The 71134-nt window shown below is 46.6% G+C and overlaps 2 protein-coding genes across 4 annotated transcripts in view; one reads left to right on the top strand and one right to left on the bottom strand.

The window, feature by feature from the left end:
* The first annotated feature begins 8470 nt into the window (after positions 1-8470).
* Positions 8471-38515, top strand: SAMD14 (sterile alpha motif domain containing 14). 2 transcript variants are annotated; one of them, XM_060255305.1, is made up of 9 exons: positions 8471-8517; positions 24935-25092; positions 26643-26952; positions 28058-28145; positions 29292-29366; positions 33363-33522; positions 35589-35708; positions 36684-36839; positions 37634-38515. In XM_060255305.1, exons 1-9 carry the CDS (start codon positions 8478-8480, stop codon positions 37787-37789), a joined length of 1263 nt encoding a protein of 420 aa, XP_060111288.1. In that variant the 5' UTR covers positions 8471-8477; the 3' UTR covers positions 37790-38515. The 2 variants fall into 2 exon arrangements, with proteins under 2 accessions (XP_060111288.1, XP_060111289.1); XM_060255306.1 differs by having other exon boundaries at positions 24956-25092.
* A 9707-nt stretch (positions 38516-48222) lies between these two features.
* PDK2 (pyruvate dehydrogenase kinase 2) overlaps positions 48223-71134 on the bottom strand; it is a 35884-nt gene continuing 12972 nt past the window's right edge. Inside the window, exons 3-12 of one of the 2 annotated variants that reach the window (XM_060255418.1) lie at positions 64849-64920; positions 63075-63259; positions 61717-61806; positions 61502-61579; positions 59434-59463; positions 56482-56558; positions 54786-54884; positions 53845-53952; positions 52978-53091; positions 48223-50952 (exon numbers count right to left, since the gene is read on the bottom strand). In XM_060255418.1, the coding sequence (XP_060111401.1) occupies positions 50812-50952; positions 52978-53091; positions 53845-53952; positions 54786-54884; positions 56482-56558; positions 59434-59463; positions 61502-61579; positions 61717-61806; positions 63075-63259; positions 64849-64920 (994 nt within the window). In that variant the 3' untranslated portion in view covers positions 48223-50811. The remainder of the gene's footprint in view (positions 50953-52977; positions 53092-53844; positions 53953-54785; positions 54885-56481; positions 56559-59433; positions 59464-61501; positions 61580-61716; positions 61807-63074; positions 63260-64848; positions 64921-71134) is intronic. The other variant, XM_060255419.1, reaches the window with a different exon arrangement.

Genomic DNA, 71134 nt, shown 5'->3' on the forward strand with positions numbered 1-71134 from the left:
GGGTTATTCAAAGGCATTTTGCTAATAAGTCTGAATGCAGCTTTCTCTTTCTTCCTGTCTCCCTGCTGTTGGAAATGGGAGAAACACTTAGACTGTACGTGATGGGTGGACGGGGGAGGGAGATAATGGGTTGAACAATTTGGAGTGCCATTCAAGGCAAAAGTATTGCAGTCTAAATTTACAGATTAGATTGGCGAGCCTCTGGGTAGGATTTCACAGCTGAACAACTCAAAATAATACTATCCCCTGAATGATTAAAGCTGGCCTGATCTTGAAGCTGGTTAAAAACTCTGCACCCGGAAGCAATTTCAGAGGAACAATGCATTATTATTAATTTGTACACCACTTTTCTCTCCAAGGGGAGTTCAGAGAGGCTTTGTCATGAGTCAGCCAGGGCTCAGCGATAGCAAGGATTCCTCAGGAGAAGAGGTGTAGTCAGCCCTGTGTTGACAGAAGCTAACCTGCAGGAAAATGAGCTGCAGGCTTGTCAGGATTTACATCCAACAGCTGTTGCAGAGCCACCAACACCCTCCAGCCCTGCTTCAGCTGGTGAAAGTCAGTTGGCCATTACCAACCCTCTAGTATCACCCACACTCTTAGAGTGCCACAGAAGGAGGCTAAGAACAGAGCTACAGGCCAGACGACAAAGTGCACACCTCCTGGCCTGTTGCCAGCTGTTTGCTGATAACAAAGATGAGTTATTGCAGGACCATTCCTGAGTAGCTGGCTGAAGGCTTGACAATTGAGCATATGACTATAAAGCTGCCCAGTGGAGGCTGCTGGGTGTGGACACAACACATCTGTTAGATGCTGACCTGCTGCCATTCTCTCACCTGATTGCTAGAACTTTGACTTTGAACTGAATGACATTGCCTTGATCCTCTGACCCTGGATCGAAGGATGTTGCTTTGCTTAATCTCTAACCCACTGACTTCAGACTAGATGACAATGATTGATCTCTGAAGCCCTAACTCTGGACTGAACAACACTGACCTTTGGGATCCACCTCTAGCCCCACTTTCTCTGACAGATACACCAGGGTGCAGCAGCCAGATATGCAAAGCCTTCCAGACAGTACAGTTTGTGTACAGATGAGACAGCTTCCTCCCTGGCAGACTTGGCCACTCAGAACCACACAGTGCAGGTTCGGGTATAGCAACTGACCAATGGTTTAGCTGTGCTTCAGCAACAGCAGGCTGCTGCTGCGGTTCTGGCCATGCACCCCTCCCAGGAAATGTCCCATGAGCCCTACAGAGAAGTTGGGGGGCATGATAAATGCCTTGCATTTCTGGCACAGTGCAAGCTATATATTGAGCTATGGGAAGGAGATTTCCCCAGTGATAAAACCAAGGTTTTATCCTGAACCTCTTAAACGGGAAAGCTGCCAAGTGGGCCACACTGCTGCTCCTGTCCAGCTCACTGTTACTGACAATTTTCTCAGACTTCGTAAGGCATATGAATACCATTTTTGCTGATCCACAGAAAGCTGAATGGGCCAATCGTCACTTCGGAATCTATGTCAGGAGAGAGGGACAATGTCAGATTATACCATGGAGTTCCAGCTACTGGACCAAGACCTAGACTGAAATGAGGCTGCTTTGATGGACCAGTATCTGGAAGGATTATCTGAAGAAGTACTAGATGAGGTTGCCTGGATGGAGCGGCCATCCTCCCAGACTGCCCTGATCCAGCTCTGCCAGCATGTTGATGGGTACCTGGAGGACCGAAGACAGACTGCCAGTGGGGCTTGTCTTAGACGGATGGGACGATGGCCTTTCGCAGCCTCCTTGGCAAGCCCTGCACCCGGCACCTCCCCAGCCCACTGTGAAGAAGAAGACATGCAAAACTTCTCAACCCTGGCAGGATACATGACTCACCTGCCTCTCTCAACTTTATCAACAGCCTATGCCAAGTTCCAGGATAACTTTGAGGAGAAGGGAGGAGATGAGCTACCCCCACACCTGACTTTGCCATCAACTTCCAGGACTTGGCTTGGATGTTTGCAGAACCCCCTTGCCTGCTGAGTGACTGTATTCTCTGTCTGAGTCAGAACAAGAAGCACTGCAGGAGCTTCTAACCAAAAACTTGCAATGGGAGGTTATCTGTCCATCTACCTCTCCAACATCAGCTTTTCTCTTGTTTGTGAAGCAGAATAATGGAGAGTTGTGGCTGTGCAATGATCATCAGGCTCTTAATAAAAACATGGTTAGAGATCATTATTGCTGGAACAGCTCAAGAGGGCTAAGATATATATCAAAGCTGATTTCCATGGGGCCTACAACCTGATACGCATTCGTGCCAGAGGCAAATGAAAGGCTGAGTTCTGCACCTGTTATGGACAGTATGAATACATGTGTAACACCCTTGCAGTCTTCCAGAGGTTTATGAAGGAAGTCTTCTGGGACCAGCTGGATTGGTTTGCCATCATATATCTGAACAGTATCCTAATCGATTCCTGGGACAGTCTGGACAGTCTTGCAATGCCTTCGACAACATGGCCTCTATGCAAATTTGGAGAAGTGTGCCTTTAACTTCTCAGTAGAGGTTTTGGGATATCAGATCTTGCTGTAAGGGATTAGAATGAACTCCTCTAAAGTAGAGGTGGTACTATCCTGGCAGGTCCTTCAATGGTTCTTGGGCTTTGCCAGTTATTATAGGCAGTTCATTGAAGATGTTGCCTCCTTCACCATGCCCTCGACCAGATTGCCCCAGCCTCTAGAGTTGTCCCAGTGGACCCCCAGGGCCCAGCAGGCCTTCCAGGAGTTGAAGAAAATATTTGCCATCAAACCACTGCTGCACTACCCAGACCTCTGCTTGCCGTTTGTGGTAAAAGCAGAAGCCTCCAGTACTGTGACTGGAGCTATCTTGTCTCATCACATCAGAAAACAACCACCAAGCCATTACGACTCTGCTCTTGCTATGTGACAGCTCACTTCTGCCAAGCAGAATTATACAATCTGCGAATGGGAGCTCCTGGTGATTAAGGTGGGCTTCGAAACCTGGCACCATTACCTGGAGAGGGCTCAATACCCAGTACAGGTGCAGACAGATCATCACGATTTTGAGCATCTGCAACCAGCATGTTGATTGAATCAGAGACAGATCCAGTGGTTGTTCTTCGTTTCTAGATTCCATTTTATAGTAACCTACATCCTTAGTACTCAGAACAAGCAGGCAGATGCCCTGTCCATGAAACCAGAATACTCCACTTCATTGGCCTGGAGCAATCTTTGGACATAGTCTCACCACTAGAGGTCTTCACCACCTCCTCTTCAACCTCTCTGCTCATTGAGCAGATAAAGGAACAGCAGCAGAGTGACCCACAGACACAGAAAAAGCTTCAGAGTCTCCAGAATCCTAAGCAAGAATCGCCAGCAGGTTATGCAGAACAATGGGGGATGGTCACCCATCAAGGTCAACTCTATGTACCACCTGGACCCCTGAGAAATGAAATCCTGCATCTCACCCACCCCATGCATAGAAACATCCAAGCCAAGTCATGAGTCAGCCAGGTCTCAGTGATAGTGAGAACTACTCAGGAGAAGAGGAGACCTTTGTAGCCAGCCCCAAGATGGAAAATGAGCTATAGGCTTGTCATAATCTACAGCCAACAGCTGTTGCAGAATCACCAACATCCTCCAGCTCTGGCTCAACTGGTGAAAGCCAATGGGCCATTCCCAGCCCTCCAGCACATGATCAGGCATTCATGACAAGTTTTGGTTGGTTAGTCATTAGAACTGAAGAGCTGCCATGAACATCCATACATTTTAAGTCAGTTCATGACAGTTTGGGAAGAGCAGAAAGCAGGGCGGTTAAATGGCTCTTCACAAAAAATAGCCCAGTGGCAGGGAGCAGAAAGCAGGGGTTTAAATGGATCTGAGCCATTTAAACCCCTGCTTTCTGCTTCCAGTTGCTTTCCCCAGAGAGAGCCATGGGAGAGTCATGGATAGGGATGGCCATGAGCTTCAGTTCGTGAACCACAAGATGGCGATTTTTGTGAGGAATTTAGTGTCATGGAGAGGTTTGGGCCCATCCCTAGCAGGATTCCTTCTGAAAGGGTACATGTATTTGTTGACTGGACCAATGTACAAGTAACGGGGGGTGGGCGGTAAGGACGGGAGACCAGATATTTTGCATCTGTTTCCTATCCCTTGTGATAGGGAAAAGAAAGGATCCTTCTGAATGCATGCTGTGAGATCTGTGCATGTGTTCACACAAAAGACAAGGGGAATACAGAGCCAGACAAACGTGGGACATAAAGCAGGAAAACCTCCCAAGGTTCTCTGCTTTTCTGTAGTGATGAGTTATAACCAACAACCATCAAAGGTCTGCCTATCATTTCTCATACTGATGGGTGATGAAACAATATTTTGCCAAGATTCTCTCCCCACCCCCACCCCCACTCCCATTTTTTTCTTATTTTTACAATTCCAGCCATGCCACTGAAATCTGAGTATGGGTCATCTTAGGACACACCAGATCTACACCCCGAATGAACCAAGCTACACGGAGATCACATATTGCCTCATCAGGGAGCTGCACATTTAGATTAAAAAAAAAAAAACCCAAAACAACAACAACAGCCTTGTGATGCAACGGCAGAAAGGGCTAATGCATTTTTTTAAAGGCACCATAAATAGAAACATCCCAGCCAGGTCAGGAGAAGCAATTGTTCTACTCTGTTCCATGCTACTTAGACCTCATCTGGAATGCTATATCTAGAGCTGGACAGAGCACTTGAAGGACAGTGCAGACAAACTGATTTCGGAGGAAGGCAAAGAAGATGGTTAAGGGTGTAGAAAGAGGTACTGTTGAAGAAACTGGGTATGTAATGCCTGGAGATGACTGAGGGGAGGTTTGCTCATGTGCCTCACCTGGGCTGTCCCATGGAAAAAAGGCAAATACTCATTCTCTGCTTCTCCAAAGGATATTGATGAGATCCCATGGGATTAAATTACAGAAGGGTAGATTTGCGTTACCTTGACTTGGCTAGCTCAGTTTCACCAGATCTCAGAAGCTCAGCAGGGCCAGTATTTGGAGGGGAGAACACCAAGGAAGTCCAGTTTGGTGTAGAGGCTCAGAATGGCAGACTCTAATCTAAAGAACCGGGTTTGATTCCCCACTCCTCTACACATAGCTGCTGGGTGATGAGTCAGTCACAGTTCTCTCACAACTCTCTCAGCCCCAAATACCTCACAAGGTCACTGTCATGGGGAGAGGAAGGGAGGGAGATTGTAAGCTGCTCTGAGACTCCAAGTAAAGGGCTAGATATTAATCCAGTTTCTTCCTCCTCCTCCTCCTCCTCCCAGGGTTGCCACATAGAGGCAGACAATGGCAAACCACCTCTGAATGTTTCTTCCCTTGAAAACCCCAGAGGATCTCCATTAATCAGCTGTGACTCGGTGGCATACACACACGTACACGCACAGACAGATTTGAGAGGAATGCTAGGAGATACTTATGGCAAATGTGGTTCAACAATGGAACCACAGTGGGTGAAGCTTCCCTTGCTAGAGGTTTTCAAGCGGAGGCTGGGTAGCGACTCATGGTGAGGGGGGACTCCAGCTGTGAATGTCTTGCACTGACGGCCCCTAAGACTCCTTCCCTCTCCAGGCCTCTGTGAGAATGTGATTGAGATGCACAAACCCTGTCAGTTCCTTTTGGATCTCCCCTCCGCAGAGAAACAAAAAATACACACACCAGAGTGAGAAACTCAATCTCACACAGTGCAGACCCAAGCAGAGTCAACCTTTTCAAGCCTCTTGGAACCAGGACGGTGTATTGTAGTAGGGTCTGGGAGAACGAACTTTCAATCTCCACTCTGCCATAAAAGCTTGTTGGGCTGGTCACTCTCTCTCAGCCTACCCTGCCTCACAAGGCTGTTGTTGTGAGGATGACGTGGAGGAGGGGAAATGACACTGAAAGCCTCTTTGGGTCCTCATGCGAAAGAAAAGCTGGGTATAAATAAGACAGGGCTTAGGATTTCCCAGTAACCTTAACCCCTGTTATGGCTGGACCTAGGGTTGCCAATCCCCAGATGGGGGCAGGGGATCCCCTAGTTTGGAGGCCCTCCCCCCGCTTCAGGGTCATAAGAAAGTGGGGGGAAATGTCTGCTGGGAACTCTGTTATTCCCTATGGAGACTGATTCCCATAGGGCATAGTCCCAGGTATCTGGGACTCTGGGGAGGCTGTTTTTGAGGTAGAGACACCAAATTTTCAATATAGTATCAAGTGCATCTCCCCAAAACACTCCCCAAGTTTCAAAAAGATTGGACGAGGGGGTCCAATTCTATGAGCCCCAAAAGAAGGTGCTCGTATCCTTCATTATTTCCTGTGGAAGGGAGGCATTTAAAAAGGTGTGCGGTCGCTTTAAATGTGATGGCCAGAACTCCCTTTGGAGTTCAATTATGATTGTCACACCCTTGCTCCTGGATCCACCCCCAAAGTCTCCTGGCTCCACCCCCAAAGTCCCCAGATATTTCTTGAATTGGATTTGGCAACCCTAGCTGGTCCCTTGTTACCTTCCTAGGTGTGACCATGGCTCCTCTAATTCCTCCCCTCTTAACCACCCAAACGTCTCCCGTCCTGCCCATTCTCTTGCTCCTTCCCACAACACCACCCTGGTGCATCCAAATTCCTCTTCAGAACCCACCTTTCCAGCCTAGCTCCGTGACTTAATCCCTGAATCCTCATTCCCAACTGTGTAAACCAGCTGAATTATTCACAAATCTCAATCCTCCATGTATTTCCTGTGCTTCCTTCTCAATTGTTTCGTCTCCCCACTGTGAGCTCCCTGGGGACAAAGTCTTTTTTCTATCATTGTCCAGGGAACTCCATAAGGCCCTGCTCCTGTCCACAGAATAAATCCTCATAACATATTTGGAAGAGCTGAAAGCTTACAAGGTCCCAGCTGTTCTTTCTGGCTACCAAACGAAAGATTTGTAAAGATTATAAAGTCCTCTGCAGACCGCAATGGTGTAATATATTGGCTCTAGTGATGATCAGGGGGGTCAAATTCATTTGTTATGAGGGCTGGGTCTGACATAAATGAGACCTTGTCGGGCTGGACTATGCATGTCATAAAATGTAATGCCAGGCAGTGGATATGTAAGCTTTATAAAGGATACAGACAAACGCAAAGAGTTTTTTGGGTTTTTTTGTTTTTTTAAAAACATATTCAAAAGATTAGCACTCTTGCAATATTTTGTAATTTAACAGTCTCGGATAACTGACACCTCTTGCTCAGAATTATTGCATCAAAAGCTGGAGGCAATGTCTGAGCTGTAGCAATGTCGACTAGGCTGTTCAGGTGTGTATCTGTTAAGTTGCAAACCTACTTTTGATTTATTGACATTCATTACAGAAATCTCATGATTAATGCTTTGAGTCTAAGACCCAGGGGAAAACATGAAATGGCTGGGTATTGTGAGCTTTTGTACATAGGTTGCTTCGTGAGCTTGTCAGCCAATGGAGAATATAGAGGCTTTGCTCTATAGCTCCTGTGCAATTGAGCAAGCCTGGCAAAGCAACCTGTGATGCAGAAGGAAGCAAGAGAGAGAGAGAAGGAAGCAGATGACAGTGAGTTGCTCAAGGGCCTGATTAGAGCCCTTTGGGGACCTGATCCAGCTCCGGGTTGCATGTTTGACACCCTTGGTCTAGGAGATCCAGGTTTGAATCCCCACTCTGCCATGGAAGCTGGCTGGTTGATCCGGGGTCACTCTCTCAGGCTAGCCAGCCTCATGGGGCTCTTGTGAGGTTAAAACAGAGGAGAATGATGTCGGTTGCTTTGGGTTCCCATTGGGAGAAAGGGGAGTATAATAAATAAATAAGTAAATGAATAAATTGGGATTAGGCTTTGGCTGCCTTGAGATGGACCAAGGAAAAAAAGTCTGGCAAGTTTCTGGGAATGGGTTCAGGAACTGTTCTGTCCTGCTCTTTTGTGATGGGAACAAAGTGCGAGTCCAGTGGCACCTTTAAGACCAACAAGGTTTTATTCAAGGTGTGAGCTTTTCTGTGCACACACACTTTTTCAGTCACACAAAAGTTCATACCTTGAATAAAACCTTAAAATAATAGAATTATAGAGTTGGAAGGGACCTCCAGGGTCATCAAGTCCAACCCCCTGCACAATGCTGGAAACTCACAAATACCTCCCCCTGAATTCATAGGATCTTCATTGCTGTCAGATGGCCATCTAGCCTCTGTTTAAAAACCTCCAAGGAAGGAGAGCCCACCACCTCCCGTGGAAGCCTGTTCCACTGAGGAACTGCTCTTACGGTCAGGAAGTTCTTCCTAATGTTGAGCCAGAAGACCTTGTTGGTCTTAAAGATGCCACTGGACTCAAAATTTGTTTTATCACTTTAGACCAACATGGCTGCCCATCTGTCTTTTGGGATGAGGTGAGTGGAACGGGCTGGCTGACTGCAGTTTCTTTTGCTCTCACTCTGTATATCTCTCTCTTTCCAGATTGCTTCAGGATGTCTTCCTCCAAACTCCACGATGCAGATGAGGTTTTCGGTAAGCTCCCTTTGCCTTTTTTGGATTCCCATCCCCAACCCTCCCAGTGGCTGACCCCTAAGTCAAAGTGTTTGCCTCTCTCTTTGGACTCCCCAGAAGGAAAACAGACATTTCTCAGGCTACTCTCCTTGGTTTGGAAATGCCTGACCCCAGACCAGACAGTCGACTTCCGGGGAAGGAAAATGCCGAGCTGAGCTGCTTCTCATAAAGGGAGGAGGCTGGAACTTCTGTTCGGGGTAGTGCAAGGCAAATTAATGCCTACTGCCTACTTTTAGATGTTGCTAAACATCTAAAAGCCTCCTCCCTTTACCTTGGCTGAAAGGGAATGCCGGGGGAGCTCCTTTAAGGCTTTGAGGGGTCTCTGGAGAAGAGTTGCATTTTCATCATCTGCAGAAATTTCCAGAGTCATTTATTTGACATAAGCTCAACAGAATCCTAACCTTCTTGGACATTATCTAAACATTTAAAGCTACACAAGACCGGTGTGGATCTGGATAATTTGCAGAAAAGGTACAGATTACTATCTTTCATTCCGGGACTATTTAAAGTTAAACAGAATAAATTCAAAAGGTGGGAAATAGAAATCTAGAAAGCTTGGAAGAAGAAGGGATGAAGAGGTGAAATTTGGACTTTTTAAACTTAAAGGATAGTGCTAAAAAGTGAGAAGGAATTTATTGAAGATCTCAAAAATGAGACTGAGGAAACATCTAAGAAAGTGCAGGAGGTAGAAGGGAGAATGAAAGTGCATGATTCCGCCTTGTTGAAAATACAGGAAAAAGTGGCAATCCATGACTGCAAATTGATGGAGACTCCGATACATCTGAGAGGAGTATCTGAAAAGGAAAAGAGCTACTTGAAAGAATATATAATAAAAATAATTGCAGAATTTTTGGAGGAAGATCCTGAAGAGACTAAAAATATGTATGACTATATGTATAGAGTGAACTCATTCTATGCTAAAAAAAATAATCTACCAAGAGAGGTGGTCATAAGATATATGACAAAGGAAATGGTGGGAAAGATTATGAACAAAAATTTTGAAAAGACATTTATAGTGGCAGGTAGCAGAGTAAGAATTATGAAGGAATTACCAAGGCAAGTGATAAATGACAGAATAACATACAAAAAACTGAAAGAGAAATGACAGGACAATGAAATGAGGTATAGATGAATTATACCTGAAGGTTTGAGCTTTGAACTTCAGGGAAAAAGAACCACAATTACAAATGAACAGGAACTGCATAGATTTTATGAAGAACATAAAGAATTTGCACCATGATAGATTACAAATTATTATCTTGGAATGTAAATGGACTAAATTCACCACAAAAAAGAAGGGCAACATTTCATTGGATTAAAAAGCAAAATTGTAATATAGTTTGTCTGCAAGAAGTACATATAAACAGAAGGATTATAAATTTTTATGGAATAAACAATTGGGATTAGAATTTTATTCCCTGGCTGAGCAGAAGAAAAGGGAAATGATTTTTTATGTTAAACAGGAATTGGACCCGAAATTAGTACTTAAAGATAAAAATGGAAGATTTGTAGCAATAGAAATAAATTTGAATGGGAAAAAAACATTGTTATTGGGACTGTACACGCCAAATGGAGCAAAAGATGTATTTTTAAAGGATATTACACAACTTGATGAATTGACATATGATCAAGTTTTGATAATGGGGGACTTTAATGGAACAATTCAGAATGCATTGGATAGATCTGGACAAAAAAATAATAAAGAAGGGAAATTGCCAAAATCTTTTTTTGAACTTGTTAAACAAGAAAATCTGGAAGATATATGGAGGAAATTTAACTCTGATGTACGAGACTATACCTTTTTTTCAGCAAGACATAATTCTTTTTCTAGAATTGACATGTTGTGGGGCACTAAAGATCTGGGCCTTATAACAAAGAAAATTGAGATTTTGCCTAAAATAGTAGCTGATCATAACCCAATAATGTGGATTACAAATTTATTGAAAAAAATCAAGAAGATGGAGATTGAATGAAGATTTACTACAGAATAAAGAAATAGTAACATCTCTAGAAAATGAGACCAAAGCTTTCTTCCAAATAAATGACAGAGAAGATATTGAATTCCAGATGGTGTGGGATGCCTATAAGGCAGTAATGAGAGGAATATTGATAACATTGAACAACAAAGATAAAAGGGCAAAAGATAAACAGATGTTGGACATTCAAAATGAAATAAAGAAAAAAGAAAGTGAATTAAGGAAAAGGCCAGGAAAAAAAAGAAAATTATGAGGGAGACTACAATGTTACAAACACAAATTAGACATTTGTTAAATAAATAATTGGAATAGAATTTGAAAAAATTACAGCAAAAGTCTTTTGAAGGCGCAAATAAACCTGGAAAGTACCTGGCCTGGCAATTGAAAAAGAAGAGAGAAAGTAAAATTATTAGTAAAATTGTGGTTGATGGAAGAGAGATGGTGGATCAAGAAGGAATAAAAAGAGATTTTTTAAAATATTATGCTAAATTATTTAAGGGTGTTACAATAAAGAAAGAAAAGATGGAACTATATTTACAAAATATTAAAATGATATTTTGCCTTTTAATCTTATCAAGTTCATTAATTTTTGGAGCTTTATGGAAGCTACATGGAAGAAAGCAGTGATTTCGTTAATTCCAAAAGAAGATAGAGATGTCACGAATGTAAAAAATTATAGACCAATTTCATTACTGAATAATGACTATAAAATATACACAAAGAATACTGGCAGAATGACTTAAGCAATATTTGATAAACTTTATAAAGGAAGATCAAGCAGAGTTTCTCCTAAAAAGACAGATAAGAGACAATCTTAGGACTGTTGTAAATATTGTAGAATATTACGAAAGATATCCAGAAAAGGAAGTAGCATTATTCTTTGCAGATGCAGAGAAAGCATTTGATAATCTAAACTGGGACTTTATGTTTGCAGTTATGGAGAAAATGGAGTTGGGAGAAGACTTTATAAGGATGATAAAAGCAATATATACTGAACAATGTGCAAGGCTATGTATAAATGCAGACCTTACAGAAGATATGATAATTAGTAAAGGTACAAGACAAGGGTGTCCGCTCTCTCCACTGTTGTTTATAATGACACTTGAAATTTTGCTGATGCAAATTCAAGAAGACAAAGTAATAGATGGATTAAAAATAAGAGGATTTACTTATAAATATAGAGCATTTGCAGATGATATAATGTTTATAAATGAAAATCCAACTCAAGTAACACCCTTGCTGTTAACTAAAATACAAGAATATGGAGAATTGGTGGGATTTTATATAAATAAAGAAAAATCAAAAATTCTATGTAAGAATATGCAAGTAAGTAAACAAAAGGAGTTACAAAAGCTAATGGGTTGTGAAGTTACCTCGAAGGTAAAATATTTGGGTTTGGAGATAACAATGAAGAATATTGATTTGTTTAAAAATAATTATGAGAAGCTATGGCGTAAAATGGATGAAGACATGATAAAATGGAATAAACTGAATTTGTCATTATTGGGAAGAATAGCTGCAATTAAAATGAACATTTTACCAAGAATAATGTATTTATTTCAAACTATTCTGATTGTGAAAGACAGCAAACAGTTTAACAGATGGCAGAGGAAGATCTCAGAATTTGTGTGGGCTGGGAAGAAACCAAGGATCAAAATGAAAATTTTAACAGATGCAAAAGAGAGAGGAGGATTCTAATTACCAGATTTAAAACTATATCATGAAGCAGTCTGCTTAGTGTGGATAAAAGAATGGGTGATGCTACTAAACAGAAAACTTTTGGCGTTGGAAGGTCATGGAAATAAATTCGGCTGGCACGCTTATATGTACTATGGGAAAAAGAAGATGGATGGTTTTTTCTCTCACCATTATATAAGAAATAATTTGTTGAATACATGGATGAAATATAAGAAATATGGTGATGAGAGAAAACCGTTATGGATAGTGCCAGCAGAAGTGATAAAAATAACGGCTGAAGTGGGTGAAGAAAAGTGGTTGTCATATAATCAGCTATTAAAAATACAAGGCGGTAAAATAGAGTTGAAAACTGCGAAAGAGTTGAACAATAAATATGACTGGTTTCAAATGCAACAAATAAAGAGTTTGGTGGGAAAAGACATTAAAACTGAAGGAATAAGAAAAGAACAAACAGAAATGAAAATAGTTCTGCTTGGAGATAATGAAAAATTAATTTCAAAACTATATAAACTGCTTTTGAAATGGTCTACAGAAGATGAAGTAGTGAAATCTCAAATGATTAAGTGGGCAATAAATATAAATAAAGAAATACAGATGGAAATTTGGGAATATCTTTGGAAGAACTCTATAAAGCTTTCAACATGTGATAGTATTAAAGAGAACTGTTTTAAAATGATGTATAGATGGTATATAACTCCTAAAAAGTTGGCAAAGATGAACAATAAGATGCCAGATAGATGTTGGAAGTGTAAAAAACATGAAGGTTCTTTTTACCATATGTGGTGGACTTGTGAAAGAGCAAAAAAGTATTGGCAGATGATCCAACAAGAAATATCTAGGATATTGGGATATGAAATCAAGAAATTTGCAGAGACTTTTCTGTTGGGATTATATATGGAAAACTTTCCAAAAGAAGATAGAACTATAATTTGGTACTTGCTCTCAGCTGCTAGGACATTATATGCACAGTTGTGGAAGCAAGAAAGAATACCAGAGAAATGGGATTGGATTATAAAAGTTATAACATGGAGTGAAATGGACAAATTGACAAGAATTTTAAAAGACTATGATCTAGAAACATTTAAGTTGGAGTGGAAGAAGTTTAGAAGTTATATAGAAAAAGAGTGGAAAATAAAAGGACATTGGACATTTTTTGAAAATGATTAAGTCTTAAAAGAAAGAAAAATAGAAATTTTTGTTTTATTAGTTAAGGGTACCTTTAAATATTAGTTTTTTAAGTATATAACACCGGCGGGGGTCAAGTAACGGGGGGAGGAAGGGTTATTTATTTATTTATTTATTTTTATTTATCTATGACTTGTATCCCGCCCTTCCCACAAGTGGCTCAGGGCGGCTTCCAGCAATTGATCAACATAAAAATTAAACAATATTTAAATATATAAACCATTAAACAGTTAAAACCTTAAAAACTAGTAAACATTCCAAATACATATAAAACATAAAACAGAAGTCTGGCAAGCTACATTGAGTTCTCATCTTAGCTAGGTGTAGGCTAGCTGGAAGAGGGTCGTCTTACAGGCCCTGAGGAACTGGACAAGGTCCCGCAGGGCCCTCACCTCACCTCACCTCCTTCCACCATGTAGGGGCCATAACGGAGAAAAGTAATATATGGGATTGATAAAAAGAAGTAATTAATAATGCAAGAATTGATTGTTACCATATGTTACTGGAATAAAATTGTTTTAAAAAACAAAACAAAAAACAAAAAGGAAATGCCTGACCCCAGATGTTTGCCTGTGGGGAAGTAATATTCTGTCTATGCTTAGAGGCATTGGCTGATTTCAGACCTTGCCATGAAACCATGGTTAACGTTCACTGTGGTTTCTTTGTGGAACCAGGATTTGACTCACAGTCTCTTCAGTATTAGAGAGCCCCATGGTGCAGAGTGGTAAAGCTGCAGTACTGCAGTCGGAGTCCTCTGCCCACGATCTGAGTTCGATCCCAGCAGAAGCTGGTTCTGCTCAAGGTTGACTCAGCCTTCTATCCTTCCGAGGTTGGTAAAATGAGTACCCAGCTTGCTGGGGGGAAAGTGTAATGACTGGGAAAGGCAATGGCAAACCACCCCGTAAAAAGTCTGCTGTGAAAACGTTGTGAAAGCAGCGCCACCCCAGAGTTGAAAACGACTGGTCCTTGCACAAGGGACCTTTCCTTTCCTCTTCAGTATTGGTACCCTGGACAGAAGCTGGCTTTATTACCTTTGACCAGAGAAGCTGATTCCAGGGAACAAGCTGTCCTATGCTAGCACTGTGATGGAAAATGCCATCAAGTCACAGCTGACTTATGATGACTTCATAGGGTTTTCAAGACACAAGACGTGCAGAGGTGGTTTGCCATTGCCTGCCTCTGCATAGCAACCCTGGACTTCCCTGGTGATCTTCCATCCTAATCAGGACCGACTCTGCTTAGCTTTCGAGATCTGATGAGATTGGACCAGCCTTGGCCATTCGGGTCAGCGTGAGCTAGAATACATCACACAAAACCTCAGCTCAGACTACCTGTGCTTAATAAGCCATGATTTTACATCCTGCTCTGAAGAATCCTAACTAACCATTTAATGAAGTGGGTTCCATTCAGACAGTATAAAACAGATGCACATTACATGTAAACTGAGCATTTGTGAACTAATTCATAAATGGCTTATTAATAATAATAATAATAAATTTATTCTTATATCCCGCCCTCCCCCGCCAAAGGGAGGGCGGGATATAAGAATAAATTTATTATTATTATTCACACATTGGCTATGGATAAGGAGCCTTCTCTTTATGCTGAATCTGATCATTGGTCAGTCTCATCCAATATTAATGTCCTGGACTGACAAATACTCTTGAAGACCTCAGACCTAGCCTTAACTACATGAGATTCTTTTAGCTGGAGAGGTCAGGGATTGAACCTGGGGCCTTCTTCCTCTGAGCCACAGCCCCTCCCTCCAAATAATCAACTGATGAAACAGATTGAGTCAGTCAGACCATTGGTCTTCTGTGCTCTGATTAGCAGCAATTCTCCAAGGTCTCAGGTAGAGGTCTTTCACATCATCTTGTTCTTTTAACTCAAGATTCTGGGGATTGAACCAGGAACCATCTGCATGCCCTGCTGCTGAGCCAAGCCCTCTCCCCTAAATGTCACATAATTCTGCCTTGTAGCAATTTAGACAGTTGGTCGTTCAGGATCAGCATTGCCTATTCTGACTGGCATTGTCTCTGCGAGGCCCTAAGTAGAAATCTTGCACATCACTTCCTTATAACTAGAATGCCAGGGACTGAACCGGGGGACTTCTGAATGCAGAGTGGGTGCCTTGCAGTTTGCCTGTGCTCCAGACCAGAAATGAACACTGAAGATATAGCTCACGTCTAGGGGTGCCAATCTTTAGGTGGCACCTGGAGATCTCCTCCTATTGCAGTTGGTCTCCAAGTAACCAAATCACTTCCCTTGGAGAATATGGCTGCTTTGGAGGGTGGGCTGTATGGCACTATATCCTGCTGAGGTCCCTCTCTTCCCCAAATCCCACCCTCCCCAGGCTCCACCTCCAAAATCTCCAGGTATTTCCCAACCCAGAGCTGGCCACTTAGCTCGTGTCACTGGGCCCCTTATAATTAGCATAACTGAGTCCTTTTAATTGCACATGCCTTTCATAAACACTATTCATGTTGGTGGACCTATGATGCTATTCTGTGATGCTATTATTCCAAAATTCATGGTGAGGATTTTCTCAAGTAATTATGCATTCCCCCTCCCCCTCGGAATGTATTTAGGGTACCCAATTTAGGTTGTTTAAAACTCACAGGAGATGCACAGGTATGAATTGTCTCCACATTTCTACTTGAGTAAGACCATACACACACAGTGCCTCGACCATGTATTTTGTTCAGTACAGATTTTAATATGGTTGGCATGGTGCCCGCTGCCTGCTGGGCATTTTCCATTCCTGTCCTTTAGTGCTCACAAGCTTGGTCAGGGGTGGAGATGGAGAGGCGGAGGGGGGGAAGCCATTCTGACCATGCTTTCTGTTTGAATTTGGGGGCGGGACAGGAAGGGGGACGTGGCTTGCTTCTCATCAAAACCACCCGGGACCTTTCTGCATAAGTTCAAAGCATGACCAAGAACTGCTTTTCCTTTGTGTGATATTCTCCTGTCTGTTTCCTGTGCTCATCACATCATATCCTGTCCATTCCACACAGTTAATAGATGGGAAATTGGGGGGGGGGGGTGTTGCTTGAAGGGCTGAGAGCCGGGCTCACACTCACTAGTAGGGTTTCCAGGTCCTCAATGGCCACCAGTAGGAGATGGGGAGTAGAGTTGACAGATCCAGGATGGAAAGCTCCTGGAGATTCAGGGATGGAGCCTGAGGAGGACAGGGATCTCAAAGGGGTACACTGCCACAGAGTCCACCCAGTTTGGTGTAGTGGTTAAGTACACGGACTCTTATCTGGGAGAACTGGGTTTGATTCCCCACTCCTCCACTTGCACCTGCTGGAATGGCCTTGGGTCAGCCATAGCTCTTGTAGGAGTTGTCCTTGAAAGGGCAGCTGCTGTAAGATCTCTTACTGCTGTAAGATCCTTACTAGCAACCTAACCTGACCTCAGAGATAATACTCCCTCTAAGCTTTGGAGTCCTGTGAGCAAAAATTCTACTTAGTGAGCTACTGACATTAAAGTTGCAGAAATTAGTTTGCTCAGTGGCCATTTTTCCTGCGCTAAGACAAAAATGTGTGAGTTGGAGGCTAAAAAACCGTGAACTAGTTCACACTAATAAAAGGGAATACTGCTCAGAGAGTTCCTGTGGGGTTACAATGGAAAAGGGAAACACATGAAACATCTTGGAAGAAGACTGAGAATATTTTTAAAATCTAGCTAGATATGCACCCTGGTGTGGGGTGGTGGTGGCGGCGGCATACAGTGTCTTTTGTTTAGACGAAATAAGTGTCAGGAAAAGTTCTGGGAAGTGGTTTCGTGATCATGAAATAGCCTGATTTTTTTCAATGTTTCAACAAGCTTGGCAAAATGGCTAGAGCTGTACAGCAAGAGAACAGAGAGGCATCCAGGGAATTACACCCATTTTTTAAAAAAATAAATAAAATCACAAAATGGTGCAGACATTGAGCTAGGGAAGGAAATGAATTAATCATGAGTTGTGGGACTAACTTTCTTTCAGTTTCTTGCAAAAGAACAGCTGTCGATATAATTTGGAACTGAGCAGGGCAGCCCCCCCCCCCCCATCTTCTTGAGCCTGCAGGCTCATTTGGAATTCTGACAAGGCATGGTGTATGCAGCAACAAAAATGGCTGCCCCAGGAGGTGGAGTCAACCACAAAAAGATTGCCACAGCTGAACTTCATGAACACAGTGTGGATCCTCCTGCTATGGCGGCAGCTGCTGTCAAAAAAATCTGCCCAGCCAATCAGATCTCCAACAGCTGATCAGAAGCATGGCGGGGTAAAAGCCCCACCAACTCCCAAAACATTTGGCAGACTTCAGAAAAGGTATTGATGGGTGGGGCTTTTTTTGTAGCAGGAACTCCTTTGCATATTAGGCCACATACCCCTGATGTAGCCAATCCTCCTGGAGCTTACAGTACAGTGCTGTACTAAGAGCCCTGTAAACTCTTGGAAGATTGGCTACATCAGGGGGTGTGGCCTAATATGCAAAGAAGTTCCTATTACAAACAAAGCCCTGTCAGTGGATGCCATTTCATCCACAGGCACCACGTTGGGGACCCCTGGAATAGAGAAATGTCCTCCCTCCTTTTTTTACTGTCTCTCTTCTCTAAACACCCCCCCCCACACACACAAGCAACTTTCTATTAAAAAACATTGACGGCTCACTTACAGACTGAATTTGGCTTCTCATTGGAAAATGCAAATGGAGCCTACAAATAGCTATCTGGCTCGGAAAGGTCTGGGAAATGTGGGCTTCAACTAAGCACAGCAACAGCAAAATTGCCAATACAATATCAATTTGTAATAGGGCCTAAATGCATGTAATGTGCAGTTAGCCACTCGGGAATCTGGAGGTTTCCGCATTTATTAAAGCAGCCATGTATTTTTTAAAAGTTGTGAACAGCTGAACTGGTCCACGCCAAACCTAGAACAAGAAACAAAATCCATATAATTCCTTTTATTGCAGGTGACTAAAAGGACCAAATCAGGCCATGAGGAAAGATGCCAACCTTCAGGTAGAGTTGCAGGTCTTACCTGGCTCCCAGTGGGGGGAAGTTTCTTGTGCGTGCTTCACATGCAGCATGATGACATCACCCAAAAGTGACATCATTGCACCAGGCATGTTGTGTGGGGATGCTCTAGCAATTTGGGTAAAAACTCTATGGTGCCATAGAGTTTTTACCCAAAATGCTAGAGTCCCCTGCATGACATGCCCGATGCAATGATGTCGCTTCCAGGTGACGTCATTGCACTGAGCACGTTGGACATGATGGAGCTCTTTGGGGACAGGGATTCCCCCAGCTCTGTGCCTGTGGATTGGGGGCCCCAAAACTGGGGGACCCCCCCCCCCAGTGGGAGGCTGGGAACCCTACCTCTGGGTGACACCTGAACATTTCCTGCTATTACAGTTGATCTCCTGATAATTAAGATCAGTTCCTCTGAAAAAAAATGGCTGCTTTGGAGAGTGGACTCTCCATTATACTTGGGTTGCCAGCTTCAGGTTGGGATGTATCTGGAGACGTTTGGGGTGGAGCCTAAGGAAGGCAGGGTTGGCAGGTGAGACTTCAGTGGAGTAGAATGCCATAGAGTCCACCTTCCAAAGTGGCCCTTTTCTCCAGGTGAACTGATCTCTTGTGGCCTGGAGGCCAGTTGTAATCCCAGGAGTGCGCCAGTCACCATCTGGAGGTTGGCAACCCTACAATATGCTCAGCCAAAGTCCTTCCCTCTGCAAACCCTGCCCTTCCAGCCTCCATCCATCCCCCCAAATCTCTAGGTATTTCTCATTTCAGAACAGGAAGCTCCACTGGAGCTGGAGCTGTGAACTTCCTTCCATCCAATACCAGAACCTGAAGCTGAACTCCATGTCCTAAGGCCTGTCTCCATCGCTATGGATATCTGGTTAAGAGATGTAAGGGGGAAAGGTGAGGAGGATGGAAACATCTCTGGTCTCACCATAGCCTTTTTTCACTCAAGATATGACATAGTCTTAAATGAGAGTTCCTAGTTGGCCCTCTGGGGTTGCTTTAGAACAGGGGTAGGGAACATTGGCTCTCCAGATGTTTTTTGCCTACAACTCCCATCAGCCCCATCCATTGGCCATGTTGGCTGGGGCTGATGGGAGTTGTAGGCAAAAAAAGCATCTGGAGAGCCAACGTTCCCTACCCCTGCTTTAGAAGGACACAGGCTTTTGAATTTCACAGAAACTCTTCCCCAGGGAGGCAAGGTAAAAGGCTGATCTAGTAAGATTCTCTCATTATGTCTCCACTCTCTACTTTGAGAACTGCTCAGCACCTGGTCAGCTGAGCTTGTATGAATGAGCTGGAAGCCCTGTTTAGAATTGTATTAATTGTATGCAATACAGTCTCTCTCACACACACACACACACAGACACATGTTGCAAGGCCGCCCCCCAACACTGGGAAGGTTGCCAGATCCAGGTTGAGAAACTCCTGGCGATTTGGGATGGAGCCTGGAGAGGACAGGAACCTCAGTGGAGTGCAATGCCACAGAGTCTACCCTCTATAGCATCCATTTTCTCCAGAGGAACTAATTTCTGTAGTCTGGAGATGCGCTGTAATTCCTGGGGATCCCCAGGTCCCACCTGGAGATGAGCATCCCTATCACACAAACATCCTTATTCAGCGGTGAAATTCTAGCAGGAGCTCCTTTGCATATTAGACCACACGCCCTTGATGTAGCCAGTCCTCCAAGAGTTTGCAAGGCTCTTTTTGTAAGCTCTTGGAGGATTGGCTACATCAGGGGTGTGTGGCCTAATATGCAAAGGAGCTCCTGCTATGTAATGTACTGAGTGACGAGACGTGTTGAAGGCAACATGCTTTATTAGCGAGTACATTACAAGGCAAGGCAACGCGGGCTGGGTCCCGATTATATACATACCCCGGAACAACCCTCAGTCTGGCCAGGTCCAATCCTGGCCAGTTAAACTTCCCGCCATAGATCTTGATTGGCGGAGCATATTTGCGGAGCTACATCCGGGGACCAGTGGACTTCCACTGGTCACCTCCGTAGCGTCCGCTGTGTTGTAATTTCGGGACTAAAATGCAAGACACAACATGCTAGAATTCCACCCCTACCCTTATTCAAGAACATCCCCCCGCCACTACTCTGCACGCCACGCAGCACCTACTCCAAAGGGCTGACTCAGCTTTGGTGTTTTTCTTTCCTGGTCGGATCCAGTCCCTGCTGCGGCAAGTAGGGTTGGGGCAGCCTGTTCTTTGTCTCCTTCCGTTCATAGCAGGAGACCAGTTTGCTATGACCGGGAGTGGGTGGACCCAGACAGGGAGACAACAACATCTGCTTTGAATCTATTCTTAGAATGGTTTGTCCAGAAGCAGATAGCAGAAGCGGAGTCAAGTGCAGGGTTGCTAGCTCTGGCTTTGGAAATTCCTGGAGATGTTAGAGCAGTATCTACGGAAGATGGACTTGGGGGAAGAGAAGGAGCTCTGTAGGCCTTCTACATGCTACAGAGTCCATCCTCCAAAGCTGCCATTTCCTCTGGGGGTGGGGATTGATCTCTGTAGTCTGGAGATCAGGTGTAATACTGAGAGAACTCCAGGCCCAGCCTGAACGATTGTAACCTTAGCAAGGGGGAATTCTAGCAGGAGCTCCTTTGCATATTAGGCCACACACCCCAGGTGTAGCCAATCCTTCAAGAGCTTACAAAAAAGAGCCTTGTAAGCTCTTGGAGGATTGGCTACATCAGGGGTGTGTGGCCTAATATGCAAAGGAGCTCCTGCTAGAATTCCACCCCTGAACCTTAGGCAGATTCCTCTCCCAAATTAATCAGATTTGTTATTTTGCATATGTGAGGTTGCATTGCCCCATCCTAGAGAGTCCAGGTTAAGCCAGACTTCATTGGATCTTGGGACCTAAGCAGGGTCAGCAGGTCAATATTTGGATGGGGAACCACCATAGAAGTCCGGAGTTGCTCTGCAGAGGCCACGGCAAACCACCTCTGAATGTCTCTTGCCTTGAAAACCCTACAGGGTTGCCATACATTGGCTACTTGATTGGGGCGGGGGAGAAGATGTTGCATAGCATTATACAGTAGCTAGAACGCTTAGACTAGGATTTGGAAGGCCTGAGTTCAATTCCCTACTCAGCCATGAAGCTTCCTGTGTAAATTTTGGCTGCTCTGTCTCTCTTAGCCTAACTTACTTTGCAAGATTGTTGTGAGTGGGGGAGGGGGGGTTACAGAAAAAGCCCAGCAGGAACTTATTTGCATATTAGGCCACACTCCCTGACATCACCATTGTTTCAGTTTGGTGTAGTGGGAGAGCCAGTTTGGTGTAGTGGTTAAGTGCGTGGACTCTTATCTGGGAGAATCGGGTTTGATTCCCCACTCCTCCACTTGCACCTGCTGGAATGGCCTTGGGTCAGCCGCAGCTCTGGCAGAGGTTGTCCTTGAAAGGGCAGCTGCTGTGAGAGCCCTCTCAGCCCCACCCACCTCACAGGGTGTCTGTTGTGGGGGGAGAAGACATAGGAGATTGTGAGTCGCTCTGAGTCTCTGATTCAGAGAGAAGGGCAGGGTATAAATCTGCAATTCTTCTTCTTTTTTGGCTTTTTTTTAAAGAAAAAACCCAACAGGAATTCATTTGTATATTAGGCCACACCCTCTGATCCCAAGCCAGCCAGGACTGCATTCCTGTGTGTTCCTGCTAAAAAAAAAAGCCCTGGTTGTGAGGATGAATGAGGAAGGGGAAATTGTAAATGCTGCCCTATAGAGAAGATACTGGATTTATACCCTGCCCTTCACTACCTGAAGGAGTCTCAGAGCAGCTTACAAATCTTCTTTCCCTTCCCCTCCTCACAACAGACACCCTGTGAGGTAAGTGGGGCTGAGAGAGCTCTCCAAGAACTGCTCTTGGGAAGAACAGCTCTGAGAGAACTTGTGGCTGATCCAAGGTCACATCAGCAGGTGCATGTGGAGGGAATTAAACTCGGTTCTCCCAGATAAGAGTCTGCACACTTAGCCATTACACCAAACTGGCTATAGGAAGGACAGGATAGAAATGCTGTTAATAGATTGTACATGCATTGAGCCAGTGTGCTGCATTTCTGTTAGGAAGGCCTGAGTTTGAATCCTTACCCTGCCATAAATCTCACTGGACAACCTTTAGCCAAGCTCTCTGCCTCTTTCCCAGTGTGACTTCCTCACAGAGATGCAGGGATAAAGTGAAAAAATGGAGAACCAGGCACACTGCCCTGGGCTTGTCAAAGGAAATGTGTGATTGCAATGTGACAGATAAATTCAACTCTGAGCATATGTAGAGGGTTTTTTTCCTTTTCCTTCCAAGGCCTGCCTGGCATCATGCTTCCCACATCCCTGCATTTCTCCTTTCTAGAATTAAGCCTGGTGTTTTACCTCATGTGTGTGTGGGCACGTAGGTCCCTGCTGCCGAATTCGCCACAGCCTCCTCATATTTCATGCCCTCCAATATTGACGTTTTTTCCTCCTTCCTATTCCTCACTCTTCTGTGTAGTCAATTAAGCAGTGGATGACGTTTCAGCACCCAGGAGACTTTCTCACCCCGCACAAACGGTTGTACACTCACACTCTGTACACACACAGCAACACTTGCGGCACATCCAGGAACACCAAGCAGATCTGATTAACGATTCATGAGGAACGAGCAGCTTGGGCAGTTCCGTATGCAGCCAAGGTGCTGAGCGGCATTCAGGAAACAGCAGAGGAGATGGAACTCCCCCTGTGACAATCTGGAATTGCACACAGGGCATGTGTAAGAGATCAGGTAGCAAGCAGGCTGTGCGGGAGAGAGTGCTGGTGGGAGAGCAGATCTGGCAGCCGGCCTCAGAACTGGGATCTCTCACAAAAGAACTGGAGTTTTGTTTTTTGGGGGGGAGGGGGTGTCACACTATGCACTGCATGCAAAGGTGGACAACTGTGGCTCAGCCATTCATTTTTATTGAAACCCGCTTTGATGGGACACAATGAGTAAAGGGGAAAGAGGCTTGTCATATCCTTCACCTAAATTTACAACAACCCCCACAGCAGCTTTCCCCCTGCATAATTTAACATGTATCTTTGTGTCAAGATTGTGACAGAAAAATATCACAAGGAGAGAACAAAAATAGGTGTGCTTGAAGGAGGAGTGTGTGTGAGACGCACAGAAAGAGAGAGTGTGGTACAGCAGTTAGAGTGTTGGACTAATATCTTCTGTTGAAGGAGACCTTGGGCAATGTAGGTAGGCTCCATTTCTTGCTTTAAAATGGGTCCTGCTACCTGTCCCTATAATATCAGGTTCATCTGGGGATGTTATTTAACTGTGTGACATGAAAAACTTCCACTTCTACTCATTAAACCTCTGTTAGAGGGACTGGACTCCCCCGCCCTCCCATGAGCTGACAACAACCTTATAAAAATGAATTAAACAAAATAAATTTATTATGCACTGTGCATAAAATGCAAATTTCAAAACAGAGGCTCGAATTTAGCCTTTAGACTGGAAGCCACCAGACTGAGTAGTCCTCAGTATACAATATATAGTACCTCAAAGTTGATGATGTCCTGTGGCCTGATAGGCTATAGCAGGGGTGGCAAAACTACAGCTCGGGAGCCACATGTGGCTCTTTCACACCTATTGTGTGGGTCTCAAAGCCCCCACCACCTGGCTTGGAGAAGAAGAAGATGACATTGGATTTATATTGTGCCCTCCACTCAAGAGTCTCAGAGCGGCTCGCAATCTCCATTATCTTCCTCCCCTACAACAAACAGGTGGGTGGGGCTGAGAGAGCTCTCCCAGAAGCTGCCCTTTCAAGGACAAGTTCTGTGATAACTATGGCTGACCCACAGTTGCACCCAGCAGGTACAAGTGGAGGAGTGGGGAATCAAACCCAGTTCTCCCAGATAAGAGTCCACACACTTAACCACTACACCAGAAGGCATTTATCTCTTTAAATCACTTCTCAAAGCCAAGCCAGCTGGCAGCTTGGAGAATCTATTGGAAATTAAAGTTGCTTTCTTTCCACCTCTCCCACCCCCAACTATTTGACTTCCTTCCTTCCTGCCTGCCTGCCTTCCTTCCTTGACATTTATTCTATGTGGCTCTTACATTAAGCAAGTTTGGCCACCCCTGGGCTATAGATTATTGTATTTGTTGGGTGGGAATCAAATCCAGTGTTTGACCAGCTATTTTAAAGGGAATGCAGAATGTTGACGTGTGCGTCTGTTCTCTGAACACTTTCTCTGTGTCTCCTCCCCTTCTAACCCCTCATTTCATCTCCTCCCCCTTCCACCTCTGTGACCGTACTCTGGGGGTGTGTGTGTGTGTTAATTTTAACTGCCCATCCTCCCCACTTCCCACCTAACTTACTTTATGTTGTTATTTCTCATGGTGCGCCCCACTTTGTCTCCTCCCCTCCCTCCTGCTTCTTCCTTTCTGCCACCATTTCCTCCATCTTCTTTTCTCTGCCATGCCTGTTGCCCGCCATCTGTCTGCCCCCCCCACTGCCTCCCCCCCCTCCCGTTTCTCTCTTTCACTCCCAGATTTTAATGATGTGATTCCAGAGACCCAGAGGCTGGACAGCAGCTTCCAGAAGGCCCGAGCTCAGCTCTCAGGCAAGGGCAGGCGGCAGAGGCCCTCCCGGTCCCGTTTGAGAGACAGCGTCAGCTCCACAGAGGGAGACGACATCCCGGAGAAGAAGGTCAGGGCCTGGATTGCACCTCCCCCACCCTCATTGCTCCAGCCACGCGTCCGTCTTGCTCTTGGTGCTTCTAGCAATCTCTGCCACCTCCCTGCGAGCCCAGTGAAAGGAAGAAATTGAAGGCTGACCCCCCCCCCCTCTACAGCCTTTGGGGATATGTCTCATCTTGTACTCTGTGCACCGTTTGATTTCTGTGCTGTTGTCATTGTTTTTGCCATCAAGTTGCAGCTGACTAGTGGCAACCCTGTAGGGTTTTCTTTTCTTTAAGGTGTGTGTGTGTGTGTGTGTGAGAGAGAGAGAGAGAGAGAGAGAGAACCTGGAAGTCATGGTGACCTCTGTTGACCTACCCCTACTAGGGGCCTAGAGGATATCCTGGGAGGTGGCTGAATAAAGCCTGCCCCTGTCTCCGGGCTCCTGGTATTCCAAGGAGGTTTCCCATCCAAGTACTTGCCAGAGTCAATCCTACTGTAACTGCTGGTGGCCTTCCTTCACTTTGGGGTGTCAAGGTGATGCCTGGAGTTCTCCCAAGAGTTACACCTGAATTCCAAATGACAGAGATGCATTCCTCTAGAAATAGGGATGCCAAACCCTCCAGCACAGGTGGGGATCCCTCAGTTTCAGGCACTCCTTTCAACCCCCCCCCCAAAAAAAATAACCAGACAAGAAGCCAAAAATCAACATGGCATGCCTATGTGGCCCAGAAGTGACACTGGTGACATCAGGGGGTTGGGCAAAACTCTATGGCAGAAGCTGATTCTACCATAGAGTTTTGCCCCAAAACCACAGCTTTGTCCCCTGATGTCCCCGACGAGGGACCTGGCATGCTTACTTAGAGGAAATGACAACTTTGGAGGGCTGACAGCATACATGGCATGGTGGGCGCAGAGGAGGATCCTCCTAGTGATATACAAGAGAGCATCATGTTGAATAAGGGTCTCAATCTTGTTACCAGCAATGATTTCACTAGCTCCTGATCACAGTATACCCTGATAAACAATATACTGTAAGAGTCGTACTGTGCCACATATAACGCTTGACCTAACCAAAGATATTCCCCCTCCCACTGTGGTGTTTTGCTTGCCTCAAAAGAGCACCCTTTGACTTGATATATTTAAAGAGTCAGAGCCCTTGATTAAGTTCGAACTGTATGTTTAAAATGTTTCTATTCCTATTCAAATTTAATCAGGCAGTTTTTTCAAAAAGAAGAAAATTGGTGTTCGTAGTTTTTTTTAAATAAAACATGAGTCCAATCTAAATTTTAAAAACCAAATGTTTATATCCATGTAAGAATCAGGGCTAGAGTTGTCAACCCCCAGGTGGCATCTGAAGATCTCTCATTATTACAATTGATCTCCAGACTATCAAGATCAGTCCCCTTGGAGAAAATGGCTGCTTTGGAGGATGGAATCTATGGCAATGTATCCTACTGAGATCCCTTCCCTTCCCAAGGCCTGCTCTCCCCAATCTCTACTCCCCAAATCTCCAGGTGTTTCCCAACCCAGAGCTGGGCACCCTGGCCTGTGTTCTTTACTTTCTACTTTTGCCCGCAGGTGGGTGATAGCTACGGAAGCCCCCTCCACCGCCTGAGATCCCCGCTTCACGGCTCTCTCCAGGTCTCCTCTCCACTCTCCAGTTCCTCACCGTTCATTCGTGGCACTGAGTTCTCCTTTGACACCTCAACAGTCCGGAGGACAACCGATCAGGAGGAACACCTGTCATCACCCCTCATCCGATATCGGCCCTTGACCAACACCTCTTCCCAGGAAGCCTTAGGGGGCACGCCCACCAGCTCCTCCCCCAAGTCCTGCCCCAGTTCTGACAGCTCACCCATCTATGCACGCCGGGAGAGGCACAGTGAAGGTAACCACCTCTTCAGTACATTTGGGAACAGGGGAGGCCTCAGATAAGCCCAAGATCTAAGCATAGATTAGATGGTCTTGAGAAGCTTGTAGACCCTCTGCAGATTGGACCAGATGCAAAGAATGCTGGGATTTCCATGTTTTTATCAGTTCTGTTTGAAGCCAATGCAGCAGTTCTCATGCTTGTGATGTGGGTGGGCCTATGGCACAGTGGGAGATCAACATCTCTGCACATAGAGGCCCCAAATTCATTTACAAGAATCTCCAGTTTTATTTTTAAAAGGTGTGGGTAGCAGACAGTGGTTTAAAGACCTCTTCCAAGCCCCTGGAAAGCCATTGCCAGACAGCATAGACAGTGCTGACCTTGAAAATAGATCCCTTTAGAGTTATCATTGGAGAACTTGTGGGTTGTCTCATTGCTTTATATGTTCATGATGAAAAGTTAAACAGGTGCCTCATAAGGGATTTTTTTTTTAAAAAAAATGCCCCTAAATTTGACCTTATTTCAATCACATGTTCTCAGTCTAACCTATCTCTCATAAGGTTCTTGTGAGGACAAAATAGAAGAGAGGAGAATGATGAAAGCCGAGGTTTTTTTGTAGCAGGAACTCCTTTGCATATTAGGCCACACCCACTTGATGTAGCCAATCATCCTGGAGCTTACAGTAGGCCCTGTACTAAGAGCCCTGTAAACTCTTGGAGGATTGACTACATCAGGGGTTGTGTGGCCTAATATGCAAAGGAGTTCCTGCTACAAAAAAAGCCCTGATGAAACCTACATTGGGTCCCCGCTGGGGTGAAAGATGGGGTGTGTGAAGTAAATATATAAATAACAATAAATGATTCTTCTCTCTTGAAGACTTTCTTACACTTTTGTTTTCAAGGCTTAATTTCATTCAGGATTTAGTGCCAGTGCCAGGAATCATTTGTGTCAGGATTCACTGCCAGACCAGGAATAGAAACAGATGGTGCCCCTGAGGACGTGCAGAGAATCTTCCCTGTAACAGAGCCAGTCCCCATTTTTGTGGGATGGGAAGGAAGAGTTTTAACACCAGCCACCCTAATTTTTGGTATGAATCTTTCTTATTATTTGTCCCCCTTCCCAGATGACAGTCGGGATACAAGTCCTCCAGAGCCTGCCAGCCCCACTATTGGACTTGACAAGAAAACCAGGAGGAAATTTCTCGATTTAGGGTAAGTCTCTGAAACAGAGAGCTGGAGGTGACCTCAAGGGTCATGAAGTCCAACCCCCCTACACAGCACAGGGAATTTACAACTACCTTCCCCCCCCCCCACTCCTCCAGTGACCCCCAGGAAGGCAAAAAAGCTCCAGGATCCCTGGGCCAATCTGGCCTGGAAGAAAATTCCTTCCTGACCCCAAAGTGATGATTGGGGTCATGTAGGAAAAGGCCATGAGAGCCCAGCACTGGCTCATCCCTTACTGTCCTCTTTCTCGTGATCTTCCTAAATTCACAGAATCTGCATTGCTGTCAGATGCCCATCTGGCCTCTGTTTAAAAACCTCCAAAGAAAGAGAACCCACCACTAACCATAGAAGCCTGCTGCACTGAAGTTGGCTATATTATAAGAAGAGAGCTTAGTGTAGCAAAGAGAAAGCTGGATTAATTCTTCTTATTCCCCCAGAGCCTCATCCACTGACATTTTAGGGCTTAACTGAAGGTTATGTTTTCTCCAGCTCTTTCCCAGTTCCATATGATCCACATGTACTTGCAAGTTCTGTTATTGGGAGCTGAATTCCTCAGTGTCAACGGCCAATTCAGATTGAGACCAATGTTCCCTCTGAGCTGCAGAGTCTTGCGAGCAAAAATTCTACTTTGTGAGTTACTGGGATTAAAGTTGTCAGCTCCTGCATAAATTAGTGTGCTCTAGGATCATCCTTCCTGAGCTAAGACAAAAATGTGTGAGCTGGAGACTAGAAACTCCAGCTCACGCTAACAGCTTAGAGGGAACACTGATTGAGACCAGAGTTTGCAAGGAGAAGGGTCTTTGGTCTTTCCACCCCGTGTGCTGAAATGTCCCCAGGATGCTGCTATTTGCCCCATTGGGAGTTCCCTGTGTACTCATGGGGTACATGAAGGATCCAGCAATGAGGCAAGCAGTGTATCCCTCCAGGCCATTTCAGGTTGGCAAAATGGGGTGGGGTATAATTACTCTCTCTGCATTCTCCATGCCTTCGGTCCCAATTCAAATTTGACCTTGTGCACCTGAGAGTTCAATTCCTAGTGGGGAACATAAAACTGACTGTCCTCACAGCAGACATGGATCCACCTCAAGGACAGTGGGTTGTTTGGTTTCCTACTACCTGCTTTCTCACCTTCAGAGTCACTCTCCGAAGAGCATCCTCCGGGAAAAGCAGGAAAGAGAAAGGGGGCAATCGGCTGTCTATGGGCAACAGGTAAGCAATGAAAATGTCTCCAGAATTCTCCCCATCAGGAGTGATGGTTCAGATATGTTACTAAACCAGGGCTTTTTTTGTAGCAGGAACTCCTTTGCATATTAGGCCACACCTCTTTGATGTAGCCAATCCTCCAAGAGCTTACAGGGCTCTTCGTACAGGGCCTACTGTAAGCTCCAGGAGGATTGACTACACCAGGGTTGCGTGGCCTAATATGCAAAGGCGTTCCTGCTACAAAAAAAGCCCTGTAACTGTTATTAAGTCTGTGCAACCAGGGTCAGCCCTGGTCAGTGTTTGGATGAGAGACCATCAAAGAAAACCAGGGTTGCTATGCAGAGGCAGGCAATGGCAAACCGCCTCTGGATGTCTCTTGCCTAGAAAGTCCCTAGAGGATAGTTGTAAGTCATCTGCATCTTAAGGGCACTTTCCACCACCATATTCACATGTACCAAAGCTGGTGAACACGGGGGTTGCCCTATTCCCACAAAATGGTGACCATGTATATTGAGAGGATTATACATAGTAACATCTCCCCTTACACACTGTTGGATCACCAAAATGATTCAACAGGGCTAGAAGTAGGGATTTCGGGTCCTTCAATCCAACTTCACTTTCATAGTATCATAGAATCACACAGAGTTGGAAGGAGCCAAGCAGGCCATCTAGTCCAACCTCCTGCTCAATGCAAGATCAGCCTAGAGCAGTGGTCCCCAACCAGTTTGGTCTAGTGGTTAAGTGTGAGGACTCTTATCTGGGAGAACTGGGTTTGATTCCCCACTCCTCCACTTGCAGCTGCTGGAATGGCCTTGGGTTAGCCACACCTATCGCAGGAGTTATCCTTGAAAGGGCAGCTGCTGTGAGAGCCCTTTCAGCCCCACCTACCTCACAGGGAGTGGGAGGAGAAGATGTAGGAGATTGTGAGCCACTCTGAGTCTCTAATTCAGAGAGAAGGGCGGGGTATAAATCTGCAGTCGTCTTCTTTTTTGGCACCAGGGACCAGTTTCATGGAAGACAATTTTTCCACAGACCAGAGGGGGGGGGGGGAGGCGGAAATGGCTTCAGGATGATACAATTGTGCACTTTATTTCTGTTATTACATTATAATATATAATGAAATAATTATACAATTCACAGCCCAATTGCAAACAGGGCAAGGACCGGTATGGGTCCGTGGCCTGGGGTTGGGGACCCCTGGCCTAGATCATCCCTAAAAAGTGTTTGTCCAGCTGCTGTTTAAAGACTGCCAATGAGGGAGAGCTCACCACCTCCCTCAGTAGTTGGTTCCTCTCTTGAACAACTCTTATTGTAATAATAATAATAATAATAATAAATTTTATTTACCGTATATCCCGCCCTTCCCGCCTAGGCAGGCTATTGGAATAAATATTTCCTATTTATTTTCTATTTATATTAGGAAACGTTTTTCCAAATATCCAGCCAGTACCTTTCTACTCTTACATTTTTATTGTTTTCCCCTCTCCCATTGTACAAAAAAAGCCTTAGTTGATATGGTGACTGTGGTTTCCTAAGGCATGGCAGGAGCCTCGCCAGTAATATTTGGGACTGGCACTTTAAGGCTCCCATGCTTAGTTTTGTTCCATTTTCCAAGTTGGTATGCAAAAGTGTCCATTGGGTTCTCTGGTTTTAAATTGGTTCTGTTGTGCTTATTGGTTCTATTTGCATTTGGAGGCTTTGGCCAGTGTTCCCTATTGGCTTCTTTGACTTGGAGAAAACATGGAACTGTTTCCCCATAGGAAACAATGGAGATAAATGGGGGAGGGCACCTTTTTCAGGGGCCTGTAGAACTGGGTCCCTTGATCCAATTAAACTGAAGCTTGGAAGGGTCTTTAATGGGCAGGCAGGACAATGATCCCTGTATTATTGTTGAAAACGACTTGTAAAATGGCCACTCTAGCCCTCAGAAAGACCTTCGCCTAGGAAAGAATAGAGCTGAATGTTTTAAGGGGGGGGATCGAAATACCAAAATGATATTAGAGAACACAAAGAATCCAGAATACCAGTATTTATGCTTTTCCCAAAACCCTAATCTGAAAAACAAGTGCACATCCCTAACAGCAGGGGTGGCATTCTAGCAGGAGCTCCTTTGCATATTAGGCCACACCCTCCTGATGTAGCCAATTCTCCAAGAGTTTACAATGCTCTTTTTTGTAAACTCTTGGAGGATTGGCTAAATCAGGTAGGTGTGGCCTAATATGTAAAAGAGCTCCTGCTAGAATTCCACCCCTACCTAACAGAGATCTAATGTGATACGAGTGTCAACCAGCACCATATATATCTATATCTGCCTGGCATTCCACACACAGTGTTGAAAGAGGCCTTACCATTTTGATGTGAGCTCTCTTTTTCTCCACTCGCTTTGTGTTGTTTTGCTTTAACATCCAGGCTAATAAAGAGTTCTGGAGAACACAAAGGCTCACACCATGTGATATGGGTTGATCTTAATAAATGACATTACACGCCTCTTGTTTCTGAACCTCAATAATGTTAATCATGTGGTTTTGCTTCTAAAACAGATGGCATTAGAAGTGCAGGCGGCTGAAATTGATTTCCCAGTTGTATTGTACTATGCGCTTTGTGGCTGTTTTACATATGATATGTTATTTCCGAGGTCAATAGAATCAAACGTGGTGTGGTTGTTATATAAATATTGCAAATCACCCTATTTTAATAAATTTCCCCTATTTTTTTTTTTTACCCCAGTGAAACATAGATTAGTGGAAAATGGGATTCCCTCCACCCCCCCCCCCCCCGGATATCAAGCTTTAATCTGTTTAAATGGTAGATTAATGAATCAAAGCTTTTATTGCAGATTAAAATCTCCCCCACCTCAAGTTAACTGATGAGATGGAAGCAGGCAGGCTTCTCCCTAAAGGCTTCATGCACAGTCATATACTGGCTGCCTTTTCTCTCTGCCAGAGCTGGGGAAAGGAAAGCTTGATGTGGTGGACTCTGCCCACCACATCAAATTCAAATCTACAGATCACAGACAGATTTTTTTTTTAATGCAATTCTGTGCAGAATAACACCCGTCAAAATCCATGAAAATCAGTTAACTGAGACTGGAGACACTTTGTATAGGATTGCACTGAAAAAATATTCAAAGAGTTACTAACTGGTCTGCAGAAAAATGCCCTGCTCTTTTAACTGAGGCTTATTGTGTGAAGATGGCAGCAGAAACTTTTCAGGGTGTGGCGCTAATAACATTACCTGGTATTTGCGTAGGCCATTTACCCATCTGGAGTAGGCAATTACCAGCCCCCAGTGCAGAATTCCCATGTTCAAGAAAATGAGAAGTACAAGAAAAATGATCCCCACATAGTACTGCTCTAGGAATTTCCCCTAGACACTTTGGTAAAGACCATAGAGTCCATAAACAGGGCAATATTACTATCTTTTATTAATGTAAATTTTGTAGATGTCCTCCCAATTCTTGAGAAATATTCTGGAAAGGAGTTTAGGGTTTCCACTTGCCAGCCTCCAGATGGGGTCTGGAGATCTTTTACAACTGATCTCCAGCTGGCAGAGATCAGCTCCCCTGGAGAAAACTACTGCATTGAAGAGTGGAATATATGGCATAGTACCATGCTGAGGCCCATCCTCTTCCCAAACTTTGCCTTCTCCTGGATCCACCCCCAAAGTCTCCAAGTATTTTCCCACACAGACCTGGCAACCCTAAGCCTGAAAGTTTTGGAAGACTTTTTTATGGCACGTGGGGACAGCATGGAATCAGATCCTGATTAACCTGGAAAGGAAACAGTTGATTTCTTTCCGTCTCTCATCTGAGCCTGTCCAGGACTTGACTCTGTAGATAAGTCTTTAGAGAGAGCGATGATATACAAGCATTTTGTTGTTGTTCAGTTGCACAGTCGAGTCCGACTCTTTGTGACCCCATGGACAAAGTCATGCCAGGTATACCTCATTCTTTATCAGTTCCTTAATCTAATTTTCTCGCTGTTTTCTACCCCTCTCTTGTAGGGAGCTGGTGGAGGGCACCAGCCGTTCCTCAGTGTCACCTTTCATGCCTTTCTCCTGGTTCACGGACAGCGGGAAAGGCTCCGCTTCCTCGGGCAGCACTGCCTCACCCTCTTCCTCTCCCAAGAACGAAGCCTTCAGCCGCAAGAAATCTGCCTCACAGGTGGCTGGGGAAAGGGCTGGTGGTGGTGCTGAGAAAAAGGGGATTTCTCTCGCTGAAAATGCCGCCTCTGAGCTGCTTCAAGGCCTGGTCTGGGGAAAAAGACAGGCACAATATGGAACCTGTCTCCTTCCCCCCACCCAGATATAAAGCAGCTGGGAGTGGAGGCATTTTTATGGGGGAAATAGGGTGGGGGGAGGAGTTCAGCAACCCTTCCACAGGGCTGAAACATTATTCTAGACCAACCTTGAGTCCTTTATTGGAGAATAGTGGCTTGAAATAAATTCCTCGAGCTCTGAAATCTGGTCTTCTAACTCTATCTTGATTCTGACCATTTTTACTTTCTTTAATTTAATTTAATTTTCCAATTTATACACTGCCTTATCCCGCAAGAGAGCTTAGGGCGGCTTCCAATATTAAAAAACTTTGCAGCAAGATTAAGTAAACCACATCCAAGCTAAACAATATCATAATTATGAAATTATCATATTAGATCAAAAACCATATGAATTGTTTACAGCTTCCTAAACCATACAAATTGTTGGCTGAAGGCAACTTTCCCCTGAAGTTGCTTTCAATCCAATCTTAAACACTTACACCTTTCTGAATCCCTTGGAATCAAAGGGTAGATCTAACCCAAGCAAAATGAAACAGAGCTTCACCCTCTCTGTCACTTTTGTTGATCTGGCAGGCTGTCTGACTGCAAATATAAACAAGGAGCAGTGGCTCAGTGGAAGAGCCTCTGCTTTTTGTGTAGAAGGTCCTAGATTCAAGTCCAGGTGTCTCCATTTGATAGGACCAGATAGTAGGTGATGCAAAAGGCCCCAGGGAACCACTACCACAGTCTGAATAGGCAATGCTGATCTTGATGGACTGATGGGCCTTCTCAGGGGTGGAATTCTAGCAGGAGCTCCTTTGCATTTTAGGCCACACACCACTGATATAGCCAATCCTCCAAGAGCTTAGAAGGCTCTTTTTTGAAAGCTCTTGGAGGATTGGCTACACCTGGGGTGCTTGGCAAAAGAGCTCCTGCTAGAATTCCATCCCTGGTCCTTCTCCACCACTTTTGTTGATTCAGCAAAGAGTCTGCAATGGGAGTCGTCAACCATGTTAAATAGGAGTGGCTGGCTAGCTCAGATCTAAGGTCTTGCCAGTGCAAGGCAAGGCATTTCGTATTCTCTCTCGCGGCAGAGTTTTCTCACCTACAGCTTAATTTTGTGCCCTTGAGAACCTGTTTACAGTATCCCAGTACACATGACCACCTGCATGTGTTCTGGGGTTGCCAGGCCTTACATGGCTCCCAGCAAAGTTTCTCACATGCACAAAGCGTACGTGCAGAAAAAATGAAATTCAATGCTACAGGAAGTGGTGGCAGCTGTAAGCATAGACAGCTTCAAGAGGGGCTTGGATAAAAATATGAAACAGAGTTCCATCTGTGGCTATAAGCCACAAGGGATAGATGGAACACTGTCAGGGGCAGTGATGCTCTGTATTCTTAGTGGCCGGGGGGCAACGATGGGAAGTTTTCTGGCATTCTGGCCCCACTGGTGAATCTCTTGATGGCACCTGAGTTTTGGCCACTGTGTGACACAAACCATTGTGGGAGGGCTTCTGGAGTTTTGGCCCCCACTGGTGGACCTCCTGATGGCACCTGAAGTTTTGGCCACTGTGTGGCACAGACCATTGGATTGGATGGGCCATTGGCCTGATTCAACATGGCTTCTTGTATGTTCTTATATGGAACAGGGATCCATGACTGGCTATAAGCCACAATGTAGAGATGGAACACTCTGTCTGGGTCACTCTGTCTGGGGGAAACTTGGTGCTTTGGGGGAAACTGTGGGAGGGCTTCTGGAGTTCTGGCCCCCACTGGTGGACCTCCTGATGGCAGCTGGGTTTTGGCCACAGCATGACACAGAGTGTTGGACTGGATGGGCCATTGGCCTGATCCAACATGGCTTCTCTTGTGTTCTTAAGGCCAATGATTCCCATGCTGGGATGAGCCCTATTCAATATTTTCTTCCAATAAATCCAATATTGAAACTTCTCAACTTCTGCTTCTTTGATAGGAATCCACCCTGAGCGATGACTCCACTCCTCCTAGCAGCAGTCCCAAGACCTTGAGCACAGCACCCCCTGAGACCAAATGTTCTTATCCCTACCACACATTGTCACAGTCATCTGATGAGGTGAGCCACTTGGCAAGCAAAGACCTGGCTCAGCTGGGTGATTTGGCAGGAACCATTCTCTAGATATGAAGGGATCTGTCCTTTGCCCTTCCTGAGGACAAGAAAGTTATTTTGGATGTAACAACGGGAACGTACTGCTGTCCAGGTCTTTTCTATCAGCTCTGCAACATCCTGTTCTTTAAATCGCAACTCTGTCGCTATTCTATCACAATTCTACACTGCTGAAAGGAAAGTAGGATTTGGTGCTGTTACTAGAAAATATAAGCAAGCATTTATGGAGACACATCAGGGCAGCCCTATGTGCAAGCACATGGCAACTGATTGGGTGGTAGCCTTTGGTGTAATTACATCATTTCCTGGTAGAGTTCCCAGGCAACCAGTGGAGGGACTTACTAGCAGCAGGGGCTCTCAGTGGCAACAAAATGATGTCAGCAAAATACTGATGTCACTCACACTGTTCACCTGGAAGTTGCATCAGAATGCTGCCAGGGGACACTCTAGCATTTGAGCAAAACTCTGGAGTTTAATCATAAAATTTTGGCCAGAGTGTTCCTGGCATCTCCCAGTGATGTGCTGTTATTTCTGAGCATCAAAGCATGGGGATGCTGCCAATGTCTCCCCATTCCCCCCACAGGTCAGCCAAGCAATGACAAGGAAGCACCCACTAGTGATGCTGGATCCCTCAGTTTTGCTTCCTGGTATTTATGGCAGCTCTGGTGCCTCTTTTGCTATCTCCAGACATATCCCAAGAAAGGCTTCCTTCTCCTTCCAGCAACACTCAGTGGTGTCAACTAGATTCTTCCAGACGAAAGGCCTCAGAAGTTGTGCCTCCCTGACACTCGGGTTCCCCCCAGTGCTTTTGCTGTGCCAGCACATCTATCGCAACATTACACTGAGAGCTGGGTGGCTTTCTGTATTGCACAGCAGACTGAGGCTCTCCTGACTTTTGTTTCCCTGCCTTCATCCCCTCTTTAGTTCCTGGACGAACCTCTGAGTGCAGCTTCGATGTGGAGCAGTCAGCAAGTGGGCCAGTGGCTAGAAAGCTTAAGCCTGGAACAGTACATGGCAGAGTTTGCCGCCCAAGATGTGGATGGTCAGCAATTGCTAAACCTTGACGGAGCCAAGCTGAAGGTGACTGAGGACAAGGGGTGATGTTCCCATCCTGTCTGCATGTCTGTTTCGGAAACTGCAAATGATGGGACGTCTGACCTTACTGCTTCTGTACGATGCAAAGGACTTGAGAATTTTTAATGTTGGCAGTGGGGGGTGGAGGAGGGAAAGAAAATGGTACAATTAGGCTTGCCAGCTCCAGGTTTGAAAATACCTGGAGATTTGGTTGGGGGTAGATCCTGAGGAGGGTGGGGTTTGGGGAGGGCCATCAGTGGAGTATAACACCCACCGGCAGGCTTCATTTTGGGCAGGAGCTCACAGAAGTTCCAGAACCTCTAAATTTTATGGTGCTCTTTTTTCTCTCTTCCCCCTCCCAAATACTTACTTCTGGGCTCCATTGTTCAAACCCCCTGTGAGAATTTTGCTGAACTCTTAAGATTTGACAAATTTTCTGATATTTCCTCCCACAAAAATAGGAAAGTAACCAAAACATATAAAGCAGACAGATGGAAATCATCATGCCACTGTGGCCACATAGGAAAAAGTAATTTTAAAAGTATGATGGGAATAAGGTTTTATTATGGCAATTATAATTCAAGAAGCATTTTAAGGTAGATGCTGAGCTGATATAATTGAGTACAACTTCCGGTGATGTCAGTAGTGTCTGGCATTTCCAAATGAGTTGTGCTAATGAGCTCTGGCACCTCTTTTTCCTGTGAAACGACCGCTAGGGGACTCCCCAACTGGGGGTACAGACTCCCAAAAGTGTGATAATCCTGATTCTAATGCCACATTCTTCTCACCCCCACCCCCAGGCTCTTGGAGTCAGCAATTCTCACGACCGGTCTCTTCTAAAACGGAAGCTGAAAGAGCTGAATGCGGCAGTCGAGAAAGAGAGGAAAGCTCAGGAAAAAGTGGAGAAGCAGAAGGAAAAACAAAAGAAGAAGGAGCAGGAACAGAAGAAGAGTTAGGCCAGCAGGAATGGGAATGACCGTTTCCCAGTGCACGTGGCTTACACCCTTCCTCCCCTCACTCCCGGAGCATCGTGGGGAGGGTCGGACCATCTGCAACCAGGAAAGAGGGAATGGGAAAAGCAGGCAGGGCCCTGCTGAAGGTTACAGGTCTGGGTGGGATACGCAGGGAAGCTGAACTTGCTATGGGACCAGGCACAGTGGCAAGATGGTGGCAGTACCACTGATGAACCTCCTCCCCAAGGAAAGAGGGGTGATGTCTCAGCAAACAGCTCCCCCTACAGTGCCTGGGCTGTACTGCACTTTCAGTGAGCCAGCAAGCCACCCTGCCTGCTGTGCTGTGGGGAGGGTGGTAGGAGGGTGTGGCACTGACCCTGTGACTACCTTCAGAGAACACCTCCTGACTTTCCTGTTGATGCAGCCCTGTACATGATGCTGTTCATTTCCAGAGGCCTAGATGTGTTCACGCTCGGTGCCAATTAGGTGTCCTGCCACACCGTCCCATGCCTGTGAGCCACCGGGGTACCACGGCAGTCTCATGGACACAAGCCACAGATACACACACGCACACAGGCACGCATCACACGTCCCATCCCCTGAAAGAGTGCATGGTAGTACCCTGTACTTCTCCATCTCCTCTCCCTGAATGGATTCTGCTTCACATCAGATGGGGTCTGTTCCCCTCTACATCTCCCTATCTACAAGTCTTCAGTGGGAGAGGGAGAGTGGGAGAGACCAGGGTGCCTACATCCCAGATGGGAGGAAACATGGAGTATATGAAAGCCCCAGAAGTTGGCTGATACACAATGAGACACCACAGTGGAATAACGAGCAGTTTTAAATGCATATTTTGCATTGTGGTGGGCTTTGATAGAATTCAAGCGGGAGGGTTCGCAATGTACTTTCTAGTTGTCTCATTCTGATGGATTAAAAAAAGACGCCAAAAAAACCCTACACTTTTTTGTCAAGACTGTCTGTTACAAGACTGGGGGCTGAGGCAGCACAGTGATAGGCTGTGGTTTTTATGAGGGAAAATGGGAGGGAAAAATAAAAGAAACGTGCCATTGAAACATTTTTCCTCACAAATTTGGAAAGGAATGAAATAAAAAAATAAGAGCTTTCTATGAGATACAAAATCTCATTCTATACATAAGATCTATCTAGCTAATATAAAATCTAAGGTAATGCTGAACATTCACCTCTTTATCGGGCATAATATCTTATACAGGCTTGCCTTCAGGAAGCTGGCTTGCCACCTCATGCTCAGGGTAAATAGGAAACAAGGATGCTGGGGCTGGATTCAGCCAACTTTTCTGCTGGCGAAAAGGGAAGGAGTTGAGATCCTTTTCCCCACAAAAAAAGAAGGTACGGTTGGGATCATGGAGCCTAAATGGGCAGAAGCCATGTGGGATGTGGGGAGGGAAGGGTTGCCATGCCAACCAGATCCATGTTCGGAAACTCCTGGAGATTTAGAAACAGAACCTGGGGAGGACAGGGATTCAGAGGGGTACAATGCCACAGAGTCCGCCCCTCCAAAGCATCCATTTTTTTCAGGGGAGCTAATCTCTGTAGTATGGAGATGAGCTGTAATTCCCAGGTCTAGCAATGTCAGGCTCCAGGGGATCCCCAAAAATTACACCTCATCTCCAGACTACAGAGATCAGTTCCCCTGGATAACGTGGAGGGTGGACTGTATGACATTGTACCTCACTAAGTTCCCTGAACTCCTCAGGGACCCCATCCCCAAATCTCCAGGAGTTTCCCTACTTGAATGTGGCAACCCTACCTCCCATCCCCAACCAGTGGCCAGGGGAGATTTGGCAACCCTGCTCAAGTCCCACCTGGAGGCTGGCATCTCTACTGTGGCAAGGAAGGGAAGTGGGCAAGGTTACCCTGACTGGATCCAACCCATAATGCTTGGGAGGATAACCCTCTTAGTTATTGTTTTACTGTGCATATTAGAAAGACTAAAACTGGTGTGCAGGATGATTACGGATATTATAGATCTATTGGCTGAATCCATGGGTTCATAATACTGACTATAATGGAAGTGGACAGCCATAACTGAACTGTGTTCATAATAAGAACTCTGATATTAGACAGAGAGAGACAGAGACAGAGACACACAGAGAAAGAGAATGAACGGGCAGAGAGGACAGATGACTGATATTCCCATGTTTGTTTATTTACATTTATTTAATGCCCCTGCCATTCCCCCAAGGAGGACCAAAAGTGTACATCATTCTCTAAGGTGTAACAAGACTCATATCTATCTCTCTTCCATTGTATCCTAACAACAATCCTGCAAGGCTGAGCATATGGGACTGGCTCACGGTCAAGTAGCAAGCATCCATGTCAGAGTGGAGATCCGAACTTCTCCCAGATCCTCGTTTGATGCACCACACTACACTACTACACACATGTTGATCTGAGAACAACCAGCTTGCTCTGTAGCTGCTGCTTTCCAGTCCCCACGGGACTCTGCTGAAGAGAAAGCATTCATGCCTTGGTTCCTAGAAATTCAATCTTAATTTGTTTTCATTTGTGGTGACTGATTCAGGTTCAATCGTACTTTGTTTATCTTGATCATACCATACACTGCCTTTCAGCTCCTACAAGTACCCAAGATGTCTTTTAATAGAAGATTTAATATATTTTTTTTTAAAAAAAATAAATCTATAACCGCCACCAGCCTTGCAGATTGTAGATCTGAAATAGGTAGGGTCAGTTCAATGCAGTCTCTAAAGCCAATTCCAGAGGGCAGAGTCCTCACAGGGAGGGAGTCTCATCCACTGTGGCTCTGTCAGCTTTGGAATGCTCAGATATTATACTGAACATCAGACAATGCCTCAGCTTCACCTTAGGGGTGGCCAAACTCTGGCTCGGGAGCCACATGTAGCTCTTTCACGCATATTGTGTGGCTCTCAAAGCCCCCACCACCCCATCAGCCAGCTTGGAGAAGGCATTTCTCTCTTTAAATAAATTCTCCAAGCCAACCCAGCTGGTGGTTTGGAGAATGCATTTAAAGTTGCTTATTTTTCACCTCTCCCTCTCTCCTCATCTATTTTCCTCCCTCCCTCAAACATCTGATGTTCATGTCTTGTGAGTCTCAAACATCTGAAGTTTATTCTATTGGCTCTTACATTAAGCAAATTTGGCCACCCCTGTCTTAGTGGAATTGCCTTCTTCTGGGCATGGAGAAGGGGACTGTCATGAGCCCTGACGAGGAGGAGCTGGAAGGGTTAACAGACCTGGAAGAGTTGCCAGCCAGTTCCTCGGCTGAACAAACAGCAGCTGGCCCATCAATCACTCTCCAGGCACCAGTGTCAGCTGTGGCGGATCAATCTCCTCTAAGCTCTCCTCCTCCTATCTCAAGAGTGTGAAGCAGGCTCTGGAAAGAACTTTCAGAGCGAAGACATGAGGCACGCCGATGCTTCAGATCTCTCAGCCCTGAGTTCTAGCAGAGTCACTTCCACCCAGGGAGCAGACTGAGTGAGACTCCCATATAACTCCCACCCAGGACCTGGTAACCTTGTGGAAGCAACAAGTCTATTCTCTGGCTTGCAGCCACTCTCCTTCCTGATCTTGACCTGCTTGATTTCCTTGGCACCCTGACCTTTAGGCTTTTGGACATTGACTTCTGATTCCGGTTTGTGATTCTGCATTGGTGACTTGGCTCCTGCTTGACTTCCTGGACTTTGACCTTGGACTGGCTTTGGACTCCTGCCTGCCTGCACCCTGAGAACGTGACAGATTTCTTCCACCCACACACTCACTCCACAAGATGGATGAGGAGGCAAGCAGAGGCTCTGGGCAGCTAGCAGCCTTGCTCACTCAGGTACAGCAAATGGTGGCTCACCTGCAACAGTAGCAGCAAGCCACTGTCACTGCCTCACCCAAGTGCCCAGTGCTTCCCCCAGACAAGTTCACTGGGAAGGTGGAGGAGTTTCCTGCATTCCTGGCACAGTGCAAACTGTATATTGAATTACATGCCAGAGACTTCCCCAATGACAAGACCAAGGTATGCTTCATTGTCAGCCTCTTAAAGGGGCAGGCAGCTAAATGGGCTACCCCCTTGCTTCTAGCCTCATCACCTCTGCTGACTGACTACTAGAGCTTTCTGGATCATATGGTGGTAGCCTTTGCTAACCCCCAGCAAGCAGCCACCGCCAATCAGAAGATCTGGACCCTGAAGCAGGGTAGGGATTTGATTTCCCAGTACTCCACCAAGTTCAAGCTTCTGGTCCAAGACCTGGCCTGGAATGAGGCTGTCCTCATGGACCAGTATACAGAGGGGCTGGCTGATGAAGTCCTTGATGAGCTGGCACGAGTAGACTGACCAGCCACATGGCAAGGCCTAATCACACTGTGTCTCCGCATCGATGGCCTCCTGGAAAGCCACCACCAAGCACAAAGCAGCGCCCGTCCCTCTCAGCTGCCCCGCCGCCTAGTGACGGTGACAACCCTGATGCACACCAATTCCGAGACTGATGATCCTGAGCCCATGCAACTCAGGGCTGCACGACCGCGACTCACCCCCTGAGGAAAAAGCATGGTGCCACTCACAGAATCTCTGCCTGTACTGTGGAGGGGCGAGGCACTTCTCCTCCGGCTGCCCCGCCAAGTGCACCCAGTCCAGTACCGTGCCACCGCCACCAGTAAAAGACCAGCCCCAGGTCTGAGTGGACCCCCCAACTTGGGGCACCTAGCCAGGTCCCCTGAACTCTATGTTACCAGCCAGGGCCCGTTCCTCGTACCGGTCACACTCGGCTTGCCGGACAGGCGCTGGCTGTTCATCTATGCCATGGTTGACTCCAGGGCTGCCCGCTGCTTTGTCGACGTGGTCTTTGTGAAGCAACACAAGATCCCGGTGCAGGACAAAGACACCCCAACCTGGTCGAAGCCATTGATGGGCGCCTCCTCTGCTCCGGTCCGGTGACCCAGGAGACCCACCTAGTCACACTCTAGATCCAACACTATCACGAGCAAGTACAATTCAATGTTGCTCACATGCCCCGCTTTCCCCTCATTCTGGGACTCTCCTGGCTCATAAAGCACAACCCCCTCGTGGATTGGGCACAGGGAAAGCTGAGCTTCAAGGACCCTTGTCCTCACCAGACCTGGTCGACCACCCTGGCCGACGCCGCCCCAGCTGCCGATCCTCTACTTCCCCCGGCCTACACTGACTTTGCCGATGTCTTTGAGGAAAAGGGAGCCGACCAGCTCCACCCCCCCACCCCCGTCCCCCCGTGCCAGCCTTATGACTGCGCCATCAATTTGGTACCTCTGCCCCATGTCCGAACCGGAGCTAGCAGCCCTGCGGGACTTCTTCATCAAAAACCTAGAATGGGGTTTCATCCAGTCATCCCCGTCCCCACTGTCCACCCTTGTTCTCTTTGTCAAGAAGAAAGGCAGCGAGCTCCGGCTCTGTGATGTCTACCAGGCCCTGAACAAAATCACCGTCCGGGACCGCTACCCTTTGCCGCTGATCCCAGAACTACTGGATCACCTTAAGGGGGCCAAGGTCTATACCAAGCTGGATGTCCAAGGCACGTACAACTTGGTGCAGATCCGCACAGGAGACGAATGGAAGACGGCTTTCGGGACCCGCTATGGCCAGTACGAGTATCTCGTGATGCCCTTCGGCCTGACCAACGCCCCCGCTGTCTTCCAAAGGCCGATGAACGACATCTTCCGCGACCTGCTCGACCACTTTGTGATCATTTATTTAGATGACATTTTAATTTATTCCCAAAGCCCCGCCCAGCACACAGGGCACATCCGCCAGGTCCTGCAACGCCTGCGCAAGCATGGTCTCTACGCCAAGCTAGAGAAGAGTGCCTTCGACTTAACAGCAGTCGAGTTCCTTGGGCACATCATCTCACCCCATGGGACTCAGATGGACCCGAACAAAGTCAAGGGGGTCCTGACCTGGCAGACGCCATGGAACCGCAAGGACATACAGCAGTTCCTTGGCTTTTCCAGTTATTACTGCCAATTCATCCCTGACTATGCTGACATAACCACGCCTTTGACCCAGCTCCTCCAACCCAAGGAGCCATTTCATTGGACTCCAGAGGCAGACCATGCCTTCACCACCCTGCGTTACCTAGACCCATAGCTGCTGTTCACAGTAGAGACTGATGTCTCCAGTGTGGCCCCCAACGCAGTGCTATCCCAGTGGGAATACCCCTCCCAGCCGCTGCAACCCTGCGCATACTACTCACAGCAGCTGACGCCTGCAGAGCGCAACGACACCATCTGGCAGCAGGAACTCCTGGCCATCAAGACTGCCTTCAAGGTTTGGAGGCATCACCTTGAAGGGGCCTGTCACCCTGTCCAGGTCCTAACTGACCACCGAAACCTGGAGCATCTACAGACTGCTCGACGCCTCACCCAGCGTCAGATCTGGTGGTCCCTCTTCTTTTCCCGGTATGACTTCCGGATCACCAACATCCCGCAGAACCGGAAAGTGGACGCCCTCTCCCGAAAACCAGAATACGCTGTGCCTCAACTGGGCTCATCCTTGCACCCTCAGTCTTCGCTGCCACTACAACTTTCCCGACCTTGGCTGCAAACATCCAGGCCAGCCAGGCCCAAGACCCCTGGGCTCAGCAATGCCTCCTGGAAGTGCAAGATGGCCTGGCCGGGGACCTCTCTACCCACCAAGGTCACCTCCTGCACTGTGGGCACCTATACGTGCCTCCGGGGCCCCTCCGGGCCAACGCACTCCACCTGATCCATGACTGGCTTAGGCCAGGTGCATTTGTCCTCAGCATAGAGAGAGAGAGAGAGAGAGAGAGACCATCCCCAAATGGATGGGCAGACCGAATGCACCAATGCCATGCTGGAACAATACCTGCATTGTTACATCAGCTACCAGCAGGATGACTGGGCCACCTTGCTACCCCTGGCCTAGTTTGCCTACAACAACGCCATACATGCATCCATGCAATAGACCCCATTTGCTGCCACCTATGGGTACCACCCTCGCTTCTTCCCCGCAGTCCTGCCCCCCACAGCAGTCCCTGCTGCTGATGTGCACCTGCAGGAACTCCGGGCTCTCCAGGACTTGCTCCGAGAGCAGCTCCAACAGGCTAAAGAGGCCTACAAGACAGCTGCCGACCAAAAGCAACAGGTGGGGCCCCCACTGAAGGCCAGGGACCACGTCTGGGGTTTCAAGGGGGCATAATACTATAGAGCAGGGGTGGCCACCGGTAGCTCTCCAGATGTTTTTTGCCTACAACTCCCATCAGCCCCAGCCATTGGCCATGCTGGCTGGGGCTGATGGGAGTTGTAGGCAAAAAAAATCTGGAGAGCTACCATTGGCCACCCCTGCTATAGAGTCCACCTTTCACAGCAGCCATTTTTTGCAGGAGAATTTATTTTTGTCACCTAGAGATCAGTCGTAATCCCAGATCTCCAGCCACCACCTGGAGGCTGGCAACCCTGTTAAATGTGAGGATCTCTTCCAAACTGCCCTGATGCCTTTTTATTTGGTGTCAGTGCCATCCACTTGCATTAAAAAAGAGAAAAGGCCCCCAACAAGGATTAGCAGACTTGTTTAAAACAAAACGTTAACATTGCAAGGAAGGAGTTTGTTCATTTATCACGTTAAGTCACGTCCCAAGTGTTTGTTGAAACAGACTCAAGAAAAAAATTCAGCAAAAAGTCTTTTGAGTCCTCTGGGATCCTGCCTGGTCTTCTACTGCTGGCATGTTCATTGGAGGCATGGCTGCTGCCTGCAGAGAAAAAAAAAACATGAAATCCAGCCAGGTTTATTTTTAGAGCTGGAAATGTCAGATTGCATTGGTGTGTGCACTGCAATTTACATATAATGCTTAATAGGCAATTAAAAAATGGCTGCTGCCCATCTAGGTAGTACACCCACGCCCCTGCTTGTTGCTAAAGGAGCTCAGTTACAGCAAACACTCAAAGGAGAAAGGAGCAGACTGAAACCAGAATGGTGGAACATCCTAAATGAGAAAGACCCCATGGGATTCTGCCCATCCAGGCTGCTGCAAATTGAATCCACTACAGAAATTGAACTAACAAGAGAACTCCATTGCCTTGGGATAAAGGAGCCATCCGTCCCCGTCCCCCCCTTCAGCCAATAAATGATTACAATAGTAATCCAGCCAATGAACGATTGCAATAATGCAATATCAAACACACATGGCCCACTTTTCCTCTTGACAAAAACAAGGTTCATGGTACTGCAGGGCTTGTAAACCAGAGCTGTTCCATTAGGCCTCTGGTTGAGACCCCGACGGATGGAAATGACGGCTTCTGGGATGGGCCTCCCTTTCCCCCTTTTTGGCCTTCTCCAGTGCTCATGCTTATATCATTAACTGATGAAACCAGACCTTGAATGCAGCAGGAACTCACAGGAGCACAGCTCCTGAACCTTTCTGAGGGTTCCCCCTCTTCCTCCCCACCTACCTACCTTGTCTATTGAATAGTAGGTGCAGCTGCATAACAATCCCTGGATGAGCTCCACCACCTATTTTGCTACAAAATGAACCCTGGATGAAACTATACGGTGTGCCATTTATGTACTGATTTTTAATAATTTTTAATAATTATGGTTGCTTTTATAACACGTTGTTACTCACCCTGAGGCCTGCTATAGCAGGGTGGGTGAGAAATCTAATAAATAAATATCACCCTTTTGTCCCATCTCTCCCCTCCCCACTCATCTTCAACACCCTCGGCCCATGTGGAAATGATCTTTCAGAGTACTGAAAGGGGCTGTAATGGAAATGGAGAGGAACATGAGAAAACTCCATGCACAGATGGTGGTGTACAAGTCAATAATCAGCATTTGTGAATCGCTCTTATCTTTCCTTTTTGCCTGCTAGCTTAAATCCCAGCAATGGAAACATGACTTAATAGTACTGGTGACGTCCCCAATCTGGAAGTCTCTCCCTCATAAAGCTTGCCCAGCACCTACCCTGCCCACCATTTAAGCACCAGGCAAAAATGCTCATATTTGCTCAGACTCTTAATTGAAGGCTTATCTGCTTCCTTTCCGTATTTCATGGCTCATTTCTCACCTGACAATACTTAGAATTTTATGACCGGCTTTCAAATTTGGTAAAGCCCTATAAAGCATCTATAAAATATTTATAATCATTTTGTGACAACTGCTCTGCTTGGGATGGTTTTCTTGCCAGGGGAATTAGTTGTGTTGTTTTCACCTATGGTTGTTGAGCTGGACATTCAAATTCCTTTTTATTGGAGCAGGTTTCTAGAAAGGCAGTCGACATACCTGTTCAATAACTAAGGCATGGAAGAAAGCTCTTGAAGAGATATCCCACTGGATGAAATTAAAGGGAGCTCAGACAAGCATAGAAGCCTTTTTCTTTTTTGGTTTTGCAGTTTGGAACCCATTTGTTAAATGTAGTAACAATCAAGATGCTGTATCTCCAAGCAACCCTGGCCAGGCACTGGACAAAGACACAGCCACAATAGTTTTACAAGTGTATAATGTTTTGCATATGCTTGTACGTGGCAAGGGGGGGGGAATGAAATGCATAGAGGGGGCCCAAGTCTGTGAGGGGAAACACTCCATGCACAGCTGTTTGTTAAACGGGCTTGCATGATGGATACATGAGAAACAGTATCCCTTTTGTGCTTCAAGAATTAACAGAAGGAAAACAAATGTCTAATCAGGGGTCCCCAACATACTTCCCACCACATTTTTAGAAAGCAGGCAGTGCTAGGTGGAGTGTTTGCCCAGCAAGACTGCTGACTATGCAGATTTTTAAAAATATTGCCTTGGCAGCAACTGCCACCACAGCACAAGGAACTTCACTTTGTGACTGAAGGTAAGCTGTGTGGCAGCCATTTTGTGACCGACTCCACCTTTTGTGACTGACTCCAGTCACATTTTGTGACTGACTCCACAGCCACTCTGTGCCCAAATTCCAAGGGTGCTTGGAATCTCAAAAAAAGGTTGGGGACAAACTGTGCCCAACCTTGTGTAAACACTGAAATGCCACAAGGGACTCACCATGAGGCAACTGTTACCCACGAGTACTCAACTACGAGCTTGACTAGAACTAACGTGGGAGTTGTCCACTAACATTTTCGTGTGTGTCTATGGAAAGCGATGAACTTAGGCAGAGAAAATCCAAAAACTCCATACCCCGACGCTCTCTCTTGTAGTGGCGAGGTCATAACTCTGGCTTCCCTTCTGCCTGTCACATGACTGAAGTCAAGACGTTTGAGGCTCAATGGCTTCCAAGGCTGCTGCGGATTTAAAGGTGGGTTCTTTGGTCCAGGTAGGCTGGCCCGGATGATCAACCTGTATTCCCTTCCTCTACACCGCAATCTCCCCAAATGCTAGCACGTAACAAAAAAACAATGCCAATTCACAATGAAAGCCCGAGAACCCTGTCGGAAATGATTCACACTCACAGCCAAGCAAGTATGGTTCATTTTATTTATTTTTATTTTTAAACAAGTTTGATTTCATGTCTCTCCCCCACCCCCACCCCCGACAACTGATCAAAGGAGCTAAAGAATACTGTGGCAGCTTGTGTGTGTTTTTGGATACTTCTGTGGTTTGACCCAGATAATAAAAATATAGATATATATGATATATACACTGATGGTCTCCAGACCATTCAGAAGCATACCATGCAACGGGGAAAAGGGAAGAATAAGAGGATGACTCTTGACCGCTTGCAGAAGCGGGCAAAGAACATGAGGCCAAGCGGGATTGGTGGCTGCTTCACGGAAGAACGTGGCTGTACATGTGCTGGGCATGGGGAAACACTGAAAACAAGTCAGCCCCTGAGTGGAAGTCACACCTGTACTTGTTCCCCTGTCCAAAATGCACACTTTGCCCACCTTCTCTTCCATTTCCCCTAGACAAGGATTTTTTAAAAAAAAATAATAATAAAATCCTGTCATGGGCCAGTGGAGAGGAAAGGTCCATGCAGGCAGGTGCAGAAGCAGGAGAGATGGGAAGCTGCAGCCTCAGTGCTTCATGCGTGGGACGCCAGAGACTCTTCCAGGGAAGGTTCTGGAGAGAATTAACGTGTGGGCTGTGGAAGAGGAACCACAAAAAAAAAAAGTGGAAGGGGAGAGAGAAGAGGAACTGCAGAGGGAAATTCCACTCCACTGACTTCAGTGCATCCATTGCAAAGAGGACATAGGGGGGCGTACAAGCATAGGGGGCCTCTCTCCTCATGATCAGGAACCCTCCTTTTCCTAGGTTTTGTTACAGGAGCAGGCTTGCACCCGCTGCCTCTCTCTCAATCAACACGTGATGTCTGGGGGACAGATCTTGCCACTGCAATCCTGCTCTACCACCCGCCATACGTTCGCTGTCCCTGGAATGTCATCCGAAAAGTCCTTGGCTGGCGGCAACAGCTCCTTCGCCAGTCCTTCCCTCATTTTGGCAAAGAAGCACTGCCTCTTTGTGAACCCCTGCCCCCATTGACAGCCACAAAAGGAAACCCTAAATGCCACATCTCATTCGCACCTCAAGGAACCAGGCTAAGTCATGTCCAGTAGCCTCTTCTCCACCTGTCCCCCAATGACTTGCATTTGTCATGGAAGTGTTCACCACCGGAGGGATGGGCAATCTAAACAACCATCTTGCTTAGGGAGATGACAGTATGTGCTGAGAGCATACATGCAACTCCATCACGAGCGGCAGATTCAAATGCCGCCACAAGCCTCACTGGAGACTGACCATCAGGCCAAAGCCCCATTTCTGCCCGTGACAAATCAATGTAATAAACAGGGAAAACCACCAAAGGTCCGGAAAATAGAAATGGAGAAAATTCCTTCAGGACAGGAGTTACTCTGCAGGCCTCTAAGTACCCAACAGAACATCTGAAACGGCCTTACAGGCCTGACTTCTCCCACTCTCAAGGCAACTGATTCTCATGAATCTTTTTCCAGCATCTTAAAAGGTTATATGCTTGTTGGGAAAATAAGATTAACTCAAAAACTTCCTTGTGCCCTTCTCCTCCTGATGCTTAACAAGGCTTATTTTTCATCACTTGTGAGTCCCTACAGCTTTGGGTTTTTTTCTCCTTTTCCATTTGTTTTGCTCCCTCTGGTGGTCAATTCAATATTACACTGCTGAATCTCCAGCATGTTTCCCTGCAGCTTTTCAACCAGGCCTGCAACCACAGTGGGGCATTCAGGGGCAATGCCCCTTCACTGAACCCTCACAGCCCACCACCATAAATAAATTAACAGAATTTTATTATTACTTTAATTTAATTTCTTTATTCTCTCTTAGGCTGCCCCATGAGTGGAAAAAATTGCCCCGAGAGCAAAACATCTCTGGCTACAGGCTCACTGGAGACTGACCATCAGGCGAAAGCCCCATTTCTGCCCGTGACAAATCAATGACACTGAATTGACCACAAGTAGCAAAACACATCTGGAAAAGAACCCCCCCCCCCAAAAGCAATAGGGACGCACCAGTGATGAAAATGAGAGTGCAGAAAAACCCAAGAATTCTGACACACCTATGCTTTGTAACAAGGACATTGGACTCTGCCAATATCACCCATTTTCCTCAGAGAGGAGCTATTCATTCCCTGTCAGAAAGCAGAACACAGGCTAGCGCTTCTTCCACTTTCTTCTGTCGATCCCCAAGCCACCTCGCAAAAGGTTAATACCCAGCTTCTATAATGATGGCAGGATTTTTTTTTAAAAAAAGGAACATGGAAGGCAAGTTCCAACCTACAAGACAGAAAGACAGGATTGTACAGGTAGGGATGGGAGGGTCAGAAGTGAGGAGGCTCCATGCAGGGCTCCAATGATGCAGAGAAGGATCTAAGCTATGTGCTTCCCCGACTGAAGAAAGCAGTCGGGCTCCCATCTGGCCAGCTTGCTGCCTGAGCCGCCCGAGAGAGAGTGTCCGTTGAGGTCTCGTAAATGAAGGTGGGTTTGCGCTGGTGATGACTGCAGTCCTTTCCCTCTTTCTCCAAACATCAAAGTCCAGCTTCTCCACCTCTGAGGCCTTCTTCACCCAGAAACAAAGGCGAGTCTTAGGTCACCCGGTAGGTGGAAGTGTTTTTCGGTTCTGTGCTGGGCACGCACCAGTCATCAGCTTCCTGGCTGGTCTGGTAGTGGCGCCATGCTGACTTGTTGTATACAGGAAGTCGCTCCACTGAGTCTGTTGACAAGGCCTGGGAAGAAAGGAGCACAGTTTGGAATGAACTTGGCAACAGGGGTGGATTCAACCTCTGGCTGACCACTGCTATATTCGGCATTCGCCAGCACACGTTCAGATAGTTTTGGAAGGTCTCTCAAGGTTGCAAACCAAATTTACGATTTGCTGTATATCCTATGTACTTCCTTGTCAAAAAATGGCATTCTACCCTTTTTTTCCTGGGAGGAAAAATGGTATATTTGTAATGGAGGACAGGTGAGCCAAGTATAGTGGTGATGCATGTTGAATAGTGACAGATGTTTCCCAATACAGCCAGATGCACAGGGTGGAGAAGAATACAATAGCAAACCAAGTAGCTATTAAAGCAGTATGTCATCTTAGCAATGGACTGAAATTCAATTTGAGGACGTAAAAAACAACTACTCAAAATGATTCTTTTGACCCAGTTTTCCTTTTGAAAACCCAAATATTCTTCCGGCCTGAATCTCTTACACTAGGCCCAATGACTGAAGCTTCATTTTGTAGAATATTTTTTTTAAAAAAAATACACCTTCGTTGCCATAAAATTTTTTATCAACAAGACTTACTACACAATCCAAACCATCATTTCTCAGCAGTAAACTGCCTCCAAGACCAAGGTAGGTTTTTCAAAGAAACACACACAGCAATATGTTTTTTTTTAAAAAAAGTAAATGTTAATGATTTGATCAAAGTTTCTGACTTGTTTGATATTTAGTTCTCTTAGCTACTGGGACAGGAGCGTGTGAGAGAGACAGTCCAGCAGTAACAAAAAGTTGCCACTATTGCATTCAAGCATCCATAACTTTAACCCAATCAGAAAAGGTTTTGCAAAGCACTGGTTTCAGGGCTCGGCAGCCAACGGGAAGGTCAGTTTCCCCCACCCTGTCCACTATGAGAAGGCGGCCCCACTGGAACCTCAGCCTTCCTTTTTGTTAAACATCAGCAGAGAAGGGGACCACAAAAGTAAAGAGAACTGTAGAATAACGACACGCTCACTCCGTGTAGAAAAAATATGCAATTGTATTCTGCATATATTCAGTCTATTTCAAAATATATCCTCTTATGATATCTCAATGGTACAGACAAAAAACCATCCTGGGCACAACACTCCAAAAAAAATCAAAATTGATTGAAGTCCAACGAATCATAAAAGAACTGGTCCATTTTGTTTTGGGGAGAACCCTTCTTTAGGGGACCATCTATTATATTTATGGGTTCAGTAGTGTTGTGGTGCTGTATTTCATACCTTGGCCTTCCAAATTATTATTTTGTATAAAATCTCTTATTGGAACGCCACTGCCAGTTTTCTACATGGAGTGAGACTGGCAGCGGCGTTCCAATAAGATATGACATAAGGTATGAAATACAGCACTACAACACTACTGAACCCGTAAATATAATGGACCGGTTCTTTTATGATTCATTGGACTTTAATCAATTTTGATTTTTTGGGGACAGTAGGAGTGTTGTGCACAAGATGGATTTTTGTCTGCACCATTGAGATATTCATAAGAGGAAATATTTTGAAATAGACTGAATATATACTGAATACAATTGCATATTTTTTTCTACACGGAGTGAGCGTGTCATTAGCCTACAGTTCATTTTGGTTAAAGGCAAATGACCTCAGGAGCAGGAATACGACTCTGATCTCAGGACAGGCTTTACAACCGTGGCTCAAGTGAGCACCCCTGATGAAAAAACAGGGTATTGATCAAAACTGGACACTCGTGGGATGCAAGCCTGTTTGAAATAACAACACAGACCGTGTGTGTCTCCTGACAAGTGGACAAAGCACCAATAAATCCCTAGGGAGGGGGCGTGGCTCAGCACCAGAGAAGCTGCTTTTCATGTAAGGTCCCAACTTCAATCCCACACATCTCCAGTCCAAAGGACCAGGCAATGTGAAAACCTAATTCCAGCTCAATGGTCTGATTCCGTAAAAAGCAGCTCTGCCTGCTCATTTGAGTAGGAATTCCCACGCTAGACTTGGGGAGGGAAGGACTGGAAACCAACTCACCTTCAAATAGATGACCGCATCTGTCCCAAAGCCCTCCATGGAAAAGAGCTGAAGGTCACCTTGGAAGTACTTGGCGTAGAGTCTGGAAATAGGGAGCCCATAGCCGAAGCCAGCCTGGCATTAGCAGGAGAGAAGGGAGAAGAAAAGTGATGAGTGTTTCGACAACCCACCTGGTGTTATTATTCTCCAGCCCACCCACCACCACACATATGAACACAGGCTCAGGAAACTACCCCTGTGCATTCTTGCTATAAGCCAGTCTGCAAAACTCATCCTGGCAAATTCTCTCCCCCCCCCCCCCCCCCCCCGGAGCCCTTCCACTGTCTATCGACTCCCAGCTCTTTCTTCAGCTAGGAAGAATACTGCTGTGCTGTTGCACCTCCTACTCTGCTCTTTCCAGGCCAGAAAAGGGAGAAAAGAGAAGCTGCTAAGGACCAGGACAACACCTTCTACTCACATACAGCTTGCAGAAGAAACGGCAGGGCAGATTTACATTGCAAAACTTAAGCTGGGATGTCCCACTCAGAGTTCCCTCTACGCTGAGTTAGCGTGAGCTAGCTCACAGATTTTTAGACTCCAGCTCACACATTTTTGTCTTAGATCAGGAAGGAGGACCCCAGAGCACACTGATTTATGCAGGAGCTCACAACTTTAATGCCAGCAGCTCACAAAGTAGAATTTTTGCTCACAGGGCCTGCAGCTTAGAGGGAACACTGGTCCCACTATATGTAACCTTGCCTGTCCAATCCCCAACCCCGCAAATGGGTGAAATATAATTCCCAGGATTCCTTGCTTGGTTAAAAAAGTCTTGGAAAGTTACTGCAATGCTAGCCCGCTTCTTCTCGCACCACCTCGTCCGTCACATACCAAGGGCGTCCCTCCGGTACCCAGTTCTGGTTTGGGCGCTGTGGAATACATGTAGCTGAAGAGACGTTCGATCTTGCGCAGAGGGACCCCGCCACCTCGGTCGCTCATCTGAGCCAGAGGAGAAGAACACATTGACACCATTCAGACATCACACAAAACCCGTGGCTCAATTCACCATGGAGAGGGCCGCTGCAAGAAAATGCAGCATGCGCTTTGTTAGGATCCATCAAGCTCAGATATGAAACCATGGCTTGGATTCCACTATCGCCACTAACTCTCCAGTAGGAATGTCCACTGACAGTCTCGTTTCTGCCAATGGGAACAGGATCTATTTGCGAAAGTGGAAGTCTATCTCCTTGTCTAGGAGCCCCGAGGCGCAGAGTGGTAAAGCCGCAGTACTGCAGTCTGAGCCCTCTGCTCACGACCTGCATTCGATCCTGGCGGAAGCTGGGTTCAGGTAACTGGCTCAAGGTTGACTCGGCCTTCCATTCTTCCGAGGTCGGTAAAATGAGTACCCAACTTGCAAGGGGGAAAGTGTAGATGACTGGGGAAGGCAATGACAAAGCACCTCACAAAGTCTGCCGTGAAAACGTCATGATGCAACGTCACTCCAGAGTCGGAAACGACTGGTGCTTGCAGTCACCTTTGTCTTTATCTCCTTGTCTATTTGCTACATTATTATCCCGCCGCACCTCCTCCAAAGAGCTCCAGGGGGCGTGCATGGGCTTTCCTTCTCAATTACATCCACACATCAGCCCTTCCCAGGAGGTAACCCTGGGACTGTGTAACTGACTCAAGGTCACCCAACAAGTTTCATGGTAGGAGCAGTGATCTGAACCCAGTTCTTCTGAACTGCTTTCTAACTCAAACTGGCCCCAACAACTACCTGCAGCTGCTCCTCAGTGTACTTCCCTCATGTCTCCATCGGAGGCCTCACTTACCCGGATGGAAAGGTCTTCTTGCCCCAGCGACACCATCACCTTGATGGGTGGCAACGTGGGGCTGGACTCGTGGCTTTCGACGGTGGCCCTCATGGCATTCTGGGGAAGCAACGGCAGAGAACGAGAAGCGCATCAGAGCCCTGCCCAGCCTGTGTCATTGGGCATCTTTAGTGTCACAACAAATGGGTGTTTTTGCTCCTGCCAGTTATGCATCCTCTTTTTGTTTTGAAAAACAAACAAAGCTGGGATATCTGAATGGATAATTAGGGCCCTTACTAAGGCTTGAATCCTATGAATGGAGGAAAAGGAAGCATGCTACACAGAAAAAGCTATCTAAAGCAGCGATCCCCAACTTTTAGATCCTGTGGCATTTTGACATGATTTGGCAGACCCAGTCACAAAATGGCTGACACAGGAGGTAGAGCTGGCCACAAAATGGCTGTGACAGGAGATGGACCCAGTCACAAAATGGCTGCCACAGCTTACCTTCCATCGCACAGTGAAGATCCTTCTGTTGTGGTGGCGGCTGCCGCCAAAGCAACGCTTCAAAAGAAATCCTCACAGCCAGTCAAATCTTCAACAGCTGATCAAAAACTTGCTGGGCAAAAAAACCCTCTACTTGACCCTGCTCACTTCCTAAAAACACTTGGCAGGCACCAGAAAAGGAGATGGTGGGTGTCATGGTGCCCATGGGCGCTTGTTGGCAACCCCTGATCTGAAGCACAACAAACTCACTCAAAGGCTCCAAGCCACAAAGCAACAACATAGAAGACCTACTGTGTGGGTTTTTCTGCGTCACATCTGTTTTGGCCCCAGTGACCACTACAAGCATATGGTCAGTCCATCAGGAAGGCACGGAAGAGAAAGCAACGAAGGTCTGGCCTTAGGGTGTTTCTGTTTGTAATTGCTGCCTTGTCTTATGGCCAAACCTTGAGAGGCAATGCAACCTCAGCTCCACAGCTCTCCTACTCCCTCCTCCCCTTTTGCCACAAACCCTAAAAGACCCCACATAGGATTTTCTCCAGAGGGAGGGATATGGGAAGAATCAAAGACTTCGGCAAGCTAGGGATGGAACTCCACACTTAACTTCATGGGCAGAGGCTAGAGATGGCTGCCTTCTCAAGCAACGGGGGACCTTGCCAGCTGCTATGCTGCAACCCTAAAAATAACAGGTTGGACCCTACCAGCTTTTCTGCTGGCAAAAGAGCAAGGAAGTGGCCCTCCTGACAAGGCTACGGGGGGGGGGGGGAAATCACAGAGAAAGGCAAACAGGGCAAGAGGAAACAGAGTGGAGGAACTGGGCACCACCGAGCAGAGGAGTCGGCAAGAGGCAACCTACTGTGTGGGTTTTTCTGCGTCACATCTGTTTTGGCCCCAGATCTGTTTCGGCATCTGCATTTTGTTCAACAAGACATTTCAGCCCTTACAACAAGCTTATCAAGCATTGCCACGGCAGAGGCAGGGGGAAAGCTGAGGCTAAGAGAGCACAGCTTGCTGAAGGCATACTTCGAACTGAGGACTTGCTGATTCTCAGCTTTCAGTCGCAGTGCAAGGCCAGCACCGATGGGAGTGCATCTTTTGCTTCCAACAAAGCCCTCTGCTTCAGGGACGGAGGATTTCCTTCTCCTTGTTTAGACCCAAATTAAAAAGAACAGATGAAGCTGGTGGGGGTGGGGGATGGGGAAGGAATAATTACCTTGAACAGCTCAAAGAGCATGTGGTACAAGTGAGAGGGGACGTAGACCATGTGGATGGGCTGGTCGGGATGGTTCGCTAGAAGTGGGAGAAAGAGAGGTTATTAAGAACATCCTGGTCACCCCACTTGGTTCTTCCAATTTTTTCTCTGCAACCCCACCCCTGCGCAAGGCATCCATGCTGCATACTTCTCCATTTACTTCTGCGCAACGGGGCCAAGGGCTGATTTTGGGCAGGGCGCCATCCACGCACATTTCAAGACCCACGTCCGAGACAAACTGGAAGGGTTGGATGCATGCTGGTTTTGCCAAGAATCCTGCTTTAGATTAGACCTCTAAGAGACAATCTCCCCACTCCATTCTTCACGGCTACAGGTAGGTGCTTTTGCCATTCAATAAGCACGAGAAGGGCTCAAAAGCAGCAGAATATCCTGTTCTGATTGCCTGTTCTGCAGTTTCCGATGGGCTTCTAGCTCGGCCCATTAACCGGCTAACGGAGACTGTAGGGCAGCAGTGGCCAAACTGTGGCTCTTGTGCACATATTGTGTGGCTCTGGAAGCCCCCACTGCTCTATCAGCCAACTTGAAGAAAGCATTTGTCTCTTTAAATCATTCTGCCAAGCCAGACAGCAGCTTGGAGAATGCATCTAAAGTTAAAGTTGCTTTCCTTCCACCTCCCCCTCCTTCCTTCCTGCTCTCAAACATCTGACATTCATGTCTTGTGGCTCTCAAACATCCGACGTTTATTCTATTTGGCTCTTACATTAAGCAAGTTTGGCCACCTCTGCTATAGGGTCAGCTCCAATTGCCTGTCTGAGACATTCTGCCAGCAATTCAGGACTTGATCCTACCAAGTTATCTGTTTGGACTCCTCCATTCTTCATGACAACTCCCACCCCATTTGGTTTTTGTCTACATTGGTCTCATAACCCCTGGCCCTTCCCAATGGTCAAAGAGGGTCCCGCCTCCCTCTTCCACTGAGTATGATCCAACGCTTGTATTTCTTGCATTTCTCCCCTCCAAAGGCTCAGTTGCCCTCTATGCAATGGTTTTCCACCACTACAACCTCCAACGTTTCTGCTGGTTTTCCAGTTCCTGCAGAACCTTTGCAATTGGTATAAATCCGGATAAAGCAATCCAATTTTTGCAACACTGAACGGAGGATGGAATTCACCTGCTTGCAGGTTCCAGAGCGCTTCTGAGTGTGGAAGTCTGGACATGCATGTTCTTGTTTGAGCTAAATGTTATTTGTTGCTTCGTGGAGTAGGTGGCACTTATTCTTACCCCATTTTGTTGTGGAAGATGGAAAGAGATAAGATTACAGAAGGGACACAATGCACCCCCCCCCCCGGGCAAAGAGGGTGGTGGGGGAAGAAAGGCAAGCTCTTTCAGTCTGCTGTCAGAGACGACACAACAAAAGGCTGCTAAAAGTCAGACTCGGGGTGGGGAGAAGAGACAGCAGGAATGGTTTCCTCCCTCTCCAATAACACTAGAATTTTGAATCAGGCCTTGACCTGGATAGCTCAGGACAGCCCAATCTCGTCAGCTCTTAAAAGCTGAGTGAGCTCGGCCCTTGTTAGTATTGGGAGGCCACCAAGGAACACCAGAGGCAGGCAATGGCGAACCACCTCTGAATGTCTCTTCCCTTGAAAACCCATGGGGTCAATGTAAGTCAGCTGTGACCTGATGGCAGGGGGGGGGGGGGGGAAGGCTGGCAGACAGCAGAGGCAGGACTGACAATTAAAGTCCTTCACACACCTATCTGATGGCCACTGTCTTCTGACTACATGAACGCGTGGGTATTAGCCACAATGACTAAGCCATGTCCCAAGCCAGTGTACCCAGAGGCGGGTGGGTAAAGAAGATATTGGATTTATATCCCGCCCTATACTCTGAATATCAGAGGCTCAGAGTAGTCACAATCTCCTCTACCTTCGCCTCCCCCAACAGACACCCTGTGAGGCAGGAGTGGCTGAGAGAGTTTTTACAGCAGCTGCCCTTTCAAGGACAACTCCTGTGAAAGCTATGGCTGACCCAAGGCCATTCCAAGAGCTGTAAGTGGAGGAGTGGGGCATCAAATCCGGTTCTCCCAGCTAAAAGTCGGTGCACTTAATCACTACACCAAACTGGCCCCTATATTTGGATGGGAGACTACCAAGGAATGGCTGTATGCAAGGACTGGAGGGAGGGAGAAGCTACAACAGTTGTTCCCTGCTTGACGGGCCTTCTGGGGCATCTGGCTGTCTGCTGTGGGGGGTGGGAGACTGAACCAAATGACCCTTTTAAGTCAGATCCAGCAGGGCTCTTGTTAACGTCCATACGACAGGCTGAACTGACTAGGGAGGAGAAATGGGACTTTCATACGGGAGACAGAGTTGTACGTGTAGCACTGCGGGTTTTTGCTGTCAAGCTGAAGCTGGTTTATTGGCAACCCTATGCGGTTTTCAAGGCAAGCGACATTCAGAGGTGATTTGCCATTGCCTGACTCTAAGTTGTGACCCTGGTATGCCTTGGGTTGTCTCCCATCCCAATACTGACTGGGGTGACCCTGCTTAGCTTCCGAGATCCAATGAAATCAGGCTAGCCTGGCCTATCCAGGAGAGTGCATACAGCCATTCCCCAGTAGAAAACCTTGGATTTGAAACTTTCTGACATCTTGAAGGGCTGCCACCTGCCCCAAACACTTTGATGAAAGGGAGAGAAAACCATCCAATCCTCATGAACTTTGATTTCCCATCGTAGCACCTTCACGATGCAGAGAGCAATACGTGTTGACTTCTCCAGGCCACTATGCAAGCCTCTGGCGGCTTGCTGCGATTGTTTTTAAAGGCAAGGCGAGAGGAAGCCGGGAATGGAAGGAGGGAAGAAGGAAGGAAGCTGGGATTTTAGCAAAGCTCTAGCTGCCAAGCCACAATGCCAACTCTACAACGGCCGCTTAACCAAACTGCTACTTACTGGGCCAAGAGTGAGGTCCTGTTCCTGTTTCTGAATTACATGGATGGGGGAAAAAAGAATAATGAGGCAAGTGGTTGCTCTAAAAGCTCAAGGGATGGAGCTTTAACAATACTTTTTTTTTTTTGGGGGGGGGGGACATCCACCAAACACAACAGGGACAGCAGAAACACAAAAGACTATTGCAAGGGATTTCTCCCAATGAACTGAAATGCCACCTCTATGACAGATTGCTTTGGGTGACTTGTTTACAGCGCACGAGGGAGTGGCAAGGGAGAGCCAGACCTCAGATTATGTGCAAACACTTCACCTCGCACAAATAGATTCTGTTCCCATTGGCAGAAATGAAAGTACTGCAAATCTTGCTGAAAGTAAAGCATCTTTGCTTCCAAACGAAAGAATCTGACACTGCCATTTTCATTGATTCATTCTTATTCTTTTCCAAACTCGCAAAATTGTATAACCTTTAGGGCTTGCAGAAGCGGGCATTTTAGCATTAATGTTTTCTTGGTCAAGTAGTCTGTTCCTGTGCTCATTTACTCAGAAGTAAGTCTCACTGGGTTGGATCCGACTTGAGTTTGCCAGTAGTGGAAAAGGAAGAGTCCCCTTTGCCCACCAAACAAGCTATGCTGGGTATCATGGGATCTGCAAGGACAAAAGCCCTGCAAGTAGTGGGGTGGGGGCTGTAGTAAGGAGGGGGAAAGGTACAGGGAGAGTCTGAGCAGAACAGCTGGCTAGATCCAACCCTCTGTCTGCAACAGAGCTTTCTCTCTGGCACATGCTGCACTTTTAAGCATGCTGAGTAGGAACTAATCACTGAATGGAAGATAATCACGGGATCCAACCCATTATTTAATGGTGAGAACACCCTTCATTCCGAGCTATCTGCTTGCTCATGAGCAAGTTCTGAAGACTAAGCCATCTGTGCATTTGAAAGGTCTTCCATAAATAAAACAAACATGAGCCTGGGGGAGAGACAAAAAGTTGGGTTATGGGCCAGGAGACCTACTGGGTTCTACGGTCACTCCTTTGCCACAAGCTCAACGCATGACCTCGGGCAAAGTGCTCTCAGTGCCTGCTGTCATGTTCCCTCCCATCTGGGCACAGATGTTCCCTATGAATTCATTTGCACAGGAAAGCATGGATAGCAACTGGGTCATTTTATGTGCAGAGCTCAGTCTCTTTTGGGACGGGATGGGTGAGAAACCAAAATCGACCCCATGTACGTGCCCACAGATTTTGGGACAAAAGGATAGTCAGCACCGCATGGCAATCAAAGTGTCAGCACGAGAACTGGGGACCGGACTTCAAATCTCTGCTTCGCCGTAAAAGCTCATAAGGAGACCTTGCAGAAAAAGCAAGACACCGGCAGCCCCTTAAAGACTAACACAATCCATCGTAGGGCAGGAGCTTTCGTGAGTCATCTGCTCGCTTCTTCACGAAAGCTCCTATCCTGTCATAAACGGTGTTAGTCTTTAAAGTGCTACTGGCCTCCTGGCTCTTTTCTACTGTTAGGAAAAGGAAAGGTCCCCTGTGCAAGCACCAGATGTTTCTGACTCTGGGGTGATGTTGCTTTCACAACGTTTTCACGGTAGACTTTTTACGGGGTCGTTTGCCATTGCCTTCCCCAGTAGTCTACGCTTTCCCCCCAGCAAGCTGGGCACTCATTTCACCGACCTCGGAAGGATGGAAGGCTGAGTCAACCTCGAGCCGGCTACCTGAAAACCCAGCTTCCACCGGGGATCAAACTCAGGTCATGAGCTTTAACCCTCTGCACCACGGGGCAAGCTAATACGACTATGCATCTTGATCTATCTCCATGGAAGGTGAGCCTGGACCAGCTTTTTGTTCTCAGTCTACCGGACCTCACGGGTGTGTTCTTTAAAGTGATGGGGAAAGGAAGAACCAAGCACACTGCTCTGAGCTTCTTGAGGAAAGGGGGAAATAAAAATGGAGTAGAAGCTTCTATCACAGCTCCAATCTCCATCATCTCCTCACCTGCCTGCCCCCAGCATCTCTATCTCCAACTCCTCCCCCTCCTGCCCTCACCCCTGATCTCCAGAGGACTCACCATTCACTTCCTGGATCTCTAACTCAGGAGATGCCATGTAGTACTTGTCGCAGAGGAGCTTGGCCATGTCGTAAGCGTCTAGGAAAAGAGAGGGGAGAAGAACGAGCCTTGGTTACGCACAGCCTCCCCCCCAAAGAGCAGGAACGAGAATCGGAAGCACACTAGAGGAAAGGGGATGCTCCCAGGTGAAACGCAAATGTCCAGAGCCAACTAACCTCTGACCACCTCCGAGACGTTGCAGTTGGGATCGATGCTGCCGATGTGCTTGGGATGGGCGGGGTTGGTGCTGCCGTCAAATATCAGGGCTGTGGGAGAAAACAGAAATGAACTATTTGATCCAAGCGTAAGTAAAGATTTTCACAGCCTAAGCCAGCATTTATAACACTAATTGATCCAGGTGCGCAGGGGTGGATCTCCCAGAGCTTTAAAGGAGCAGGGGGAAGTTCACCACACACATTGATTTTCAAGGCAGAGTTACACACCAACATATTGCAAGCAAAAACACCTCCCCCAGGGATCGGTCTTTTTTTTTTTTTTTAAATAAAACCCGCCTAGATCACTGCCTTCTTATGCCTTCAATTTGTGCCTTCAAAATTATTTTAGAAGTTTTTTTCTGTTGACAAGGTTAGATGCACAGCCCGCCCTATTAAGAGAGGTAACCCAATGAAGAGGCTGTCATATATGGGATGGTGCACAATTGTCTTCCGTTGCCCCAGAAGGTTGGAACAGAAATCAACAGGTTGAAATTGAATCAAAAAAGTTTTCAGCTAAACATTAGGAAGAACTTCCTGACAGAGCGGTTCCTCAGCGGAACAGGCTTCCTCGGGAGGTGGTGGGCTCTTCTTCCTTGGAGGTTTTTAAGCAGAGGCTAGACGGTCATCTGACAGCAATGCTGATTCTGAGAATTAGGCAGATCATGAGGAGGGCAGGAGGAGTTGCATCAATGCTTAATTCTTGTGGCCCTTTCTTACACAACCAGGGAAATGCTGATTGATACTTTGGGGTCAGTCAGCAATTTTTTCTCCAGGTTGGTTTGGAAAGGGATTCTGGAGGATTTTGCCATTTTCTGGCCATGGCGCAGAGGTCACTGGGGATGTATGTGTGTGCGTGAGATGTATGCAAATTTCCTGCATTGTGCAGGGGTTGGACTAGATAACCCTGGAGGTCCCTTACAACTCTGTGATTCTATGATGACCCCTTTTTCAGAGCATTTGTGTAACTGTTCTGTAGTGATGTTTGGCACACTGGTACATATTTTATTGGCATATCCCTTGTACATAACTCTTAGGAATCTGTTTTTAAGGTACTCTTTGGACATCTCCTTTTTACCTTGCTATAAGATAATTGCACTTCTTTTATCAGATATATCTAATACTACTGTCACTGAATTTTTCTAACTTGTGCATAAAATCTTGAAGACGATATTTATCAGAGGAGGGGACGTGACTGATCAAGGTCTTTGATCAAGAGCTTTAATCAGATGAAAGAAAAGGCAAACGGAAACCACTGGTGTGGTGCTGCAGCTCAAACGGGCAGGAAGAAGATTAAACGTGAGCCGAAGCAAACAACTCACTGTGTTGATTGATCAGCATGCGGATGGAGATTCGGCTAAGGTAGAAGCGATCAAGGAAGTACTGGATGTTCTGGTTGGAGACCGGGTCGTCCCCGTAAGCTTCCTTGTACTCGATCACACCTTGTGCCATGGTGGGGACCACGTCATTGTGGCGGTTCCGGATGGTGACCAGGGCGTTCGTGAACCTAGAGGAACACAGATTCTTAAGAAGAGCTCAAATGCATGCAACTGCTGTGAAACTGACAGTTGTGTGTGACCTTCCCGAATTGACACTTGTACCCAATTTGAGATTCCATTGGTCAGTTTAGTTAGAACAAGGAGTCATGGATTATTTTAGTTATGGTGAAATTGTGAAACCAGGATTTGGCTTGCAGATGACGGTTCAAATCCTGATAGGTTTCCACAAATTCCTCTGCGCTTGGAAGAGCACAGAGGCAGATAGTTGGTTCAGACATCATGTGAAACTATAGATAAGATGAATTGTGGTAAACAAATCAGCTCCTGGTTTGACAGATCTTAGTTAATCATTACTGCCTTGTCTTCGCATAATGTAACCAAAGTACAATAGTCTAAGTGCAGTTATTTTAGCATCTGGGGAGAGTTCGAGATTTATTTACTCTGCTTTACCCCACTCTGGTTAGACCTTATCTAGAGTATTGTGTTCAGTTTTGTGCACCATAAGTTAAGAAGGATATAGACAAGCTGGAACGCATCCAATGGAGGACAACAAAGATGGTGAGAGGTCTGGAGACCAAGTCCTATGAGGAAAGGATGAAAGAGCTTGGTATGTTTAGCCTGGAGAGGAGATGACTGAGAAGTGATAAGATCACCATCTTCAAGTACTTGAAGGCCTGTCATGTAGAGGATGGTGGGGAGTTGTTTTCTGTTGTCCCAGAAAGTTGGACCAGAACCAACAGTTTGAAATTAAATCAAAAGAGTTTTCAGCTAAACATTAAGAAGAACTTCCTGACAGAGTGGTTCGTCAGTGGAAAAGGCTTCCTTGGGAAGTGGTGAGCTCTCCTTTGGAGTTTAACAGAGGCGGACTTAGGCAGATCACGAGAAGGAGGGCAGGATGGGGGACATCAGTGCTTAGTTCTTGTGGTCCTTTCTTACTCGCTTAGGGAAATGCTGATGGCCACTTTGGGGATCAGGAAGCAATTTTTCTCCAGGCCAGTTTGGCCAGGGATTATGGAGGGCTTTTGCCACCTTCTGGGCATGGAACAGGGATCACTGCTGCGTGTGTGAGAGAGATATTTGTGCATTTCCTGCATTATGCAGGGGGTTGGACTAGATGACCCTGGAGGTCCCTTCCAACTCTATGATTCTATGATCTAGAACTTGCTTGTCTTTTTGGCAGTCTGCAGCATCCACAAAGCACTCCTCCAACACCACACTTTAAATGAATCAGCTTTCTTCCCGTCAGCTTTCTTCATCGTCCAACAAAATTAGAAACAACAATAAAGCCTAAACAGCCGAGTAATACACAATACAAGAGGAAGCGGAAGTCCAAAATGCATTTTAAAAACTTCAATAGTGGAGAGCAAATTTTAGCAGCAGATAAAAATAAAAATTTTTTAGAGCTGATAAAAAATGACAAAAGGCTGTTGTGGCTTATAAAAGAGAGACTCTAAAATTGCCGCTGTGGATAAGACAAGCAGATCGATGCAGAAGAAAAAAAATCTAAAAATGCGAAAGACCTGAAGACCAAAAAGCTGGCGATCCTCACTGGTGTGTTCTCAATGTCCCGCCCCCCCAAACCCAAACCCAAACTCACTGTCCCAGTGTCCCTTGGTCCTCAGGGTCTTTATCCAGAAACACCATGATGTCCAGCAAGCTCTGCACGTACCTGGGGGAAGAAAGGAAGGCAGAAGGATCAAACTGGGATTCCTTAACCACTGGGATGCAGAATGACCCACCTGCAGGAAAACTGCTCTGCCTTGCAGAGGCCAGTTAGGGACCAACCAAACAGGCAAGCGGAGGAGCAGGTCAGAGGGAATGCCTAGCAGTCTCCAACTAAGGATGAAGTTTAAGACGCACTCTGAGCATGTTACAGGGATACCTTTACATATCCTCTAGTGCAATTCAAACATTAAGACAGTACATAACCAAAAGCCTTTTAATACTGAAAGACAAACGAACTCAAAAAAAGAATTCATACAAGGTCCACAGAAGAAAGATAGAACAAAAGAGAAGCCATGTTGGATCAGGCCAATGGCCCATTCAGTCAAACGCTCTGTGTCACACAGTGGTCAAAAAACAACAACAAAAACAGGCGCCGTCAGGAGGTCCATCAGAAAGTAGACAATGTGGCATACCTTACCTAGAAATAGATTCCCCTGACAGAGCATACTGCAAAATGTGTAGGGATCTAGAAAATCTAACAGACTGCTCTACCCTGCATTTTATTCCTTCCCTGGTGAAAAGACAGGCACCGCTGATAAGGCAAACGGGAAGAGGGGGAGGCCAAGCCTGGAGTTAGCTGCAAATTCACACTGTCCCAGTGTTAAAAGGCACTCCACTGGTTGCCTATTTATTTCCAAGTGCAATTCAAGGTAGCTCTGACCTACAGAGCCCTTCATGACCACAGCTTGCACACCATCAAAACTGCCTTTGGAAACACAACCCTTGAAACATCCTTTCCCCCATACGTGAGAGTATCACATTTCCGCTTCTTAAACATCAGAGTTGTTTAGCGCTAGGCAACACTCCATGCCCCAAACGCCGCAGCATTTCGAGTTGCAAAATCTGATCCATGCTCTGAGCTCCGGCCTGCATTCAGATATCGTGCCAGAAACTTCTTTGTGATGGACAGGAATGCAGCTCGCTGCTGTGCTCACCGCACCCTTCCATCCTCCCCATTATGCAGGGAGGCTAATCAAAGGCTTCCAGAGTGAAATATCCTTGAATTGAGGTAAAGTTCAAAGGGAAAGCCATATGAAGCTTCCAGCGTAAACTGGAGTGCATATCTTATCCCGTCCCCCTCCCCTCCTTAAGACCCTGGAATTCTAAGTTGTGCCATTTGTATCTTAAATCCCTTTTGGTCACAGGCGCATCTGTAATAATTTCTGGAGAAAACACTGCAACTTGTTGACAGGATGACACGAGACGTTGACTAAGCCCGTGTTTACTTCTTACTGTTTCCATCCATTTCACAGCATTGGCACTAGGTTTGAATCACCTCCCTTTAGAAGCCGGGGTGGTTATAGCGGTTAGGGAAGACCTGTGTTCAAATCCACCCACTGTCACGCAGCTTGCTGGGTGACCTCGGATCAGTTACCCCACCCCCAAGCTCAACCCACTGTGAAGGGCCATTGTGAGAATCAATGGGAAAACAGCACCTCCAAGGCGCTTGGAGCCCCTTGGAGGAAGAGTGGGATTTAAAAAGCGGCCTAGATTAAAGGACTCACTCGCTAACCATTCCGATCTGTAAGGTTTCGGTTTGCACAGATGCTTAAAACTGGCTCCTTTCATGGGAGAGAGAGGCAAGCTGGTTACTTTATTTTGTGTGCTGACTTATGTTGACTCTGTGAGGGGCTTCGAGGCAAGAGATCTTTCGGAAGTGATTTGCCAGTGCTTGCCGCAGCATTGTGACCCTGGTATTCCTTGAAGGTCTCCCATCCAAATAGCAGCCAGGGCCAACCCTGCTTAGCTTCTGAGATCTGGTGAGACTGAGCCAGCCTGGGCTATCCAAGTCAGGACTGGCTACTTAGCAGATATTTAAAGAGACTTCCAGGGAAGCCAGCTCAACTGGCTTATGTTCCTGCTCTTCCTCTCTCTCTTCCCTCTTTGAAAGAGGCAACATAAAAGCCTCGCGTCTGGGCCTCACTCAGGAAATCAAACGCTCCACAAAGACAAAGCAAACAAAACACTCCACATTGAGTCAGCACGTGAGGGAGAAAGGTTATCAGTTTGACTTTTCCTGAGATGCTGGATTTCTAGGCGAAGGGTTTTTACTCCCCCAGGAGCTCCACAGCCAGTTCCAAGGCAGGACAGCCACTTCCATAAGAGTCAGACCTGACAATCCTTTTGGAAATCAGATGGCATCGGAAAGCGCTGTCAAGTCGTAGATGACCCTGTGGGGTTTTTGAAGGAAGGGATGAACAGAGGGGAGTTGAGAGCCAGTTTGGTGTAGTGCGCGGGCTCTTCTCTGGAAGAATCGGGTTTGAGTCCCCACTCCTCCACTTGCAGCTGCTGGAATGGCCTTGGGTCAGCCATAGCTCTTGTAGGGAGTTGTTCTTGAAAGGGCAGCTGCTGTAAGAGCTCTCTCAGCCCCATTTACCTCACAGGGTGTCTGTTGTGTGTGTGGCGGGGGGGGGAAGGTAAAGGAGATTGTAACCGCTCTGAGATTCAAAGCATAGGGCAGGATATAAATCTAATATCTTCCTCCTCATTCTTATTATTGCCAGCCTCCAGGTAGTGACTCCAGCAACCTTGGTGATCTCCCATCCAAAGGGGGACCTTGTTCAGCTTCCGAGATCGGACAAGATGAGGCTGGCCTGGGCCATCCACTTCACAATAGTCATTAGATAGCAGGGTACAAAGACACACTGGCATTGCGATCATGGTGAACAGCGCAGACGTGGCCCTTAATGGGAAGGCACGTGAAAGTTCAAACACATTACAGGCTGGCTGGGCAGAGAAAGCCAAGCACCTGAAGTACCAGCCAAGGCAACAGGCAGTGCAGCTGCAGGCAAAGAGTTAACCGGCCAACCCCATCCTGCAGCAGAAGCCGCCTGGTTGGGAAATGGCTCGGGCCCAAAGCCTGCTTAGGGAAAGGGGTGATGGGGGGGGGGGAGAGGAAAGAAAGTGAGCTTTGCAACAATTAACTTGGCTCTTTGCACCGGTGAGCAGGGCCCGGGTGATTTGCAGCGTGAGTTTCCTATGCCACGTTGCTCAGCAACTGCAAAAGGGGGCGGACAAGCAATCCGGAGTGAGACAAACAAACCGGCCATCACATGCTTGCTCGAAATGGAGCAAAGGTCAGGCCACTTACACATTCAGTGCACGGTCAGCTCAGGAAGGGCCACCTCTGATTCCTCCTCACTCCCCCACTTAGTGATTTTTTTTAAATGACCTTGGCATAGTTTTTTTCCCCTTGCTGTCAAGTGGCAGCCAGTTGCAGCCAACTTAAAGGCCACCCCGTAGGGTTGCCAGCCTCCTGGTGGTGGACAAAGATCTCCAGGACTTTTTTTTTGTAGCAGGAACTCCTCTGCATATTAGGCCACACACACAACCCGATGTAGCCAATCCTCCTGGAGCTTACAGGGCTCTCTCTTACAGGACCTACTGTAAGCTCTTGGAGGATAGGCTGCATCAGGGGTGTGTGGCTTAATATGCAAAGGAGTTCCTGCTACAAAAAGAGCCCTGGACATCTCCCAGAATTGCAACTTGTCTCCAAATGACAGAACTCCAGGCAGTTCCCCTGGAGAAAATGGCTGCTTGGGAGGGTGAATTCCATAGCATTCTACCTTGCTGGGGTTCCTTCCCTCCCCTACAAATCTCCAAGTATTTCCCAAACCAGTAACGGCAACTCAAGCTAAAGAGACGTTCAGAGGCAGTTTGCCATTGCCTACCTCTGTAAAGCAACCCTGGATCTCCCTGGTGGTCTCCTAAATCCAACTGCTAACCAGAGCTGCCTCTGCTTAGCTCCCCAGATTGGACTAGCCTGGACTACCCAGCTGAGGGCTGAAACAGCCTGGAGGCCCTTTAAAGACTAGCAGCTACTCCAACTGAAGGTTTCCGAGCCAGAGCTTGCTTTGTCAGCAGCACAATGCAGGGAACGTTCAAGCTGCTGGTGCCTGCTAATAGCATCCACAAAAGAAGGGGGCCAGGGAATCCACAATCCTCCCTTCTCCAGACGCAGACTCACAGATCATTCAGCACCCCATATGCTTAATTTCTCTTCTGGAGGAAGATACTAGTCAGAGAAAGGGAGCATCTGCTCAGCATGCAGAAGCTCTCAAGTTCACTCCCTTCCATCTCTGGTTAAAAGCCTCAGGCAGTGGATGGTTATGTGGAAGACTTTGCCCCAAGACCCTGAATGGTTACTGCAGGTCAGAATAGGCAATTAGGAACCAACAGCCTGACTCAGCATAAGGCAGATTCACATACTGATTTGTTTAGGGGAGGGGTCGTGGCACAATGGAAGAGAGTCCACTTTGCATGCAAAAAGTCCCAGGTTCAATCCCAGGCATCTGAAGTTAAAAGGTGGTTGTCCTGGGAGGACAGTCACTGACTTCTGCCTGAAACCCTGAAAAGCTGACCTGCCAGTCAGAGCAAACAACATGGATCTTAACAAACGAATTACCTGACTCAGTCAAAGGCATGGAACTTGTGAATCTGATGTCCGCCAGGCCTTTTGAAAGCAGAGGCAACTGTCTGCAGCCTCTTTGAAATTGTGAAAGGGGTGTGGATGTCAGAGAGCAGATGGTTCTACCTTGTCCAAGACAGCAGGTACAATTTAGGAGAGACTGGCTCAAGGCTGTGCTATGAGGTTCTCTACCAGACCAGGCTGAATCTGCAGATCGCTACGATTTCTTCATCCCGTTTTCACGGACCTCCAGTCTTCCGATTACATTGCAGTTAACCCTCTGTACTTTGTTCTGTCCTTCTGTCGTTTTAAAAGGCCTATTTTGTGATGATTTTTTTCTCTATTGAAAACACACCTGTAGGGGAACAGTCCTGTGTGGACAAGCACAGCGCAAGCAAAGGCTCCAGGGTTACTATGCTTTTAAAATAGCCTCTTCAGTTAACAAGACTGGAAGGAAAAAGATTATTTCACTGTTTTCTACATGCTTGCTGAATAAAACTGAAGGGAGGGGGCAGGGTTTAAGATCCAGTTTTTAAAGCTTTACACCAAGCTACGTCACTGACTTCCCCCATTTTTAAGTGGCTGCTATTTTTGGCACGTTTTCACTATGACTTTTTTTTTTAAAAAGAGCGTTTACACTGGCTTTTTTAAAAACTGTACCTAAATGTCTTCCCCAAGAAAAGCTGATGATCAAACATTTATTCATTGGCACCCAGAAACAATGCATGAGCCCCAAGAAAACAATGAAGTGCCTTATACTGAATCAGAACATTGGTCCATCAAGGTCAGTCTTGGGAGCAGCTGTCTTGGGTCTCAGGGAGAGATCTTGCACATCACCTACTGCCTGGTCCTTTTAGCGGAGGTGCTGAAGGCTGAATTTAGGGCCTTCTGTGTGCAAAGCGGATGCTCTGCCACTGAACTATACACACAGGGACTTGCAGGGAAAAGCAAGACCTTTGTTGAAAAGAGGTAAGAGTGGTGTAGTGGAGGTTAGAGTATCAGATGAGGATCTGGAGACCTGGATTCAAACCCCCACCATGGACTGAAGCTTGCCAGATTACCTCAAGCCAGTCATTTTCTCTCTCTCTCTCTCAGCCTCATCCACCTCGCAGGCTAACAAAATTTGTAGGAGGATATGAGCTTTCGTGAGTCGCCACTTACTTCTTCAGGTCTGAAGAAGTAAGCAGCGACTTACAAACAGGGCCAGCCCTTCCACTAGGCAAACTAAGCAATTGGCTAGGGTGCTAGCCTTCTGGGGGTGCCGAATTGGGCACCCCCATGAGACTTGGTGATATTATCAGTGGAGGGAGAGCACCAGATGTTAGTCTTGCCTAGGGTGCCAGACAGTCTAGGGCCGGCCTTGCTCATGGCAGCTCATCCTCTGCCACAAACTTTGTTAGTCTTTTAGGGGCTACTGGACTCTTGCTCTTTTCAACTGCTACACACACCTAGATCTACTTCACAGGGCTGTTGCCAGGACAAAAGGGAGGAGAGGAAACCAATGTATGCCACACTGAGCTTTGTTTGCCAGGTTGAGAAATACCTGGGGACTTTGGGGGTAGAGTCTGAGGATTGTGCGATTTGGGGAGGACAGGGACGGGACATAAATGTCATACAATCTCGACTTCCAAATGGCTATTTCCTCCAAGTAAATTGATCTCTGTTGCCTGGAGATGAGTTGTAACCCGAGGATTTCTCCAGCCACCACCTGAAGGTCAGTGATCCTACCTGTACTCTTTCAGGCAGAAGG

Source organism: Heteronotia binoei, chromosome 15 (assembly GCF_032191835.1).
Source record: "Heteronotia binoei isolate CCM8104 ecotype False Entrance Well chromosome 15, APGP_CSIRO_Hbin_v1, whole genome shotgun sequence".
NCBI lineage: Eukaryota > Metazoa > Chordata > Lepidosauria > Squamata > Gekkonidae > Heteronotia > Heteronotia binoei.

Bases quoted from the DNA above. Each gene is read 5' to 3' on its own strand.
- SAMD14 (XM_060255305.1), top strand. From the start codon at position 8,478: ATGTCTTCCTCCAAACTCCACGATGCAGATGAGGTTTTCG. The intron at 25,093-26,642 runs GTCAGGGCCTGG...TTTTGCCCGCAG, and splicing joins ACGACATCCCGGAGAAGAAG to GTGGGTGATAGCTACGGAAG. The intron at 26,953-28,057 runs GTAACCACCTCT...CCCCCTTCCCAG, and splicing joins CCGGGAGAGGCACAGTGAAG to ATGACAGTCGGGATACAAGT.